Source organism: Mirounga angustirostris, unplaced genomic scaffold, assembly GCF_029215605.1.
Source record: "Mirounga angustirostris isolate CCGP_5_RB_7025 unplaced genomic scaffold, mMirAng1.0.hap1 SCAF_8, whole genome shotgun sequence".
NCBI classification, from domain to species: domain Eukaryota; kingdom Metazoa; phylum Chordata; class Mammalia; order Carnivora; family Phocidae; genus Mirounga; species Mirounga angustirostris.
In genome coordinates, this window is record NW_026991716.1 from 127,663,082 (window position 1) to 127,735,170 (window position 72,089).

Consider the following 72,089-nt stretch of genomic DNA (forward strand, 5'->3'; position numbering starts at 1 on the left):
AATGTGTGTGAAGTTTTTGGAACAGTTCTAGCAGATGTTAAGTACTACATGAGTACTAGTCCTTGACTAATGGAGGTCTAATAATGCTACCATCAAGTTGCAATTTCTTTGATAAATTTTGACTCAGGAAGAATTAAAAACCACCACCATGGACACAGACGAGCATGCTGCTTATTTATGTTTTTCTTCCAGATATTGTATTTTTTATTTTTGAGAGTTGATTTTTAGGGAGATAATTTTTTAAATCAATGTTTTATTTTAGAATATCGTTAGATTTACTAAAAATAGAAATGTTCCATATGTCCCCCACCCATTTCCTTTCTTACTAACATCTTATTATTACAATTAATGAACAAATGTTGATACTTAATCATTAACATTAAAGGCCCACACTTTATTTAGTTTTGGTTTTTGGTTTTTGGGGTTTTTGTTTTTCGTTTTTTGTTTTTTTGACGTAATGTCCTATTTCCATTCCAGGATTCCATCCAGGATACCACATTATATTTAGCCACCATATCTCTTTAGGCTCCTCTTGGTTATGATATTCTCAGACTCGCCTTGTTTTTGCTGACCTTAAGTTTTGAGGGGTACTGGTCAGGTATTTTGTAAAATATCTTTCCATTGTGATTTGTTTAATATCTTTCCCATGAGTCAACTGGGGTTATGGGTTTTTGGAACTAAAACCACAGAGGGGTTCATTTTCATCAAATTCTGTCAAAGGTACATTTTATCAACAGGACTCATCATTGTTGATGTTGACTTTGATCATGTGGCTGAGGCAGTCTGATCAGGTTTCTCCATTGTAAAGTTCCTCTTTACCCCCTTCCCATACTGCAGTCTTTGGATGGAAGTCACTATGCACAGCCCACATTTCAGCAGAGGGAGATATGCTCTTCCTCTTTGTGGGTAGATTTTCTACATAAATTATTTGAAATTCTTTGAATGGGAGATTTGTCTATCCTCCCCTCATTTATTTATTTAATCATTTGTTTATATCAGTATGGACTCATAGATATTATTTTAAGCTTTAAGTTACAATCCAATACTACTTTCTTTTCTTACTCAAATTATTCCAGCTTTGGCCATCAGGAGTGCTTTTATTTGACTCTTATGTCCCTTTGATGTGCCCCTATGATTGTTGTTGTTTTCCAGTACTTTCTTACTTCCTGACAAAATAAGAGGCTCTAGGCTTATCTTGTGTATTTTCTGCCCTAGTCCTAGAATCATCCATTTCTCTAGGGAACCCTGTTCCTTCGATTAGAGAATGGCATTAGAAAACAAGATCTGGGCACTAGGTATGTTTGTTGCTATTGTGGGTGTTGTTTCTAGGCCTTCCGCTAACACTGACAAAGCAAAAAATAGTATACATGTGTATAGGAATCTGTATTTATACATATAAGTATAAAAATTTCTATATAGGTATCCATATGTATATGAAGCTCACACAGGTTCATAAGTGACCTCTGCTACTCTAACCTATTGCCATATGGATCATTCTAGCCTTCTCTTCTTGCTTATTTGTACACTTCCAACCCATTACATTTACATTGGAATCCTGGAATAGAAAATGGACATTAGGTCAAAATCAAGGAAATCTGAATAAAGTATGGACGTTAGTTAAAATAAATGTATATACACACAGATAGATATACATGTGTAGCCAATCTCCACACCAGTGTTTATAGATCTCTTTTTTAATATCTGGATTTTAAGGATGAAAAATAGTGGAACATGTAAAGAAACAAGTATTTAGGTATTACTATTTGGGTTGTTTCCATTTTATTTTTCACCCTTTTTGAAAATGTTGAATACTTACATTTTGCACCCCCCCCCCAAGAAAAACCCCAAAACATCGATTCTATTTATGTAGGTTTTGGAGCTCTCCATTCTGTATCATTGTCTCTTCTTTCTCCAATACCACATTGTCTTGGTTGCTGTAACTTTACAGGAAATCTTGGATAGTGGGAGTTCTCCAACTTTGTTCTTCTTCAGTATTGTGTTGGTTATTCTAGTTCCTTTGCCTCTCCATGTAAATTTTAGTCAGTTCGTTGATATCTACAGAATAGCTTACTGGTCATGATCCTTTCCTCAGTTATTTACTCGGCTCTCAGTAGTTGTTTACCATTTCAAAAATTCAAATTCATTCTTAAAAATTTGCCTCTTCTGTGAAGATATTTGCCCTCAGAATATTTGAACAATTACAACACTATTGGAAAAAATGTATTTGTGCTCCCCAGGTGTTTTGTTTAATGGATAACGCTTATTGGAATGCATAAATTTGAATATTTAAATATTTTAATCCTCTTATTTTTCTTTGATAAACATCTCACTCTACAATGTTATAATATCTACACCCAGGATTGTTGGGAGAGTTAAATAAAGAATTAAATATGCTTAGAGCTTAAAAAGTATTCAATAAATACTACTCATTCTTATAGTTAACTGATTTTCTCATTTGGGGAAAAAGAAAAAACATTGTGCACACTTTAACCTCACATAATAATCTGGTGCAAGATTTATTGTTTAAGTATTGCTTAACATTATACACTTTTAATGCATAATACTGCATTGTATAAAAAGCCCTACTGCCATATAAGTGCATTTAATTTCACCCTAGGATACATTAAACATCTGTGATGTTAAAGTTAATGGATTTTGAGAAAGTATTAAATTTTCATTAAAAGCACAACTTTGTGACTATATAAATGCATACTTTTAAATATCATAAAGTTTGAAAACAATATTGAGAACTTTTATAGATTTTTCTATTGAATGTTTGACAATCAAGTTTGTGTGATATGTTTAAGCAGGATAAGACATAGCATAAAAATCAAATGTCCACAAGCCACAGAATAACCTAGACAGAACACATATGCAAGATTTCTTCCAGTATCCTTAGGTATTATAGCCTGCAAAGAGCCACCTTTTCCATAAGTCATTCTTGGGCTTACTTGGGACTTGGCTCTCATGCTGACACTAACGCTAAGAACAGCCAAGTCAGTGAAGTCAGGAGGATGTTCTGTTAGTTCCTTTCTGGAAGGTTAAGACCCTACACTGAGTGGTACCATTGGATAATTAATATAGTCTATATAATAAATAAGTGTTTTCACCAGAAAACTATTGTAACATGACTCATTATAAAATGAATTAACACATACTACATATCACATTCTTTTATTTTTAAGAGATCTAAAAAGATTTTTGTCAGATATTGTGAAATAACAGTTATTGGTTTAATGTTTAGTTTTAAAAGCCTAATGAGATGTTAGTGTTTTAAAAATAGCATTAATAATAATGATAGACCTCACAATTTATCAAATGCATAAATAATGTTTACAACCTATTAATGGGGGATTATAAGTAAAATATATACATTTTTGTAATAGCTACCTTTCTTTACTTTTTTTTTTAAGATTTTATTTATTTATTTGAGAGAGAGAGAGCATGAGAGGGAGGAGGGTCAGAGGGAGAAGCAGGCTCCCTGCTGAGCCGGGAGCCTAATGCGGGACTCAATCCTGGGACTCCAGGTTCATGACCTGAGCTGAAGGCAATTGTTTAACCAACTGAGCCACCCAGGCACCCAGCTACCTTTATTTTCATAAAAAAAAAAAAGAAACTATTCTTTTATCCAAGTTTTTATCTGATTGAATTGAAATTTATCACTAGGGAAATATAAAAATGCTTATAAGTAAACTTATTTAATTATTTGGTTTTAATATTGTATTTCTTTGGCATCCAGCATGTGTTTTACTATACATATATACATATGTATATATAACTGAGATTAAAGAATGACAATGTTCTTAACATAATTTTTAGAAAAAAAAAACTTGTTCCCCCACATATGGCACTCCTTTAAATTACATTAAAATTGAATCTGGATGCAGTACAAGTGTGAATATTGTTCATGTATCCTACCATGATTAAAAATTCTGACAAAACAGTACACAGCAAAGAAATGTCTTTATTTTTATGGAACCCTAATTGTCTCACTATTAAATCATTTCAGTGACTTTACTCATTTAACAGCTACATTTTGAGTGCCTTCTAGAACCTGGGCCCTACAGTCCAACAGGTACTGGGCCTACAAGGGACAAACACTTCAAGGAGTTCATATTCAGGGGTAGGAAAAAAAATAAAAAGAGATTGAATGTATTATTAGCGGTGACAGAGGTAAGAACTGGAACCAGCTCGGGAACCCCTGAAAAGGAATCACAGCCCCCAGTGGGATAGGTGTTAGTCAGTGCTGGTGTGGATGGAAGGAAAATAAAGAAGCTTCCCAAAAGTGGTGGGACTGATCTTTGGGAGGAGTAGCCTTGGCCCAGCATGGCCAGTGCCAGGAATCCCATATGAAGCAACTGTTTTTAGACTTTGGACAGTGGGTAGCACAGGAGCAACTGAAACTCTCATAAATTACCCACAGTAACGTAAACAGATTCAGCCAATTTGGAAAGCAGTTTGGCAGTTTCTTATAAAATTAAAGATGCATTAATCTAATCTATGACTCACCAAATCCACATCTAGGTATTCATCAAAAAGAAAAAGAAGAACATATGTCCACAACAGACTTGTATAAACACATTGGAATTGAAAGATAAGGCTTTAGTATAGAGGAGGATACCAGAGGCAGGGACATTGGGTAGGAGACCAATGTCATGTCCAGGTGAGAGGTGATGATGGTTGAACATAGTAAGTACAGACGTGAAGAGATGAACTGGGGACATGTTTTGAAAGTGGAATGATCAGGACCTTTTAAATGATTGATTTTGGTAGAAGAAAGTCAAAGATGTGTGAGCACCACAATCTATATGACAATTCGTGTTGTAGCTTACGTAGGTGTGTATATATATCACAGACAGAAAGGAGAATCAAATATTAGATTGTATAGAGAAAAGTATTCAGAACATATTCATGTGTTAACATTTACTGACTTATTTATTGAAGTATAATTTACGTATGGTGAAATGCACAAATCTTGCATTTTATATAGTTTGATGAGTTTTAGCACGTGCTTAAATTTATTATTAAAAATCTTCATCAGCCCCCACTGTCCACATGCCTGTGCCTCAAGGCATATAACATTTAAAAGAAGATAATCCTTGGGGTGCCTGGGTGGCACAGATGGTTAAGCGTCTGCCTTCGGCTCAGGTCATGATTCCAGGGTCCTGGGATTGAGCCCCGCATCGGGCTTCCTGCTCCGCGGGAGGCCTGCTTCTCCCTTTCCCACTCCCCCTGCTTGTGTTCCCTCTCCTGCTGTGTCTCTCTCTGTCAAATAAATAAATAAAATCTTTTAAAAAAAATAAAAATAAAAAATAAAAGAAGATAACCCTAAAGTGTACTAGACTACATGTTTTATGTTTATAATCCCGTGCAATCTTTGTCACAACCCCGTGGAGTGAGTGCATTACTCACCTCCACTCTGTGGATGAGATAGCTGATAGATTTGTGAAGCAGTGTGCCCAAAGACACAGAGCCAGCAAGTAACCAAGTCGGGTAATGAATCTATGTTGTCTGACTCTGGAGCCCAAATACAAGTCCACTATACACACTGCCTCTCTTTACGACCTGCCTCTAGCCTTTGTTACCCAAGCTAGCCTTCTACCTCAGTCCCGGGCACCCACCCTCCTTCCACACCCAGCTTCCTGCGTCCTTTTACACCTCCATCCTTTCGTTCCTGTGGCTCCTGAAGCTCTCACTCCTTCTGACTTGCGGACTTTTTCCTTCAGGTTCCCACTCAAGTGTCACTTCCCTAGGCAAGCATTTCCTGAGTCCTAGGTGGAGCGGCACCCATGGCTCTGTTCAGCCTCAGCCCATCGGTCATGGGTCCACTCTCATATTCGCCATTTTTTTATTTTAAAGACGTTTGTGTATTTTTGTCTCCTCATGGGAGCTCCTCCAGAATGGACTGGCTTCCTCATCTTTGTTTTTTCCCAGAACTTAACTGTACAAAGAAAAAGGTTCATAACAATTGTTTGTTGAGTAAACCAATGTTTTACTGTCAGACAATCTAATATCAAAGTTGCATTTGCGTAATCCTGATCTCCCACAGCCAGTGATCTGTCAGACAGTAATAAAATGGTTTGAAGCTCTGCCGAAAAACTCAAAAATCAAAAAAGAGAGAAAAAAGTGGTGGGGGGAGAGTGTCCTGTTTCCTGGGCTGAGGAGCATTATATTACTCTTTAACAGCATGGTAGAAGGTGGAATTTTCTGAGAGCTTAAAATGATTGGTTGAGATATTAAGCTGCTTTGCCGGCTGTTCAAAAACTGGATTGCTCCCAGCATATAAATAAATACTCTTATGTCCCTACAAAATCCTAGACCTTGAATGGCATATTGGATTAGAGCCAAATGAAAAAGAAAGAATTGTTATAAACAGATGCTGAGATTAAAAACGTGCATTCAGTAACTACCTATGGTGAGTTCAAATAATCTTTCCAAGCATACACATAGAAAATTAAATAGAATGCTTGCAATCTTTTTTTTTTTTTTAAGATTTTATTTATTTATTTGAGACAGAGAGAATGAGAGACAGAGAGCATGAGAGGGAGGAGGGTCAGAGGGAGAAGCAGACTCCCTGCCGAGCAGGGAGCCCAATGCGGGACTCGATGCGGGACTCGATGCGGGACTGGATCCGGGGACTCCAGGATCATGACCTGAGCCGAAGGCAGTTGCTTAACCAACTGAGCCACCCAGGCGCCCTAGAATGCTTGCAATCTTAAAGGAACTAAAACCTAGACCTCAGTGGAGTTTAATCCTACTCTTCAGTCTTTCCCTTTTATCCTTTTAGGTGAAGCTTATTGCAAAGAAGGGTCAATTGCTTGTCATTTTAGCAATTTCTATGCCAATTATATCAATGTAACATCTTTAGTACTTACTCGTGTGATATTTGTTAAAAGAAATGTTCACTAATGTGTGTGCTTCCGGTAATTTTGGGGGGAAACAAATGAAAATTAATTAGCAACCTATTGTAATAGTGAGTCGGAAATATTTGGATTTAAATTTAGTACTGCTACTTTTCAGCCACATTACACTGGGTCACTTATTCAGACTTTCTTAGTGCAATTTCAATATCTGTAAGAGAAAAATTGTTCCACTCCTTTCAAACTCTTCATGTGAAGATTAAATAAGATCAGGAATATAAAGTACATATCATGATACTGGATATTTAACACAAGTCCTCAAATACATTAGTTACTTTTTATTAATGGCAAAAAGCTATGGGTTTTGTGTACCTTTAATTTCGTAAATGCACCTGATTTCTCCTCATTCAAGATATCATTCAACAAAAATTTTTTAAGCATTTATTTTTTGTATCTAGCCATACAAGAGAGAAAATTGAAGTAAAGGTGTTTGTTCTCACCTCAATCTACTTTATAAGGTAGCTATGGTTTCTGTTGAAATTTAATGTTTCATATTTATTTTTTTATTTTATGATTTTTAAAATTTATAATTAACACACAGTGTTATATTAGTTTCAGGTGTACAATACAGTGATTCTACAATTCTATACATTACTCAGTGCTCATGAGGATAAGTGTACGCTCAATTCTCTTTGTCTACTTCATCCATCCCCCCTCCATCTTCCCTCTGGCAGCCACAATTCTGTGAATTTAAGAGTCTGTTTTTTGGGGGCACCTGGGTGATTCAGTCATTAAGCGTCTGCCTTCGGCTCGGGTCATGATCCCAGGGTCCTGTGATCGAGCCCCACATCAGGCTCTCTGCTCAGCGGGAAGCCTGCTTCTCCCTCTCCCACTCCCCCTGCTTGTGTTCCCTCTCTCACTGTGTCTCTCTCTGTCAAATAAATGAATAAAATCTTAAAAAAAAAAAAAAAGTCTGTTTTTTTGTTTGTCTTTTTTTCTTTATTCATCTGTTTTCTTAAATTCCACATGAGTGCAATCATATGGTATATGTTTTTGTCTGACTTATTTCGCTTAGCATCATACTCTCTAGGTCCATCCACGTTGTTGCAAATGGCAAGATTGCATCCCTTTTTATGGCTGCATAATACTCCTCTGCATATGTGTGTGTGCGCAAGCACACATGTGTCTACCACTTCTTCTTTATCCATTCATCTATAGATGGACACTTGGTTTGCTTCCATATCTTGGCTATTGTAAATAATGCTGCAATAAACATAGGGGTGATGTATCTTTTCAAATTAGTGTTTTCATTGGGCAAATACCCAGTAGTAGAATTACTGGATCATATGGTAATTCTATTTCTTAATTTTTTGAGGAACCTCCATACTGTTTTCCACAGAGGCTGCACTAATTTGCATTCCCACCAACAGTGCACAAGGTTTTCTTTTTCTCCACATCCTCGCCAATACTTGCTATTTCTTTGTGATCTCATTGTGATCTTGATTTGCATTTTCCTGATGATTAGCGATGTTGAGCCTCTTTTCATGTGTCTGTTGGCCACCTATATATCTTCTTTGGAAAAATGTCTATTCAGGTTCTCTGCCCATTTTTTAGTTGGATTAACTGGGGGGTTTTTTTGGTGTTGACTTGTACAAGTTCTTCATGTATTTTGGATAGTAACCCCCTATCAGATATATCATTTGCAAATATCTTCTCCCATTCAGTCAGTTGCCTTGTTATTTTGTTGATAGTTTCCTTCACTGCGCCAAAGCTTTTTATTTTGGCATAGTCCCCATAGTTTAATTTTGCTTTTGTTTCCATTGCCTGAGGAGGAATTTTCATTTATATTTGTACTTCTGGTAATATTCATTACTGGCCAGATTCATGAAGTATGAACAGTAGCCACTTGTAAATACCCATGTGCAGGCATAAGATCTTCCATTTCCATTATGAGTATCAACAGTGGATGTCTTTGTCAATGTCAACTATTGCCCTACCTGATCTTAGCTATTCTTACATAAAACTCATGTTGCTAAGTTTTATTTATTATATTAACTTATGGGAATGAAAGTCAAACTTCCTTTATTTGAAATGATAATAATTAATGAACTTGAACAGACCCAGTATAGGGAAAGTTGGATGATAATAATGCATATGTGAGGAGAAAAAAAGAAGAGAAAAAAAAATCTCAAAATCGATGTATTATTTCAAGCTGGTAAGCATCTATCGAACATTGAACTTGTGTGCCCAGCTCTGTATTAGATCCTAAAGACACACACAGATGCACAGATGAAATGTGGGAGCCTCCTTTCACTGTACAAGCAGTGACAGCAGAAACTAAGGAAGGGTATTGACTGGGACCTAAAAATTTCTAGAATTTCTTGCCAGGAATCGTGCAAATAGGTCAAAATTAAAAATACCAGAGGAGTTCTTCCAGTTCTCTGGCCTCAGGTGGAGGAGCACCATCAATGGGAGGAGATAAAAGATAAAAGGTAACAAATCTCTGTAAAGTTCTGGAATTCACCAGGGAAGAATGGACCTGCAGTACTATTGGGTAGCATACTGCACAGCCTCGGATTCTTCCTTACGATCAGCTGGATCAGGGCAACCGCAGCATTCATCTGGGGACTACAGCAAGCGAGACAGTATCTGCGTCATAGAGACATGACAGCAGCCAAGGGGACAAACCAGGAAGAGTCATGATTGTGCCTGGAATGGAGCCCCATCCACAAGGAAGACAGTGACAGAAATGGTACCTACACACTGGTCCTTCCAGACTCTTCAGTCTGCTGGTGGGTGTGTCAGTGGGGTATGCTTACACTAGTAAGACCTCCGTGGGCAAGATGATAACTGAAGCTCTAGTGACAGTTAGGAACACCAAGAGGAAGCCACTCCAATGTAAGGGTAGACACCGGGGCTTGGGTCGACTGCTTCTTATTCATTAATGAGAAAACATATAAAATGAGCCCCCTTCCCTACCCCCACCACCATATTCATGGTGAGTAATTTGCTACCACTTCTAGTCACAAAGAACCCCCATCACTGGTGCCTGTCAGAGTGAAAGTAAAATTGGAGATATGAGTTGCCTGGGTTGTGATCTGTTGGTGTGATCCCATGTGCCTGTTTGACTCATGGCCCCAACTCTGGGGACTACTTTCCCCCCAATCCCACCCCCCCGTCTGCTGGGACTCTGCTGTCCTGTTGTTCTCTGACCTCTAGTCGTGCGTGCTTCATCATTTCTAAACTTCTGCCTGACTTGTACCTTTTAATTAGATCCTTCTAGATGATTGTTGGCTTCTGGCCCACATTTCCTTTTCCCTGTTGCTTTACTTGTTGAGTTTTTTTTTGCAACCCACCCCCAACTTGCCCAGCTTTTGAGATCCTTCCCAGCCAAGCACTGTGTCATCCTCTCAGCTACTCTGAAAATGCTATATGCTGAACTCTGTCCCCTCCCTACAAATTCTTATGTGGAAGCCCTAACCCCTGCCTGGTGCTATGGGATTTGGAGCTGGAGCCTTTGGGAGGTACTCAGATTTCAGTGAGGTTGAGCATGGGGCCCTGCACCCTCAGAGAGGACACAGAGAGAAGGTGCCTTCTGTAAGCAGGAAGAGAGCCTTCACCAGGAATGTAATCCGTGACACCTCATTTTAGGATTTCCCAGTCTCCAGAACCATGAGAAATACATTTCCATTGTTTAAGCCACCCAGTCTATAGTATTTTATTATAAGAACCCTAGCTGCTTAATATAGAGAAGACCTTAAAGATGAAGAAAACAAGACTCCGAGAACATAAGCACTTTGTTTCAGAATTTAGTTTGGTTAGTATTCTGACTAAAAAGAAAAAAAAAATCCTTACTCTTTTCACCACACAGTACTGCACAAAAAATTGGACAATTTGCCCCATCCTCATATTGCCATTACTGGAATGAAGATAAGGGTTAAATTATTCATCTTCCTTGTGGTTAAGACATTGAGGACTACAACCTTAGACATCCTATATTTAAGTGTGTTTTTGTATTTTACTTGCATCTCTATCTAGGACTTATCCTTCCTTTCCATTATACATGCATAAAGATATGTATATCCAAGCTACTTCTAAATCATTGGACTGTAGGACTTAAGCCTACTGACTTTCCATTCCTTAGCACTTAGCTACCACACCAGACAAGAGTGGTATCACTTAGATAATATTTTATTGTGAGAATTTTATGCCCTATTTTGGTCACATTTTGGTGAAATAGAAAATGCAAGCAGGAAAATAGGAATAAAGATTTGATCCTCAATTTTCCCTTAGCAACCTTGAATATGTTCTGAAAGAAGAGGCTTTTTTCTCGAGAGACCAAAATGAGAAGCCAGCCAAGCAGTTAACATCATCCCTTGGGGAACCATGGGGGAGACTAGGCCAGGTTCCATGAAAGGCAGAAGGCCTCTATCTATTGGGGGCCAGCCATGCAGCAACTGCGGTCATTAATACAGTCCTATATCTTGTACGGCCTCTAGGTGACTGAGTCTTAGCTTGTCATGTCACTAAGAGGGTATTCTAGTTCTAAGGAATTATCAGAATTAACTTCTGATCTCTGGGGTTGTGCCCGTTAGGAAAATGGCTTGTTTAAAATTTGGTTTTAAGCCAAACTTCAAATATTTTATTTTCCCAGTTTAAAAAAAACCTTAAGTGCATGGGTAATAAAACAGTTAATGTTATTTAATCAGCTATATATAAAATCCAAGTCCTCTCTTGGTTTGACGTGGTTTTGCTTAAGTCAGCAGTTTGAAAACAGAGCTACAGATTTCTAAGCCTACCCATGGCAGTGATGACAAAATGATCCTCTCCCTTTTAGAAGGCATGTGGCCGAGACCAAAGCCCAGCTGACTCATGCTGAGTAGTCCTTTTAAAAGATGAGAATTCTATTGAATAATTTTGTTATTTATTTATAAATGGCAGAAGCAAAGTTTATGATGGTAGGATTTAATTGTGTCTTGGATTGCATGTAGAGCAAGTTATGGCAAAAAATAGAATCTTGTAGTAAAACAGGCATTTATCACCAGTATCACTGATCAGTCCTAAGGACCTATGCTTACCTTCTTTTTTTTTTCTTGCCTTTTGTCAGAATGGGGATTTTCTTTTTATTTCTCTGTCTTCAGTATTTTCTTCATGGTGATTGCTCTGTAGGTAGATGGTGTTTGCAGAATCTAAAAATTCTCAGCTCCTTTCTTTCACGTGGAAATGTCAATCTCATCCAGAAAGTTAGGTCTGGGACACATTATGGAGATTCAGCTGCTGTAGGCTGAGTGTGGTGACCCCATCCCCATCCCTGCCGAGTGGAGGAGAGCACCTCAACAGAGGAACCACTCTTGTGGAGAATGTGCCACATTCTCTGCCCTGGGGTCATGGGTGACCAGTAAGACTGGGTTTCCAAAGCTGATGTCACCTGGGGGTAAGGGAAACTCAGAGAATATTGAGTTTCATATGATTTTCTTTTTAAAGAATAAATATAATTAATGCAAATATGGAGGTAATAGATTCAGAGAATTTATCAATTATTGGGGTGAAAAAAATTAAATAGGGAACAATGTCCTTCATTTCGTGTATTGCATATGGCTGTGCATGGAGATGAGATTTCACTTCCTTCTTGGATTCAGGTTATTGGAAGTATGTTTTTAACTCTAAGTCTATATCAGGATTTCTCAACCTTGCACCATTGACATTTGAGGCTAGCTCATTCTTTGGTGTGGAGGGCTGTCCTGTGCATTGTAGGATGATTCACAGCATCTCTGGCCTTCACTAAACTAGATGCCAATAGGACCCACCCCCTTTCCCCATCCAGCCATGACAGCTAGAAATGTCTCCAGACATTGCCAAATGTCCTCTAAGGGTGAAATCACCCCCTACTGAGAAACACTGGTTCTATTTTTTGAGTATACAGACTTTTAATTATTCATCTGTGTATTCCAGGTCCCTAGCAGTGGCTACCTCTAGCATTTACTTGGCAAATGTCCATTGAATGATTAAATGGAAAGTTGAAACTAATATATTTATGTATGTAACCATTTTTTGTGCCTGAGTATATTAATGTTTTTTTTTAAAGAGAAGTCTTATGATACCTATTTTTTCTAGGAAGTTTTGACCAGGATAATAATTTTAATGTAATTAATTTCTATTTATTACTTATAATTACATAGTTATATAATAAATTTGTATTGTATCGATAGATTCCTATGAATTTCACAGACACTTGTGTCAACATATTTATCATTCCTTCTGAGGATAACATGCATCTGGTCCTATTAAAGTGATATTCTGTGTCTTCCAGAAAGGTAGGCGAAAGTGTCCTAGTCCTACCTGACCCTCAGGGACCTATGACCTGGAAGCATCTGAGGTGTGGTGCTGGCTTGCCCCCCTCCATGGGGGCAGCATGACAGTGAGATGGAGGTGGCTCTGACTGCTTCCTGGGGAATATTATGATTCTGAGTGACCTGCAGAAGAAATTGAGGCAGTAGATAAAGATGGGAGAAAAGCTTTTAGGGTTAGCACCTTCATCACAGCCATTTAGCAGACACAAACAGGCAACCATCAGCACGCCAGCTATAACATAACCAACATGTGGGGAGGGCATACTATGTGCCAGGCACCGTTCTAGGAACTGTACTTGATTTACGCATTTAGTCCTCACAACAAAGGCACAGGGAAGGTACTCGTATTATCCCCATTCTACAGAAAAGAAAACTGTAGCATAGAGAAGTTAGTTAATATCATACATTAATTCGGTAGATATTATTGGCCGTACATACCACCTGCCAGGCGTTGTGGATACAATACAATGCATTCATATTGGATACTTTTTTTTAATTAATATATAATATATTATTTGCTTCAGGGGTACACTTGTTTCTCAAATTCCTCGTATCAGTGAGATCAATCATATGATACTTGTCTTTCTCTGATTGACTTATTTCGCTTAGCATAATACCCTCTAGATCCATCCATGTCATTGCAAATGGCAAGATTTCAATTTTTTGATGGCTGCATAATATTCCATTGTATATATACACCACATCTTCTTTATCCATTCATCTGTTGATGGACATCTAGGCCCTTTCCATACTTTGGCTATTGTAGACATTGCTGCTATAAACATTGGGGTACATGTGCCCATTCGGATCACTACATTTCTGTCTTTGGGGTAAATACCCAATACTGCAATTGCTGGGTCATAGGGTAGCTCTATTTTCAACTCTTTGAGGAACCTCCATACTGTTTTCCAGAGTGGCTGCACCAGCTTGCATTCCCACCAACAGTGTAGAAGCGTTCCCCTTTCTCTGCATCAGATACTTTTCTTGACCTCAGAACTTGTATCTGTCTGGTAGAGGAGATTTTTATCTTTATTTTTGTTTTTATTATTCTTTTATTTATTTAGAGAGCATATGAGTCGGGGGAGGAGGCAGGAGATATGGGGCTGAGGGAGAGGGAAAGAGAATCTTAAGCAGGCTCCATGCTGCATGGGGCTCAATCTCACAACCCTGAGATCATGACCTGAGCCAAAATCAAGAGTCAGCCACTTAACCGACTGAGCCACCCAGGAGCCTCCTGGTAGAGGAGATAATTGAATATACAAAGTACCAAGTCAAACATGTTAAATGCTATAAAAGAGGAAATAATAAGGTGTTATGTTGCTTGCTGTACAATCTTGGGCAAGTTATGTAACTTCTCTAAACCTGTTTTGTCATCTCTAATACTGGGATAATAATATTACCTTATGTGGTTGTTAGAAGTACAATGTCTGGCATATATAGTAAGAACTTAATAAATGTTATATAGTAGTAAAGTAATAATAGGGGAGATTATTTGTATTTGGGTGTACCAGAGCTTTCTGGAAGATACTATCTTAATTGAAACTTGGAGGATTGGCCACAGGTAACCATCTGCTAACAGAGAAAAATCCATTCTTACTAAAGGACATAATACAAACTAAAGAAGAGTGCAGGAAAACTCAGAAAACAAGAAAAGCCTAAGGTTTGGTTTCCTTGTGGCATGAAAGAATATAGGAAAAGAGGAGGCAAAAGGTAGGTTGAGGCCATAGCATTACGTTAACCTCAGGCTAAGGAATTTGGAACTTTTCATTGGGCAGTGTGGAGCAGAATAGAAGAGGAAGAGTGCATTAGGAATATTTGTCTGCTGTTGACATGCAGGATAGAACTGAGTGGAGGGGAGCGGCGTCTGGGGCACAGTCAGAAAGAAGCCACCGCACTGGAGTATCCAGAAGGGGCTGTGAAGCCTCGTCTCTGCTAATGGCCCAGAGAGTGGCAGGAGAGGGAGACAGGGTCATTCGGATGCTAGAATTGACTGGATCTGCTGGAGTTGGAGGAAGGAGTTGTCACAAGGCAAAAAGACCAACAGAGAACTTTAGATACTGAGAAATGAATAACTGGAAGGATTGTATAGTGATAATGAAGATCCAGAAAGCTCCAATATAATGTGTAGGGGTTGGATTGCTAATGAGATTACCTTTTGACATCTTGAGTTCCAGGTACCATCTGTTTGGGGACATGCAACAAACAGATACCCTTTCCAAAATGAAAACGGTAGCTGGAGATAGAGATCTAGAAGTTGTTTAGGCTGATGTAGTGGTTGGAACTGGAGAAAGGATACAGGATGTCATTCCGCGGAGGGTGTGGAGTCGAGCAACCAATAGCAGTGCCTGAAGAGAACACAGAGGTCAGAAGGGTGATGAGAAGAGACCCAAGGGAGAGGAGGCCGTGAAGCCCAGGGTGGAGAGTGAGTCCGGAAAGTGGGGTTGGAAATTGATGCAGATATTTCAGAAAGGCGGAGGTGGAGGAGAAGGACCAATTGGGCTGGACATGGGATTGGGCAGCTAGGATTAAATTTACCTTGAGAGCAAATTCTTCTGTGACTGAGGCAGAAATTCTGTGGCAAGTAAGGAAGGGGTGTTGGGGGAGAAGGCTACAGTGGTTCTGTGGGATAGGGTGGAGATCCTGGGAAACTTCCAGTCTTGGAGTGTCAGTCTTTGAAAAGAGGGTGCGCAGGAATATATGAGTGTGTGTGCAGAGAAGAATACAGTGCGTGGAAGCATCCATGACCTATTTCAGCAGTCTTCACTCATTGCCATATGGGAATGTGAGTCCAGTGTTGCTAGGAGTGTGGATTTTTCAAAAGAAACAGACAATCTAGCTTTTTTTCTTCTTTTTTGATGGGAAATTTGCACATTTTAAAATGTTGGCTCAAATTTTTAAAAACCCTGTCTAACCCAAACTAAACATGTCCATGGGTGAGATATGGCTCATAAAGCTGTCTTCTCTGGTAGAGATCATGAGCTCATGAAAGTTCTCTGTGAAGAAGAAAAGAGAGGTTGGCTTATCACAAGCACTGGATAAATATTTGCTGGATTAGAAACAAGGTTGTGAGTTGATGATTTTTAAATAGGAGGAAATGTAGGGCTCTGCTTTAATGTAGCTGTGATAATCTATGTCTTAGATATGTATGATAGCTAAAAGAATGCTGGAAAATTAAACTATAAGACATTTCTAGTCAAAAATTTATTATTTCGCTGTCAATATTGACTTCTCATTACCTATGAATGTGATTGTCTTCGCCCCACTGGTAATTGGCGGCGACAGTAGAACATAGATAAGTCTGCCTTATCACTGTATTAGCACCATTGAAGGTTAGTAATTATTAGAACTTTGAGAATCACACCATTCAATCAGTAGGTAGGCACACCTTATCTGTTCTTTGTAATATATTTGGAAATAGTCAAATTTTTCTGAGTTAAAGTGTTAAAGCATGGACTTTATATGAGGCACAAGTAGATGGGAAGGTCAAGGTCATAAACATGAACAGATGCGTATAAAGTGTTTCTGTTCAGGGTAATTTCTTTAACTTTAGGCAAACCGTTCACTTATCAGTCTTTGTCTTCCCCTAAGTACATTATTCTGCTCAAATTCAAGTAGAATTGAAATTATAAATAGTGTACAGTCCAGGCATAGAGACTGGTCAATTACTGAAAGTATTTTGTGACTACAATTTGGGAAATTGTAGTAATCCTTGTCTATGGACTTGCCTGTGTGTTTTTTCCCCCGAAGATGCAAGATCTAGATCAGAATATATGTCTTCTGGGTAAGTATTGTCACCCTTTGACAGGGGAGAAAACTGAGGCTCAGCAAGGTCAGGTCACCTGCCTAAGGGTCAGTCACACCAGAAGTTATGGAGCTGGGATGTAACAGGCTGATTTCAAGGCCTGTATTGTGAGATGCTTTAACCAAATTAACCTCTGAGCAACTTGCTCCATTGAGTTTTGCAAATAAAACTCACTTTCTTCTTTAAAAAACCAGTAGTTCTTCTGCTCTAGCCTTTGGGAATGGGCCTACTTTTCATTTTCCTAAAAGAAACTGCAGAAGTTACTCTTTGAACTCAGTACCAGTCATTTCCAAGGGGAAGTTTTTGGTTGTACAGCCAGGCCTAAGTTTTCATTGTAAAGGCTATGGGACTTTTAATTTATTATCTCTCTCTTTTTTTTTTTTTTCCCTAAAGCATTTTGTTCAATTACCATTTTGTTGCTGGGGTTGTCCATGTGTGAAATCCTAGAAGGAGAAGTGTCTTCGCCCCACCATTTTTCTGTCTGTATTCTTTGCCCTGTTATTTCTCTCCTTACAGTCAAAGTTCTTACACAGGTCCTATTTTTCAGGATATATGCAGCTTGGAAGGGGATTTTTAAGACCATAAATAATTAACCTATTCTTTTATGAAGCTTCAAAAAAATGCCTACAATTGTATCAGGCAGGGGGCCCAATTGAAAGCATGAGTATGCTTTATTTTTTTTTCTCCAGAAGCTCAAATGTATCTCTGCTCTTTGTCATGGATGAAAAGGAGCATCTAGGGTTTTGTCTTTTAGCTAAATGTGTGTGTGTATTTGAATGCAAAGACATAAATATTTAAATATGTAATATGTAAGTATATGCACATATATCCAATTGTAGCCTATGTATCCCTTTAGACAGATGTTAATGAAATGATAAATATTAATACTTTCCAGGTATATAACTTCGTAGGACTTGACTTTTTTTAGGCAAAAATATGTTTCTCTGAAACCACACCACACAGACTAAACATCTGTTTTAAAGTGTGTTAAAATCCAGCAACTCAATGTCAATTGGATCTGGCTTTATGGTATTGCTTGCTTGATTATGGCTCTCACTGGGGGAGGAGAGCTTTCAGATATCATCCAAACCTCCAGAGTACCATTCAAAGCAGCTGGTATTCTATATATTACATAATTATGAAGCACACAGTGTAGTTTAGAATACTTAAGAGGCACTAGGGGCCCACTTCTCAAAATATTTACAGCCTTTTATTCTTCTAAAAACAATAATTTGCATGCCTAAAATGATATGTGTACCTTTGCCATGCAAATTTTCTTTGGCTTCTTTCTTCTGGTGAAACTTGCTCTGCAAATATCCATGTTTAGCAATGAATAGGCCAGAGGGAGATGTCACTGGCAAGAAAGGAGGTCTTTGAACATTTTCCCCAAATTCTGAGAATTCAGGGGGAAATGACGAAGGTCTGAGTGAAGGACTCACTGTGAGAAGAGGTATGAACTCTGAGGAGAGGTTCTGAAAGCAGGTGTCAGCCTTTGCATGAAAGGGGTGATTGGGGCTGCCTATCCAGTAGGCCAGCTCTGGCCATTACCCAGATTTAGAAGAACATTAAGAAAATCGTTGCTTTTGTGTAGATCCCACAGTGAGGTATTAAGGCAAGTCCTCACGCCTGGGGCTGTTTAAGTGACCATTGTTAGGGCTCAGCAAAACTGCACATGCAGTGGGCTCCTCGTGTCCACTTCTGCCTCTCCAACTCTCTTCTACCTTTTAGGACCTCATGCGGTCAGCTACTCACTTAACATACTTGAATCACACCTACTATGTGCCAGGTGCTGTGCTGGACAATGGGAATATAAAAATAAATGTGATAATGTCGTCCTTCCAAGACATGAGTGTTGAAGAGTCGGAGGAAGACATAATTCAGTGTGTCCAGCTGTCCATGCCATGGCCGTGAAAAGCACATATAGAAATAGTAAGGGCCCTGGGGGGGGGGGCGGGGTGTTCACCTCTAACTTAGGTAGCAATCATGATGAGGAAGGGCTTTGCGAAAGGAAATTGTTCTAGAAAGAGGTGGAGGCATGGAAACCATGGGAGGGTTTGGGGACAGAAGGGAATGACATGTGCTAATATATATTTTTTTAATAACACTGTCTTTTAGCAAAGTACTTTGGAGCTCTCCTAAGCTACCTTATTTCTCCTGAGTGGTCTCTGTGTGTTAGGGATCAGGGGCTTGGTCTTTATTGAAAACATCCCAGAGGGTAGTACTACCATCTTGGTGGAATAGAGCCTCTCCCAAAGGTCGGGTGGGGGCTGAATATCTTGGGTCAGTAATGCACCGTTTATCCCCAAAATAAAACTGGTAGTAGCGTATTTAATCTGGCCTTGATTCTATTCTGAAAGAGATGATTAAAAATAGGCAAACTTCCACAGTGGATTAAAAGTACCCAGGCTCCTTTTGGAACTCAAGCTTAGTCTGGTCCTCTTGTTTATGGAACTGTGCTAATAAAAATACATTATAAAGAGACATAAGTAACTGGGTCAAAGTATTGATTAATTATATATATATACATATATGTGGTCTTAAAATATTAAATGTGTACATAATATATACCAAATATAAAATATTAAATATATACAAAGTACTTAGGGAATATTATCACATATAAAAGGCAAGAAATGGGCCAGAATCTTAATGATGGTTATCTTTGAGCACAGTATTACTAAAGACATTTATTTTCTGTGATTTTCTGTATCTTGGTGAAATTCTATACAATGAAACTACATTGATTTCATAAACAGAAAAAAATATTTTTTCCTATAGGGAGTAAATTGTGAAAGTAGTAAATTAAAGTTTCCCTTCAGGAAAGGAGAGTTCCTAGAAGGCAATCTTCTGTGACCAGCCTGGCCTGAAAGTCATGCCCCAAAGATGATATCGTTTCTACTCTATCCTGTTGACTCATTCAGCAAGAGAGCCTACTGCATTCTGATACCAAGATCTAAAAGATAATTTGAGCCCCTCTCGTCTAGTTCAGGAAAGATACATGGAGACAAAAACATGCAAAGATACCTAACAGGCCTAATAAAGAATGATCAAGTGACAAAGAGAAAGTGCTTAATTAAAATGGAAACCTTGCCAAGTTCATCCCTAATTTCCTTGGATCTGGAAGGCTTTGCTCCAGACTTCCTGCCAGACTTCACTTCTTTCATCATCATCATAGTTAAATGTTCTCTTGAGTGCCATATACCTTCCTGCCATGATGGAAATGCCCCAAGAGCTGCATTATGTCCTATTCATATTTATATGCCCCACAATGCCTTGAACACAGTAGAAATCCAACACATATTTATGGAACAAGTGAATGGTCCAGTATTGTGTGAGGCTAACACACATAGCAGTAAGAGAAAATATTTCACTTCAGGCTCAAGCAAACTGTTTATGTAGTATTGAAAGAAAGTGGCTATTTCTGATCTCAGCAAGGATTGATGGATTGATTGATTGATGCCTCTTCTCTTGTCGTGTGGCAAGGGAAGAGGTTTTTTCATAAAGTTAGTGGCCTCTGACATGCACCACCATGGCTTCTTTCTCATTAAATAGTCTGTTGTACCAGCTAAGATCATGTGACCTGTTGTGCAGGGAAAACAAAGTTGCTCTTGGAAATATGGCAAGACAGAAATTTCTCTTTACTAAACCATAGTTATAGGGTTTATAGAAAGATGCTACCCAGAAAACAACTGTTTGTGAAGGGCTTGGAGAGAATCATTATAACCTCTGTGGGAGGCTGGTTTTCTGTGTGGTGCCCAGAACTGCGTGGACGATGAATCTGTGTACCAGCTCACAGAGCCCGACACCCCTGTCATGAGTGTTATCATTCAATTTTCACACAGCAAGAGTGACAGGAGCTAATTGTTTGGCCCCGGTTTGTGTCCTGCCAGTCCCATGAAGTTGACTATTTTGCATAATAACCTGACTGGCTGGGTGAAGCTCCAATAATCCAGTTCCTAAGCCTGTAACTAGGATGTGCCAGAAAGGTTGGTTCCATATGGTGAAAAGAAAAGACATTTCAGGAAGAAGAAATCTTTCCAAAATTTTCTGTAAAAAAGTACAGCTTATTTTTTGGAAGATACTCTACTTCTAGTACATATCACATGAAGGTAATAATATTGTGAAGGTGTGTGCATATGTATGTGGATACACACATGTGCACACGCACATTCATGCATGCACATCTCTTCAGTGAAATAAGCCAAATCATTTTGAGCATTGAATAGATAAGAACTTGAGTTCTAGAGATCTTCCAGTGAAAGGTGATATTATATGGAATTGAACCGATTCTGTGGTCCATTTTGGAGAATGAAATTGATAGGGTTTGGTTTTTTTTTTTTAATTTTTTTTATTTTAAAGATTTTATTTATTTATTTGACAGAGAGAGACACAGTGAGAGAGGGAACACAAGCAGGGGGAGTGGGAGAAGGAGAAGCAGGCTTCCCACGGAGCAGGGAGCCTGATGCAGGGCTCGATCCCAGGACCCTGGGATCAGGACCTGAGCCGAAGGCCCACGCTTAATGACTGAGCCACCCAGGCGCCCCGGTTTTTTGTTTTTTGTTTTTTGTTTTCATTAAAATAATGCTTGATATTTTAGTGTGCTGGACAAAGGAGCATGAAGAAAATATTTTGGGGTTGATGCATACGTTCACTGTCTTGATTGGGGTGATGGTTTAACAGTCTCATACATATAGTCAAAACTTAGCAAATTGTATACTTTAAATATGTGCAGTTATTGTATGTTAATTATACTTCAATAATAAAAACACAACTTTAGTGTACTGGGCTGGAAGGCTCCTGTACACATCTCTCAGGAAGTGTTGCATAAGACAACCGGTGTAAATGCCAATGGGCTTGATCTGGCAATTGCCTACATATATCATTTCCTCCAACCATCCATAATTCCTTCTAGAATCTGGGAAAATGAAAAATAGTGGGTGAATTTTGTGACAAACAAACGTGTGCCCATTCAGTATTCAGGACAGATCACCAGTTGCCTAGACAGAGGGAGCAAGATGTCCCATCACTGACAGAGTTAGGAACGTGGTTATAATCCAGTATCTGGATTGAGGACTGTGACACCAGCAAGTTAGTTATCCCTTGTGACCCTTCCATCCTACATCATCCATTTGATGTCTTAATACATTTGAATGTCAGATTTCCCCTACTTTCATCTGGCTTCTCAATACATTCTTGCTACTCACGACAAGCGATTCAGGCAAAACTGTAGGAATAGGGCAAAAGAGAGTTTACAAATTTCAAGTGAATTTTAACAAAGGATAACCACTTTGTATGTAAAGAAGCCTCCTAATAGGGGCACCTGGGTGGCTCCTTTGGTTAAGCGTCTGCCTTTGGTTCATGTCATGACCTCTGGGTCCTGAGATTCAGCCCCGTGTCAAGCTTCCTGCTCAGCAGGGAGTCTGCTTCTCCCTTTCCCTCTGCTCCTCCCCCACACTCGAGCTCTCTCTCACTCTCTCTCTAAAATAAATAAATAAAATCTTAAAAAAAAAGAAAAAAGAAGCCTCCTAATAGTAAAGAAAGACGATTTATATTTGTGAATCCCAGGCCCACTCTTCCCAGCCTCGGGAGCTGGAACACAAGACCAGCTGGTGCCTGGACCTTGAAGAGGGGCTTCTTGGATCTGTACTTGCTGGGCCCAAGCCTGCAGGCTGAGGCAGGGATTGGAATTTAAGGAGATTGGAATATAAATTACTGGACTTGAGGGCAGTGTCGGGGTGGGGAGGGCCTGAGCCACAGAGGGAGCTAAAGAGAGGTAGGATGTCAGGTGGTATGTCCCTAATCATGATTCCCGTGGTCATGGCAGAGACTGCCTCTTCCCTGCTTACTGCCATATATTCCGAAGCAGATGCACACTGACACAGCATTGAGGAGGAGTAACAGGAAAGCGGAGGGGACCAGGACCATGGGGCTTGCATGGGGTGGACAGAAGAGGCCTGGGGAATCAGCAGCATCTCTGTATCTGTGGGAAGTGGGGTGTGGAACATTAGGGTGGCCTCTGGACCCACTGAGGGTGGGTAAGAATCTCTTCAGTGCTTTCTGTTGGAGAAATTAAGTACACATATAGAGTTTCTAGATCCCTTCCTTTATCTCTATCATTTCTTATTCTCTTGCCTAAAAAGTTCTCATTTCAAATTAGAATTAAGTTCAGGCTTATTTTTTTAGAAATGGATGTTTGACAAACTAGAATCCCAGCACTTACATGTTAGAAAGAACTTTAAAATTAAACAAGGATCATATCTCCTTTTTTTTAATATCTAAAAAACAAAGCACAGTTATTCCTTATAGGTTGGAATATCCTATTACAATTAACATTAAGCCATACGAAATGGGCTTTAAGAAAACAGGTTTTCCTCACCTCTGTTCAGTTTCATTTTTCAGCTTTAATGATTTGAGGTAGCCCCTGCTCATCTTTGTTAGCCATGCACGAATGTAAATGGTAATGAGGCTTTTGTGTATGCCTGTGAAATTCAAAATCCATCCCTAGTCTATTAACTCTGTAAAGAAACTTACACTGTAGGAGGCCATAGTAGTCGGAACAAAAAGGCTTCTATTGTACAAAACCAATTTCCATGTAATCAAGTTGGGCAATAGAGTGTTTTCTCTTGAATGATATTTGTGCAGCGTCGGAGAGGTCTGACCTGTGCACTGTGCGGAGGAGTTCTATCACTTAGCAGGTGCAAAGGTCAGAGGAAAGAAATGTTTCTTGAATGATTCGGCTGAAATTGCAATGCTTCATAATAGCACTGTTTCGTGGCCACCTCCCTCGATTCCTATTTTTGTCAGACTAAAATCTGGTGAAGCTGTGCATCACTGAGCTAATTTATTTAGGAAACAGCTAGAGATCATTGTTAAATAAAAAAGCACCTCATTTTGGTGTTAAGATATTCCTTTTCCTTAATGTACTAAGTTTTTTAAATTTAAATTATCATCTAATGCCATGTCGTGTGGCTAACTACAGCGCCTGGCACGTAGTAGGAACTCAGTTAATAGGTGTTAAGGAATGAATGAACCAAATTTCTCTTAAGCAGCAGATGCAAAACAGTATGACTTAAGCAAACCATACCACTCTGGAAAGCTTTTTTCACTGTGATCTAAAATGTTAATTTCCTATAATTTTCTTGTAACACAGAAATTAACCCACCATCTCATAAAATCTTTTCGTTTCAGTAGATGTCTGCAAGGTTAGGAATAGCATTTTGTAATCTAAGCAGTCATTAGCTGATTTTTATACCCCTGACTGCTTTTCAGCTTAGTCAGGACTCCCAGCTCCTACAAGTGCCGCTCCCAACCCACCCAGATGCTTCGGCAGAAACCTCCTTAGGGTTCAAACAGCGACCGGACTGTCATCAAGGCGACACACAAAAGCTCGCACAGGATTGTCGCAGGGATCACATAAAAGAGGCCTAGTGCCATGCTTGGGAGATGGCATCACACCGACGTGCTGTAGGCCTCTGCCTTATAAATTGATGCTGATACAATTCGACGAGTCTGTAATCAGTTTGAGATCATGCTCCAGTATGTTCTACAGCAGACAGATTGCAATTCTCACTTTAGTTTTCTAGTAAAACATGATAATTGGGGAAGTTACCATGCAGTATACTTCTTCATAAGCTAAAAAAAGGTAATGCATTTTGTTCATTTAGTTGCCCCCAAATTGATAGTTTAGTCTCTCGCTCTTCCAGACTCCTACTTTTTCACACACATTGTATTTTATGTGGATGTGTTTAAAGATGTGACAGACTTCCCTCCTCCACCTCCAGACAATACATTCCTCTAGAGGAAGTCCTCTCCAGATGTTTTACATCTCCATATCCTTGGGGCCTGGAGCAACATCTAGAAATTTTTCAGAATGAAGTAATAGAAATGCACGTTTTGAAGTTAAAAAAAAAATGAGTTTTCGGTATTGACTCAAAACCACATTTTCTGATACTTATACTTGCATGCATAAACCTGAAACTAAGTAAACTCCTATATATGAAGCTCTTACACAGAAAACCCAATGTACACAGCAGAGGCCAACTATTTATGTAATCAATCCAACTGGTACCAACAACATTAAGTGAACATGACAGGTGATACTGTTTTCCTAGCTTATTTAATACTTAGGGGCATTGAATAAAATAATAATAACAGTAACACCATGTATTTAGAGGTAAAAAAAAAAAGAATCCCCTGATGTGCTTTAACACACATCAGCTCACTTGACACTCACAAACCCCTTCTACATTGGGAGTTGCTTCGTTTCCATTTTAAATTATAACCGTTTAGGCTTAAGGAGGGCTGTGACTCACCCAAGGCCTCTCAGCTGAGCAGAGACTCTTGGACAAGGCTGTATGTAGCCCCTGGTCACAGCTGATGGATTTCCACATTGCTCTGAGCCTGGCCATCTTTGACACATTAGCAACTTGAAGTTCTGGGATGTCTCAGAGAGGTCTTCTAGTTTTTAAAGTCTGTGTTTTTATTTTGCGTTGACCTATGCTTTGAAAAGTTATGATACACTGACCTCTCTCTCTCTTTTTTTTTTTAAGATTTTATTTATTTATTTGACAGAGAGAGAGACAGAGAGGGAACACAAGCAGGGGGTGTGGGAGAGGGAGAAGCAGGCTTCCCGCTGAGCAGGGAGCCCGATGCGGGGCTCGACCTCAGGACCACTGAGCCACCCAGGCACGCCACACTGATCTCTCTTAAGAACATATTTCCAATACATGAAATTTTGGAAATAAGTTTGCTAACTGTGGCTGCATTCTAAGACTTTAAATTCTCAGCATCTTTAGGGAACAATGGGAAATTCTATGAAATTTGGCTTAAAAATTTGTTTAGAAGACCAGAGTTTACTATACAAGTGTTAACAGATGTGTCACTCTAAACAACAGGACCTAATATAGGAAAAAAGAACTTGCAAAACAGGTAAACTAGGAATTGGTTCATTGCATTTTAAAGAATGAATGCCTTATTTTGTAAAAAGGTCCCCACGGTTCCTTTATGTGCTTAGGCCTCCTGATGCATTTATATGTTTGATTATAGATCACCAACCACTTGATAAAATGGTTAGGGGGAAAAAAGAGGTGGAAACATTGGTAAAGGTTTGGGAGCCAATACTAATTACAAAGCACTCAAAAAGGATGCTAATGCATTTCTAAATTTAAAATGTGAACTGATGGAAAAATTTCATTTGAATCACCTGATTTTTATTAATAGGATTTTTGTGAAAGACTCCATTGACAACTTACGATGCTTTGTTACCTGAATTCAGAATGTGTTTCATTCATTCATTCAACACGTAGCTATTGGATGTTTAATATGTTCCAGGCACTGTGCAGAGCGATGTTGAGCAAAACCAAATACAGTTTCTAACCTCCTAGGGTGTGCACTGCAGTGTTTATCAACTTGATTTTGAAGTTTTACGGGCTAGACAATGTGAAATGATAATGAAGAATAAGTTCTTCTTTTAAGAACTCAAGCATCTCCATGTGATCATTTCTTTGCCTTTCATAGTGTATCTTCTTTATATATTTTCTGAAATATAATGAATGATTATTACTTTCTGTATTATTTGTAAAAAATAAAGGAAAAAGCTTTTCTTAATTTGGTTCTTGGCATATTTATATGAATGTTTTGAGGCTCCAGAAATGGCAATTATCATAAATATCCCAACTGACACATTTTATTAGCATGAGCTCACATAATACAGATGAATCAAACTGATGTTTCTTTCCTTTAGCTGTTTGGCCACCATAATAATTGGTTCTATTACAGGTGGATAGTATGATCTTAATTTCCTTTGGTAAGCTTGAGCGATTTAATCTCATCAGTGAATTGTGAGTTGAAGGTATATTTCAAATTTTTAAATCCCATCACTTTAGTGAAGATTTCCCAGCCTTATGGATTTAATGAAAGAAAGTTACCTATTAATACTTCACATACATTTGCTTATTCATATCGAAGTAGTGTTACAACTCCCGAACTGTTTATGTAAGCCATCCATAGGAGCTGGTTCTAATTCATTTATTTTTACCATGATTACAACTTTTAGTTGAGCAAATATTGAACTTTATTAATCCCACCTGTGTATCCTGCTGGGTAATAAAATGTATTGGCACATGTATTTCAGATTCTTCAGGCTTTGAACAAAAATGTTGCCATGGGAACCTGATTTCATAGCCCATAGTCCTTTGCACAACTACACCTGCCTTATGGTAGAGGTTTCCATGGCAACATTTTTGTTCAGGGAACATAGAACTTGAACAGAATATGCCATGAGTCTCTTCAATGTGCACATTGATAGTTGTGGTATTACTATGGTTAATGTGTATATTAGAAATACCAGTGACTCCATGGTGGGCCACAGTGTTGTTCTTGCTTCCGCTGAATAGATTCCTATCGCGTTTCATAGTCACAAGGCATCGGATTAGGAAATTAGAGCAATTTCTAGTCTCTTTTCCCTGTCTCTCCACCCTCCACTCATTCAACCTTCCCACTAGAGTATGGCGAAGTAATCCTCCATGGCTAGCATGACCAGAATGATCATTTGTGATAACGCGGAGCCGTAGGGAAAAGATGTGTAACTAATGTCTGGCCAAGCTCCGCAGGCTTTTTTAAAGGGCAGCATCAATCTTGGGGAGCTTCTACTGCTACAGAATATTCTACTAATGGTTCTTCAACTTCCTCACACATACTTTTACTCCAAAGAAGGTCATGAGCTTCAATAACAAAGTATCACGAGGATGGGATAAGGATTAGTTTTCCTATTTTTGATCTAATGTCTTCTCTCTTTATCTCTTATATTTACTTTCAGCATAAAAAAAGTTGACAACTCCTAAATTAAAGCGACCGAAGTTCGTTCTTTACTAGCCATTCATTTGTATTGTATCACGGCGATAACTAAGGCCATGTGGGAAGAGGGCGCTACGGCCCCGTGACGGATAATCTGGGGTTATCCCTGTTGTGTTATTATGGTTCTCTCAGCTGTTCGGTGCACACTCATCCATCAGGACCAGGCTGTCATTGCTGCCAGGTCTGCTGGCATGTTGCTGTTTCTTGGCAGGTTTTAAAACATGCAGCAGTGGATTTCGAAGCAGCCTCAGCTGCTGCTTGTGGTATACAAAGGAGCTGAATGGGGGATATTATTAATGCCAATCATCCTCTACCCACAAGGGTATCAAAGGGACTTTTAGAGACCACAGGGCTGCTTTCAGCAGAAACCCTAATCAGATCATCTTCCTTGATCAGGGGAAGGAATGTAGGAAAATGAAGTGGGTTAAAGGAATTAGAACAAGTAAATGCGTTCTGAATACATTCCGGACAAATTAGCCCGGAGTGCAAATAGACATTGATTTGTCTGATTGAGTGGAAGCATAACTTAGAAGCCCGAGGTCAGCCTTCTGCCAACTTAAGGCCTTGGGAAGTTAAACAAATACAGGGGAGTGTGAAAAACACATTTATTTATAAAGCTGTAGTGGGGGGAGGGGTGGAGAGGGGGCAGGGACAGGGAATGCAGGCAGAGTGAAATGACAGACTGGGGGAGTCAGTCTAGAGGAATGCTATTACAAGGCAGGGGCAGAAAAATTGTAGGTGAGTTTCATCTAGAGGAAAATACAAGAAATGTAGGGGAATGGGTACTAAATCAGGAGTCAGACAATCTTGCTCTTCCAACTTACCTATAATCGTGGATTTGTCACCTCAGTTGTCTTTCTGGATAATAAACAATGAGGCCTAAAGGATGAGGCCTGAGCTAAGGATTTAAAGCTCTGTGTTCTGTGACTGTGTGTGTGTAAATACAGTGGAGAAGGCTCACGGGGAACATTTTTGTCTCCTGAACAACTACTTCAACTAGACCAACTTTCATTTGCTGAGCACGTAATAAAATTTCACTTGAAGAAAATGCTGCCTGGACTCTAAAAAGTTTTAAAACTATTGGGACTGCTGATTTCCTAAATCCTGCCCAGCACTAATATTCCACTCTATGCCCCAATCTCTACTAAGCTAATAAAATGATGGATTTTAACCACTGTTTAATATAGTTATGAGAGCTTTGAGCTCATGGCCATTGCACAATCAATATTTCTTGACTTGAGCTGAATTAAATTTCATCCATTCTGGAAATGGACCGTGCAGATCCTTTTCCTAAAATGCCAAAGAAATTATTTTAATCAACGGAAGGCCCATAACACAAACCAAACCATAGCCCTGTCCTTGCAAAAAACAAACAAAAAACTACCACCAACAAAAAAACAGGGTTTGGCCACACCTGGAAGATTTTGTGCATTGGTCACTGGACCTTAAAGTCAACGGAAGCTGAAGAAAGAAAGCTATCCTAACCATAGCAAGAGTGCACAAAAGAATAGGGGCCTGCCAGGTACACCAGAGGAGCAGAGATGAAACCACTGAGTCTTTAGCCCTTTTTGTTTATTCGTTTTTTTTTAAGATTTTTTTTTTTTTTTTTGACAGAGAGAGACACACAGCAAGAGAGGGAACACAAGCAGGGGGAGTGGGAGAGGAGGGAGAAACAGTTTTCCCACCGAGCAGGGAGCCCGATGTGGGACTCGATCCCAGGACCCTGGGATCATGACCTGAGCCGAAGGCAGACGCTTAACGACTGAGCCACCCAGGTGCCCCTCTTTAGCCCTTTTTAAACATGAAGATGGAAGCAGCTGTGGTCAAGGTCTGACACCTGTGAAGAATATGAATATCACAAACACAAATTTGTTGATCCAATGCTGGACGATTATCACAAGGGAACCAAATTTCTTTACAACTTTAGAGAGGTGAGTGTAGGCCAAAAGGAAGTACTGCTTCGAATAGAAAGTGGTTTACTACTGGGATTCATTACCTTCAGAGTTCAAATAAACTGGGCGTGTAAAACTTAACCCCAATGGGGTGAAGATAGTAGATTGATTCCCTGGGCCCCTGCCTGCAGCAGTTTCCTGTGTGTGGTCTGGAGAGTGTGCCTGGGAAGGGAAGCAGAAATGTGTGGCTCTCAGGTTCTACGCTTTGGACAGATTGTTATGCTACTAAGACCAGCGGTGGTCATCTCCTTCTCAAGGAATGGACTTAATGCATGGCATAGTCTTAGTTTCTTTACCTGACCTCAAAATTATACATAAGAAGGAAAGAAGCAAATTCTCCCATAACATTTTTTTCTGAAATTTTTGCTTATTTTTGGTAAAATCCAGTAAATGATAATTTGCCTCCAAAGTATATGGGTGCACACCTACACATATATACATGAATGTGTATGTTCATGTAACATGTGTGTACATAAAGACCATTAGGGCAACATTTTCTAGTGGTCCACCAAGACTCCTGTGATTTTCAAATGTTTCCAGGTGGATGGGGATAGAGATGGAAACACCTCAGGTAAAGGCAACCTTACGTATGAATGTTCAGAGGCATGAAACTACCTTAGAGTTTCTCTTTTTTTTTTTTAATTTGACAGAGAACACAGCGAGAGGGGGAACACAAGCAGGGGGAGTGGGAGAGGGAGAAGCAGGCTTCCCACTGAGCAGGGAGCCCGATGCGGGGCTCGATCCCAGGACCCTGGGATCATGACCTGAGCTGAAGGCAGACGCTTAACGACTGAGCCACCCAAGTGCCCCTGGAGTTTCTCATTCTAAGGACCATATAGTTCTCTCTGGAGCAGGCTAGAACTCTGAGTGAGATGAGCTGTGCCAGAAAAGAGAGATGAAGCCAAATAAGGTTCGTGATTTACACAGATGCCGGATGACGGGGAGCCTTGCTTGCTCTGATATAGTTGGGTTCATCATTTCACAGTACTAGGACACCACTGAAGAGGTTTGAACATGACATAAATGAAATTTGCATCTGAGAAGGTTGATTCTGGAAGGTGGGTGGCTTGCAAGAGTGAAATAAAAAAGATCTGTTGGTTTAGAGGTGATTTGTTCAGACAGGAGAGTAAAACAAAACAAAACAAAAAGCCACAGCCCCCCAGGCCCTGAATTTACAACACTAGCAAGGGGGATGGAGATAAAGGACACAAAAAAGTGTGTAGAGTCTCTTTGTATTCTACTCAGCCCCAGTCAGCTCTTTCCATTTACACTTCAGTTTCATTAGGCGGAGGAGGATGTTAAGAAAGACGGGCAGCTAGGTGTGTTCTGTTGACTTATTCACCCCCTGCTTTCATTTGTTGCCCTTTTACTACTGGTTACACTTCATTCCAGTCTTCTAGATAAGTGAAAAGAAAGAAAGGAACAACATTCTAGTTCCTTAAAAGCAAAGTAACTAATAGGTTATGAATGAGCTGAGTTTATTATTTTTTCAGTAAGCCAGGCTTTTCTGTAATGAATTTTATCAGGGAGATCTAATTAAACCATCAGAGCAGTCTCTGAGAATAGTAACAGGAAGCATGTTCAGTAGGTTCTTGCTAGGCAGGATATTTTTCTCCTATTCTTACCTGTCCTAACCTTCATAATGCACTTTTCTCAGAGGAGTCTACAATCTACCTACCAGAGACTTATCCTGTTGCAAAGTTATACACATCTTACCAGTACAAAAGCTTGACCCTGTGGCACATGTAAGGAGAATAGGGGTTCCTGAAGAAATGTAGTAAATTCCCTTTTTGTTCTGGTGGGAGGATAAAGTTAAAATATCTAGGTCCGACTAAACTTCATCATCTTTCAATAAACAACCGTAAGTCGCAAACGAAGTTGAGGTTGAACACAAACTCTTTTGATCTTAGTAAAATATTTAATATGGAATAATACATCCAGACCTCCCAATCTGAGGAAAAGGTAGGGCAAATCATCAAGCTTTAAATCCTCTCCCCATGGATGCAACTAATTTTAGAGTTTTAGTGGGTAAATTTGGGCACGCATGAACAGTGAGGAGCAAGAAAAGCGACTTTTCACCCCAAACCTGCTCAGGCTATTAGCATTCGCTTTGCTCTTGTTCTCTTCTTTTCCTTCTGACATAACATCTTACAGCTTAAGATGAAAAGACTTATTGGATTCTCTGTTGTCAATTGGACAAGCCCTCTCTGGGGTCCTTTCTGTCAAGATGCTCAGATTCCATTTGAATTTAAAACAGACCTATAGGCTTAGGAAACGTGGCAGCCGTGTGTTCAGGGAAACCGAGAAGAGAGTTATTTTTAAAATATTTTCTAAGGTCTTCATTCCCAAAGCTGGTTGAGGGGAAACTTGGCGGAGGGTTCAGAGTGTTTGTAAGCAGCTGACTGCATATGAGTGATCTGGACAGGAATGATAATCACTTCTGACAGCAATTATTGAATGCACACACTGAAAATTTTCAGCCAAAAAAATTTTTTTTAATTTAATGGACCAAGACATTTAAGGAATCAGCGATGTTTGGGCTGTTGGAGCAAGACTCCTTTCTTTTGGTAGAACATTTGGTAGAACATACTTCTTCCTTTATATCAAAGAACCATGATTTTAATTTCTTATTTTACTAAAATCTAAATTATCTCATGTCACATTTGTTTTCAAGAAGTTATATTTGCTCCATCTTTTTTTTCTCTTTTTAGTGGAATCTTAATTGTCTAATGAGTGTCCTAATTCCAGAATATTTTAAGTTGAATTGTGTGATATGATAGAAAACTCAAGGAGAAAGAAAAGAGTCATGTCAAGAAGGGAAGAATGTAATAACATAGAATAGAAGCTATAATTGCTGATAAATGCCCGTGGAACTTGGCATTTAATTTTATCATAACATTTCTCTCCCTTTCTTAAAAGCATTAATTTTTTTAAAATTTAATGCTTACCAAATTGTCTTTTAAGATATTATGGATAGGAGTGAGTGTTCATATTTAATTTTACTTGTATTATTATCTAAGCTGATATTTGTCTCCATTGATGGAACCATAAAAAAGATGGGAATTTCCTTGTCTTTTTATGTGTACTTAACTCTGATTGATTTTTACTGACAAGAGTGCATTTAGGAGAATTCCCCCAATATTCCACAACATAAAACTGTCCCCACAATCTGTCTCGTCTCATGATCGCCAATCCCATTCATCTCTCACCTTTCCATTCTGCCATCGGCTAAGAGACTCCCTTAGGCTTCAGTGTCCCTTCCCTCTTGGTCTGGAGCGAAGTCACAGCCCATCCCAGACCAAAATCACTCCACTCCCTGGTCCCTTGAATTACCGTTCTTTTGTGTTTAGTCAGCTGCATAATGAAAACTTTTCACTACCTAATGACTTTATCACATCAATAACTGTTGCTTCTTTACCTGGGCTATAAGCTCCTGTGGCCAGGAATACTGTCTTGTATCCCTTTTATGTTGCAGTGTACCCTTAGCCCTTAGAATTAACCAAATCTTCCAAATCCTAGTCTGTGAAAGACTTTTCCCCAAAAGGAAAAATGGTAGTAATGTAGTGAGTCTCTAATTTCAATTTATTTGATCATTTTTATTCTCAGATAACGTTCTCTAGAATTTTTGTGTGAAAATGTCCTTTTTAGAAATAAAGTATTAATGGGGTGACTCAGTCGTTTACGTGTCTGCCTTCAGCTCAGGTCAAGATCCCAGGGTCCTGGGATCCAGCCCCGCCTTGGGCTCCCTGCTCAGTGAGGAATCTGCTTCTCCCTCTACCTCTGCCCCTCCCCCTGGCTTGTGCGCTCCCTCTCTCTCTCAAATGAATAAATAAAATCTTTTAAAAAAATTTTTTAAAAAGAAAGTATTAATGGTTTTAAATAGCTGGGTTGTCATTTTTAATATTAAAAAAAATACTAACTCAGGGGGCACCTGGGTGGCTCAGTTGGTTAAGCTTTGGACTTTTGATTTCGGCTCAGGTCATGGTTTCAGGGTGGTGAGATCAAGCCCCACCCTAGGCTCCACACTCAGCAGGGAGTCTGCTTCTCTCCCTCTCCTTCTGCGCCGCCCCCCCCCCCTTGTGTGCATGTGCATAGGCAGGAACAGTCTCCCTCTCAAATAAATAGATCTTTAAAAACTTCATTACCTTTAAAAAAAATACCAACTCAGTGCCAGTCCTCCATATCCTTTAGAAGTGAAATCCTTAAATGGGCGATGGGCATTAAGGAGGGCACGTGATGTGATGAGCACTGGATGTTGTATGTAAGTGATGAATCACTAAATTCTACTCCTGAAACTAATATTATACTGTGTGTTAACTAACTAGAATTTAAATAAATTATATTTAATTATATTTAATTATATATAATATATATTAATATATATTAATATAAACATATATATATATTTAAGTACAAGTGGTGGACCACAGCAGGGTATGAACTGGGTGCTGGCTAGGTTGGGCCACTGGAAGAGGGAGTACTGGAGCAAGATTGGGAAGGGAGAGGAAGAAACTGGGGTATTTGCCTCAGGTAGGATCTCCAGCAGGAGGTACATCACCTCTTTGGATCTAGTTAAATAATGCTGGTTAAATAAAAACTTGAAACATAAAAAAAGAAAAAAGAAAAAACAGTGAAATCCTAATGCCTAGGAACCACTGGTTGGCAATCCTTCTCCAACAGACTTGGCCCTTGTCTGCTCTTGGGAGCTCCTTTAACTTTAATTGTATGGCCATCAGCCCCTCAGCCAAGGCTGTGTTGCTCTTTATCCTTTTATGTATTTTCCTGCAGCTGATTTAAAGAAAACCCCATTAATGCTTGTCTCTTCATCTTCACGGCACCTAGTTATGATTATATTTTCAGCAAATCTCAAGAACATACTTGTTAAATCATTGAGTATTCAGAATTATTAAAAATTTGGAGAGCTAAAAAAAAGTCATGGATTTTGGTGGATTAATTTTTATTAAGCGGATTAAGATTACACATTTCAGATGGTAAAAATAGCAAAAATCATGATAAACTCACTAATGTGTACATTAGACTGTGATTCATGGAAAATTACTGAAAACCACACGGGCTTTACAAGTCCTGCATAGTATTCTAAATGCTTAAGGAAAGAAAGAGGAGTAGTTTAGTAGGACTGCATTGCTTGCTAGTGAATTTGGCAATTATAAACTTTATTGTGGTTCCAATGCAGAGTTCTTTTTTTCTTCCACATCGGTTGTATAAAATAGTGCCTTTTTGTATGTGTATGTATACACCACACACACACACACACACATATATATACATACACAAGTAGTTTTAGTGGTCTTTTACTTTTTATTTTTTTAATAGCCTTTTAAAATCAAGAAATACTTTTCTGTTTTCTTCAAGTTGTATCTAGCTATCAGTTTCGTTCTTACAAATACTCTTAGTCTGTGGAACATATTTTCTGCTGAGTGCTGTGAAATTTAATTCAGAAGTAGTGCTTTATTGATGCTTCGTTTTTGTGACCTTTCCAGTCCTGTGTTGGTGACATATTGGTCCTCTGTCTCGAGTGCTTTGAGAATCTAATAGATAGGATGGAATAGGTCAGATAATGAAAGTCCCTGGTACATTAACTTTCAATTTCATGAATGTCTGAATATTGCAGAGAAGATGAATAGCAGGACTTCCTTTGCTTTTACATTTTAACATTTATAAGCTAGTTAAATTTCCCCTGTACTACCAGCAGCAGAGTCCTCGTCTACCATATTAACACATACATTTATATTTTGGAACAGAAGTGTAAGAGTTTAAAATAATTTATAAACCACAGAGCAGACAACTTACAAATGCAAGCTATTAAAAGAGATGAATAAATAGGGGTTTCATTTCAGATGAGTTATAGCATGTGAAGTACATGTTGAATAGGGCTCCTTCTTTATTTCTCTTTGTTTTACTGACATGAGCAGGGAGTTGGGGTGTGTAGTCAGTCATATGACTGATCTATTATTAGGTAGTTACAATCACCCCCAAAAGCGGTGTTATTGTTTTGAGCAGCATTAATATTCTCTGAAGATGTTATAGTAAGAGTAGTCATTTGAAAGAATCTGTTGAAACAGACTGATCTTTGGAATGAGGCTCAAGTCACCAGAGTGATAAGAAATAAAGACAGGTCCTGAGTGATTAGGCAAGGACAGGATGAGAAGGCACGCAGCTGGTGGGTTGTCGGGGTTCAAACACTGATATGTGAACTCTTTTGTATTCCCTTGGGTTATCTTATAGACATTGCATCATCTTCTGTTGCCCTGCTCCGTTCCCACCATGGTATTAATGGTATCCATTTTTATGAAATATAGCGAGAATTAGACAATACAATTGGGCCTTTTGGACTGTGCTTGATATTCCAACGGTGTGGAAAAACTTGTGCTCTCTTGCCATGCTAGAAAAGCAATGTTGGAGATCTGAGATTATGCTGTAAGTGGGAAATGTAGCCATTGGTTTGATCCAGCGGGAAACTCTGACATGGAAACTTTACCTCACTTGACTCCTTAAATATGTGATTCAATATATTAGCAGATGCTTTTATATTTTTATACAGAAATGAAGTCAGTCTACATGAAGATAGGGAGAATAGGGAAGTGTGTGATGACTGTGATGTTTGGCCCACTGTTTCATGATCTGGTTTCTTTGAGAAGACATCAGGCTTCTGGCTCTGCTTCCATGCTCTCCCACGGTGACCCCCATTCTCTCAGAGGGGTCATTTGCTTTCTCAGTTGCTGTTTCATTTAAATAATTACTGACAACCCCCTTTTTTCAGTTCATCTCCCCTTTAGCCCAATCCACACAAGCAGCATCCAAGCCTGATGATCCATCTTGGCCCTCACCCTTCACCCTTTTAGACCCACCAGGGGGCCTCATCTCTTTTGGCAGAGACTCAGGGGTACTCCTTGCATTTCCCTACTGTGCCATTCCTGGGCCTGTTTACTTTGAGTTCCATTCCTTGATTTCCCAATGTTCCCCCCACTCTGCTCCAGAGTACAAGTGGTGGACCGCAGCAGGGTGTGAGCGGGGTGCTGACTAGGTTGGGCCACTGGGAGGGGGAGTGCTGGAGCAAGATTGGGAAGGGAGAGGAAGAAGCTGGGGTATTTGCCTCAGGTAGGATCTCCAGCAGGAGGTTCATCACCTCTTTGGATCCAGTTCCTTCTAACTAGGTCCTCTGAGGTTACAAATTTTGCTGGGTGACCTAGGCCCCTCTTCTCTGTTACCCCACAGGTTTCCTCCATCCCTCTCTCTTAATGGGAGCAGCAGTCTCCCTTGCATTACAGTCTGTGTTTGACTTCTCAGCTCTTCCATTACCTGTGTGAACAAGTCTTGGCACCAAATTTACTCCCTTTAAAAAAAAGAATGGTTTCTGTTTTCCTAGTTGGAGCCAGACTAATATACCCACTCACTGTAACTGCTTCATATACATTCCCCACTACACATTACCCTCAAGGCTAAATACAAAATTTCTCATCCAGCTCATCTCTCCTCAGCCATATCAAAGTAAATATTTCACTTCTTGGTGGGTGTTTTAATTGGTTAGTGTGCAGATTCAAAAAGACTGCCATCCCAAATTCTTCTTGCCTGGTGTACATGGCTAGAAATTATCTGTCCACCTCTGGACTTTGAGGGTTCTTGGTACTTACATTAAGCATGTACCAGAACCACTTTAAATTCATTATTTAAAAGCAAGTCTTCTCCACCCCCAGATTGAAAGTGAGGGGGTGGAAAACCATTTACCATGCTAATGGACACCAAAAGAAAGCTGGGGTGGCAATCCTTATATCAGAAAAATTAGATTGTAAACCAAAGACTATAATAAGAGATGAGGAAGGACACTATATCCTACTTAAAGGGTCTATCCAACAAGAAGATCTAACAGTTGTAAATATCTATGCCCCTAACATGGGAGCAGCCAATTATATAAGGCAATTAATAACAAAAGCAAAGAAACACATTGACAACAATACAATAATAGTGGGGGACTTTAACACCCCCCTCACTGAAATGGACAGATCATCTAAGCAAAAGATCAACAAGGAAATAAAGACTTTAAATGACACACCGGACCAAATGGATTTCACAGACATATTCAGAACATTCCACTCCAAAGCAACAGAATACAGAATTCTTCTCTAGTGCCCATGGAACATTCTCCAGAATCGATCACATCCTAGGTCACAAATCAGGTCTCAACGGGTACCAAAAGATTGGTATCATACCCTGCCTATTTTTAGACCACAATGCTTTGAAACTAGAACTCAATCACAAGAGGAAAGTCAGAAAGAACTCAAATGCATGGAGGCTAAAGAGCATCCTACTAAAGAATGAATGGGTTAACCAGGAAATTAAAGAAGAATTTAAAAAATTCATGGAAACCAATGAAAATGAAAACACAACTGTTCAAAATCTTTGGGATGCAGCAAAGGCGGTCCTGAGAGGAAAGTATATAGCAATACAAGCCTTTCTCAAGAAACAAGAAAGGTCTCAAGTACACAACCTAACCCTACACCTAAAGGAGCTGGAGAAAGAACAGCAAATAAAGCCTAAACCCAGCAGGAGAAGAGAAATCATAAAGATCAGAGCAGAAATCAATGAAATAGAAACCAAAAGAACAGTAGAACAGATCAACGAAACTAGGAGCTGGTTCTCTGAAAGAATTAACAAGATTGATAAACCCCTGGCTAGACTTATCAAAAAGAAAAGAGAAATGACCCAAATCAACAAAATCATGAATGAAAGAGGAGAGATCACAACCAACACCAAAGAAATACAAACAATTATAAGAACATATTATGAGCAACTCTATGCCAACAAATTAGATAACCTGGAAGAAATGGATGCATTCCTAGAGATGTATCAACTACCAAAACTGAACCAGGAAGAAATAGAAAACCAGAACAGACCAATAACCACTAAGGAAATTGAAGCAGTCATCAAAAATCTCCCAACAAACAAAAGCCCAGGGCCAGATGGCTTCCCAGGGGAATTCTACCAAACATTTCAAGAAGAATTAATACCTATTCTTCTGAAACTGTTCCAAGAAATAGAAATGGAAGGAAAACTTCCAAACTCATTTTATGAGGCCACCATTACCTTGATCCCAAAACCAGACAAAGACCCCATAAAAAGGAGAATTACCAATATCCTTGATGAACATGGATGCAAAAATTCTCACCAAAATACTAGCCAATAGGATCCAACAGTACATTAAAAGGACTATTCACAATGACCAAGTGGGATTTATCCCTGGGCTGCAAGATTGGTTCAACATCTGCAAATCAATCAACGTGATACAATACATTAACAAAAGAAAGAACAAGAACCATATGATCCTCTCAATAGATGCAGAAAAAGCATTTGACAAAGTACAGCATCCTGTCTTGATCAAAACTCTTCAGAGTATAGGGATCGAGGGTACATACCTCAATATCATAAAAGCCATCTATGAAAAACCCACAGCGAATATCATTCTCAATGGGGAACAACTGAGAGCTTTCCCCCTAAGGTCAGGAACACGGCAGGGATGTCCACTATCACCCCTGCTATTCAACATAGTATTAGAAGTTATAGCCACAGCAATCAGACAACAAAAAGAAATAAAAGGCATCTGAATCGGCAAAGAAGAATTCAAACTCTCACTCTTTGCAGATGATATGATACTTTATGTGGAAAACCCAAAAGACTCCACCCCAAAACTGCTAGAACTCATACAGGAATTCAGTGAAGTGGCAGCATATAAAATCAATGCACAGAAATCAGTGGCATTCCTATACACCAACAACAAGACAGAAGAAAGAGAAATTAAGGAGTCGATCCCATTTACAATTGCACCCAAAACCATAAGATACCTAGGCATAAATCTAACCAAAGAGGCAAAGGATCTGTACTCAGAAAACTATAAAATACTCAGGAAAGAAATTGAGGAAGACACAAAGAAATGGAAAAACGTTCCATGCTCAAGGATTGGAAGAACAAATATTGTGAAGATGTCAATGCTATCTAGAGCAATCTACACATTCAATGCAATCCCTATCAAAATACCATCCACTTTTTTCAAAGAAATGGAACAAATAATCCTAAAATTTGTATGGAACCAGAAAAGACCCCGCATAGCCAGAGGAATGTTGAAAAAGAAAAGCAAAGCTGGCAGCATCACAGTTCCTGACTTCCAGCTCTATTACAAAGCTGTCATCATCAAGACAGTATGGTACTGGCACAAAAACAGACACATAGATCAATGGAACAGAATAGAGAGCCCAGAAATGGACCCTCAACTCTATGGTCAACTCATCTTTGACAAAGCAGGAAGGGATGTCTAGTGGAAAAAAAAACAGTCTCTTCAACAAATGGTGTTGGGGAAATTGGACAGCCACATGCAGAAGAATGAAACTGGACCATTTCCTTACACCACACACAAAAATAGACTCAAAATGGTTGAAAGACCTAAATGTGAGACAGGAGTCCATCAAAATCCTGGAGGAGAACACAGGCAGCAACCTCTTCGACCTCAGCTGCAGCAACTTCTTCCTAGAAACATCGCCAAAGGCAAGGGAAGCAAGGGCAAAAATGAACTATTGGGACTTCATCAAGATGAAAAGCTTTTGTACAGCAAAAGGAACAGTCAACAAAACCAAAAGACAACCAACAGAATGGGAGAAGATATTTGCAAATGACATATCAGATAAAGGGCTAGTATCCAAAATCTATAAAGAACTTATCAAACTCAACACCCAAAGAATAAATAATCCAATCAAGAAATGGGCAGAAGACATGAACAGACATTTTTCCAAAGAAGACATCCAAATGGCCAACAGACACATGAAAAAGTGCTCAACATCACTCGGCATCAGGGAAATCCAAATCAAAACCTCAATGAGATATGACCTCACGCCAGTCAGAATGGCTAAAAGTAACAAGTCAGGAAACGACAGATGTTGGCGGGGATGTGGAGAAAGGGGAACCCTCCTGCACTGTTGGTGGGAATGCAAGCTGGTGCAGCCACTCTGGAAAACGCTATGGAGGTTCCTCAAAAAGTTGAAAATAGAGCTACCCAATACGATCCAGCAATTGCACTACTGGGTATTTACCCCAAAGATACAAATGTAGGGATCGGAAGGGGTATGTGCACCCCAGTGTTTATAGTAGCAATGTCCACAATAGCCAAACTGTGGAAAGAGCCAAGACGTCCATCGACAGATGACTGGATAAAGAAGATGTGGTATATATATATACAATAGAATATTATGCAGACATCAAAAGGAATGAGATCTTGCCATTTGCAATGACGTGGATGGAACTGGAGGGTGTTATGCTGAGCGAAGTAAGTCAATCATAGACATGTATCATATGACTTCACTGATATGAGGAATTCTTAATCTCAGGACACAAACTGAGGGTTGCTGGAGTTGGGGGGTGGGGTGGGAGGGATGGGGTGGCTGGGTGATAGACACTGGGGAGGGTATGTGCTATGGTGAGTGCTGTGAATTGTGCAAGACTGTTGAATCACAGTCTGTACCTCTGAAACAAATAATGCAATATATGTTAAGGAAAAAAAAAAAAGATAGTAGGTGGGGAAGAATGAAGGGGGGGAATTGGAGGGGGAGATGAACCATGAGAGACGATGGACTCTGAAAAACAAACTGAGGGTTCTAGAGGGGAGGGGGGTGGAAGGATGGGTTAGCCTGGTGATGGGTATTAAAGAGGACACGTACTGAATGGAGCACCGGGTGTTATATGCAAACAATGAATCATGGAACACTACATCAAAAACTAATGATGTAATGTATGGTGATTAACATAACAATTTAAAAAAGTCAAAAAAGAAGTCTTCTCAAACATACTAGATTATGAAATCTTTAAGCTCGGTCACTGTATCTTTTCTATGTATACCTCACAGTCCAAGCACAATATCATGTACACATAATGTGCTCAAAATATTTGTCACGTGAGGGAATGACAATTGCTTTCAAACCAAAAAGGAAGTTTGTACAAAAAGACTCCTTTGCTAATAATTTTATTGATTACCAGTTGCTAAGAAGAATCCAAAAGAGAATTGGAATTTATTCTTCTGGAATATCAGAGAAATTATACTATGTATATAAAAGGCATACACCACAGCGGTATACTGATAGACATCTTTAGTGTTAATATGCTTTTTCCAGAAATAGACTCACCTTCAGTTTCACCAAGAGCATTGATCTAGTATTTTCTTACATTCTGGTAGTTACTTTGTTTCCTTTTATATAAGTGAACACTATTGGCTGGTGATCTACCCAGTGTTCACTCTCCTCTTACTCCTTCTTGTGTGCATCCACATCAAAGCTCATGGCTTCTGGGAAAAGCTGGCACTATCCTCAGCTAAGGGGTGGACACATGTTAGTCTAAACCAGTGAGGACAATCTGATTCTCCTCACCACGGTGATTGGTTCAGATAACCCGAGTTAAGCCAATAAGCTCATGGAATTCCTCTGGCCAGTCTGGACAGTAATTGGTTTAAGAAAGGAAGTAAGATCTAATTTAGGTCAGGGAGACATAGAGGAGAAATCTAAGGACTTCTGAGGAAGTTGCTGGAAGAAATGTTCTGACCCCTTCTGGACTATAGAGCTGATGCTTAGAAATGCTACAACCATATTTGCTTCCATGATGGAAGCCAGCATGAATACAAAGCTGGCCCTATGGAAAACAGAGACGCGAGATGTAACTAAACTGGGTCCTTGGTGACATCATTGAGTGGTTGACTCAGAATTACGTCTACCTCTGTACTTTCCTGTTTTATGAGCCTGACCCTTTGAGTAGGTTTGCTTTTGAATGTATTTGAAAATATCTCCACTTATAGGCCATGCTGAGAACTAAAATGCTCCGATACTGAGTCAGTGAATTCTCTAAACACAGGGGTAAAATTAGACTATCAGAGGATGAGCCAAAGGGACAGAAGTATGCCTCCTCAGTGATCTCAGCTTTCCTTCCTTCTCACTTTCCTTTCTCTTAGTCGTTGTCTTTAAGATGCTCACAGTAGAGTGGTCCACTTTCAATATGGGGTCACTAATTATCAAAATATACGTGGTATGAAGCGAACATGTATAGGCAGTGCTTGCTTCACTCGATAGACTAAAAAGCAATTTAGGATTCTCAAGTACAGAGGATCTTGGAGGAGTAATTTTAGTGCCTAGAAGCCTTAAACCAATAAATTTCTAACAGGAAAGCCTCAAAACTACAGAGAACTGTTGAGGAAAACATAAATTGGCCATTGAAAGATTATGACAAATAAAAGAAAATAAAAATATGAAATGAAGTGTTGGATGTTGGGTAAGAACCTGGGGTCAGAATATAACATGGTGAAGACCTAAGCACATGGATCTTGGAATCAGACTGACTTTTATGTTTACTTCCTGGCCCTGCCTCTGGACCAAGCTTTCTCATCTGTAAAATGGGGGTAATAGCCTTGTCTCATGGCATTATAAGAATTTAAGGGGAAGTATGTATTTAAATGTCCATAGGCTATTGCCTAAGACATGGACGCTAGGAAGAACCTCCTTCTCCTGTTTTTATTCTTTCTAGTAACATCATTAAGCAGTAGTGGTCAGCTCTCAACTTCTTATCCCTTGTTGCTGTTCTCCTAAGTCACTTTAGTCAGCCTGACTCTGTAGGAGTAAGACCTCACCAACCTTGGATTTGTGCTAGTATCTCTGAGTTGACATATCTCAGAGATCGATGGTAGGTAGATGGGATTTATCTAGGATCAGGGTTGATAAATCAGGGTCTGATTTATCTAGGATCAGACCCTCACTGATATGTGTCAGAGCAGACTCAGTACAGGCAAATGGAGCTACAGAAAGGAACTGATTTCACATGCAAGAAGTCAGGGCAGCCCCCGAGCTTTTTAACGTCAAAGGCAAAGCCGTCCTGGGGCCTGGAATAAATTGCATTGTTTGATATTCACCTCTAACATTTTTTTGCAGGTAGAAAAAAGTCTAATTTCCAGAGTGGCTCAAATGTTACAGCCTCTGAGATACCTTTTGCAATTCTCCCAGTTCTCATGGCTTCCACCTATGAACCCTTGCCCACACTGCCCATACATCTCTATGACCACTCATGCACTCAGTTGTATCTCAGTGCTCACATATGTGCCCTCCACCCCTCCAAACTGCACCTCTGATCAAAGGGACCACACCTTGCTCTTTTTCCATCATCTCGAAAGCCCCACTTTCCTAAATCACTAAAGTGACTTAGGAGAACAGCAACAAGGGATCTAGATGAAAGAATATATGTCAAAATATTCCAACTGGACAGGGTCTCATTCCTGCCCCAATCAGAGTTTAAAAGGCATCTGTGTCCCAAAGCAGATCTTTAACATTTTAAGGTTCCAAGTTTGTAACATACTTATGGAGAATTTAATACCTCTAACAATTCAGTGATTTGTCAATTCTGAAAATTGACCCTTATGATTTGGGAGAAAAAGGATAGAAGTGAGTTATATAAAGTGCATCCTATGTGTCAAAGGCACCATGCAAACATTATCTCATTTGATCCCCACCATAACCATGTGGGGGAGATGTGATGAAGCCTCTTTTCAAATGAGGAAACTAGAGCTGGAAAGTATTTAATAACTTGAGGTAAATCTGAGCCTGGAAGCCAGGGTTTTGATCCAAAGCCCATGCTTTTTCTCTGTATATGTTCTGATATTTAATTTTTCTAAATCGATGTTCCTTTACATTATGAGATTTAACATTCATCAGAGGAAATGTCTGTATATGTAAATTCCCCACACTGATAGACCAGGTGATTATTTATAGCCTGTTGACATTTGCAGAGTTTTCCGCTCACATTTACATTAGCCTGACACCCCCTAGAGAAGGCTTGAAAATGTTTTGATGGTGTGTCAGAGATTTCTAATATGTACTCACTGACTCTTTCTATGAACGCTTATTGAGTGCTTACTATGTGCAAGGGTAAAACATAAAATCTTGAGGCACGGTTGCACAGAACATCTATTACAAGGGCAATCATTCCTCAAAAATTATTCTGGGCAGGGGTTCCAAAATGCATGTTCATGGGTTGAAGGGGGATTTATCTATGAGAACCAGGTATATTCCTGGCAACCCAAACAGAGACAATTAGGCTTGGGAAGGACAACACAGGACAGAGGCGGAAAAAAGAGAAAAACTCAGCAGAAAGGATAAAAGAGTTGAAGAAACCTGAAAAATATTAAAAGCAAAGAGCCCTTAACCTGTAGTAGTGGAACAAAGGAGGATACAGGGAAGAAAACAAGAATTCAAGTAGTATCTCTGCTGTTTAAGAACACATGATTTTATGTGGGCATGTGCTATCATTCCTTGAAACTCAGGCTCCTTGTTGATAAAATACAGACAATACCTTTCTCAAACAAGGCAGTAACTGTTTAGTAAAATGCAGAGTGGTGTTTAAATGGCAAAATGAGATCATTATTCATATTTATTTTAAGTTTTCTTTGATGCTCTGGAAATCTTCAAGGTGAACAGAAACAAAGGCCCAAGTACAATGGCGAGACCGCCTGGTTTGCAGTTGAGCAGGGACTGGGGCATCGAGTGATGAAGAAAGAGACCTTTGCTTGTCCATATGTATCAACAGAGGCAAAACAGCAGGTGAATAATTGGAAAGGTGTCTGGATTTTGAACTGGAAAAACCAAAAATGCTTATTCAAAATACATACCACAATTAAAGAGGAATAGCAAGAGTTATACATCTAGGATATGCTTATAGCCAGTCTTCATCAAAATTTAAGAGACAATTAAATGAGATGGAAATTTGTAGGATCTTTGGTTTCTACATTCTGCTTCATTTTCTGTCTTTTGTTGTTATCCAGAGGAGCACTTCTTGGCATGAGCCAGAAACTAATCTGAGATTATTTAAGGTTAGAGTATCTTGATTCAGCGCCCTGCCATTCAAAGTTACCTGACTCACCTTTAATAACTCAGAACATCAAAGAAGATTTTCTATCTGAGCCAGCCAGCCCCAAAATAAATAAATAAAACCATGGAAGTTGTTTTGTTTTGGTTTAAAGATCAAGTTCAGAGATTTCGAGTTTGCATTTAATAGAATGAGAACTCATGTCTCTTTCTCCTAGTCACATTAGTTTGGACCCAGAGGATATTTATTAAACAAAGAACAGCCGAACAAACTAATGTTAAGGGAGGAAATTGGTTTTCCTGCAGTCCAGCCTATTTTTAAATTAGCAGAAGCAAGTGCTAATATGAAACCCTGTGACCAGTAATCACATTTTCCTTTCGCTTTGTTGGAAAATCACAGCAATCCGTATTAGCATTTCACACTAGTTAAGAGAGTGCGGTAAAACAGTCCAAGGAGACTGTTCGGGGTGAGAGCCCGTGAGGGAGAGGTGATTTGGGCAGTGAGGTTTCCTGGGAAAAGCAGCTCAGTAGGCAATTTCATGTGGACGCTAAAGCCTTTTTTGGATAGCAGTTCAAAAATAAAGCACAAAAGACAATGAACATGGCTCCAGACTGAGGCTGGGTTATAGTTTACTCAGGTGCTGACACAAAATCAATATTGCTACCACCTATTGATGATTTATTTCAGTAATTACTCTTGAACCCATAACTAAAATGCTGTCAAAATAGAACAACCTTGTCCTACTAAATGCTTGTGCTTTTTTTCTTTCAGTAGATTAATTTACATGTAATAATCAAAACGGCACCATTCCCCGATACTGGCCAGTCAGCAATCTATGGAATGCTTTAGAAAACAGGAAAAATTAACGACCACTTGCAAACACCTTTGGCTGGGTGACTCAGCATTAGACGCCTCAGGCAGTTATTTTCCCCTTAGTCTGGTTGAGATTATGGGTCTTTAGAACCAAATCTGGAAGTTTAGGGAGGTAACACTCTTTCTCTCTCAGCCCATGGAAAGTTCTTAGCCATTGTCCATTACAACTTTCTCCACTGTGTTCCTGTTTCAAGCTGTTGGAAAATTTTCCTGAAAGGAAATGTATTTCTTCACTGGGCAATAGAGGAGAATTTACAGACCACTGATTGTTTGTGTGCTCCTTTATGATTTAAGCTGAAAAATATCTTCCTGTAGTGTCCACTGGTTGATTAATTCAAAGTAGACGGCAGACTTAAGGGTAAAACCTAAAACTGTAAAACACTTAGGAAACCAAAAGAAAAAAAAAGGAAAATCTTTAGGACCTAGGGCTAGGTGAAGAGTTTAGGCTTACCACCAAAGGCATCATCTCTAAAAGGAAAAATTGGTAAATTGGATCTTATCAAAATTTAAAAAAAAATTACTCTGTGGAAATCCTGTAAAGATAATGAAAGGCAACCGAATACTACAGATAATATGTGTAAATTTCATGTCTGACAAAGGACTTGTGTCTTACAGTATATAAAGAATCCTCAAAACAAATGATTTAATTAAAATGGGCAAAGTATATGACAAGAAATTTCATCAAAGACTATATGCAGATGGCAAATAAGCACCAGAAAATATGTCCAATATTATCAACCATCAGGGAAATGCAAATTAAAACCACAATGAGATATCACTACACACCTATCAGAATGATTAACAAAATAGTGGTAACCATATGCTGGCAGAGCTGTGGAGAAACTGGATTAATCATATGCCGCTGGTGGGAATGCAAATTGTTCAGGCACTGTGGAAAGTAGTTCAGCAGTCTAATAAAACTAACTATGCACTAACCGTACTTAGCAATTTTACTTTGAGGCATTTATCTTAGATGAAAACCTATGTTTATACAAAGACCTATGTTCATACAAAAACTCAAGCACAGATGTTCATAGCAGCTTTCTTTGCAATACTCAAACCTGAGAACAACCCAGATGTTTTTTGAGAGGAGTATGGTTAAACCAACTGTGGCACGTCCATACCATGGAATACTCCTTGACAATAAAAGGAAGCAAACTATTGGTACACACAACAACATAGATGGACCTCAAGGGACTTATGCTAAATGGAAAAAGCCATTTTTAAAAGATCACATAATGTGCGATATTTATACAACATTTTTGAAATAAAAACTATAGAAATGAAGAATAGATTAGTGGCTTCCAAGTACTAGGAGTGATTAGGGGTATGTATAGCTAAAGAGGAGTAGCACGAGGGAGCCTAGAGGGCATTAAACAGTTACGTCTCTTGATTGTGAGAGTAGTTACACAAGGCCACATATTTGATAAAATTGCATTGAATTGCGGGCACACACACACACACACACCATAAATGATTGCATGTATAATTGGTGAAATCTGAATAAGCTCTGTGGATTGTACCAATGTCAATATTCTGATGTTAATACTGTAGATGCTAACATTAGAGAAAGCCGGATAAAGCATGCACAGACTTCCTTGTGCATATCTGCAACATCCTTTCTTCCTGTGAATATAGAATTATTTCAAAATAAGCAGGTTTTGTGTTTGTTTGTTTTTTTAACAGAAGTCAAAAACAAAAGCATTACTCTTAGAATGGGCATTGCCATGGTACCAAAATGGTCCATGGCACAAAAAATAAAGGTCAAGAACTTTTGTTATAAATCCCCATTATAAATGAACTCCTATTATAAGTCCTGGTGTGAATCAAGGGGTTAAATAACTTCTTTTGCTCAAAGTAAAGTGTCCTTTTGCTAGCCACATACAGACAAGCATACACAAGCTCATTCTTTTTTTTTTTTTTTTTAAAGATTTTATTTATTTATTTGAGACAGAGAGAATGAGAAAGAGAGCACATGAGAGGGGGGAGGGTCCGAGGGAGAAGCAGACTCCCTGCTGAGCAGGGAGCCCGATGCGGGACTCGATCCAGGGACTCCAGGATCATGACCTGAGCCGAAGGCAGTCGCTTAACCAACTGAGCCACCCAGGCGCCCTCACAAGCTCATTCTTGAGTACTGGATTGCCCACTGGGGCTTGAACCTGAAATTGAAGCCCAAGGCCAGCCTGCCTTCTCCCTCTCTTCCTTTCTTCTTCCTTCCTTCCCTTCTGCTCTTCCTTTAAGGAAAGATACCCCTGTTTATTAAACAGGTCTATGCATAATTTCTAGGTAAGACTAGCTCCACAACCTTCTAATTCAAGTGCTCTTCTTTCAGAAGAACAAGTTAACTCTAAGTGGGAAATGCTCCTGCGTGAAATGCAGCGTTCACATTATCGCTCAGCAGAAAACAGGTTTTTTCCTATTACAAGATTCTAGCAGGACTGAGAAGCATTTCCTACAAAAAAAAAAAAAAAAAAAAAAAAACTTTTAAAAACAACCTCAGAAAAAATAAATAAAAAATAAAAATAAAAACAACCTCAGTATAACTGTCTTAGTAGAGTTATTGATGTCAAGGTTCACAATTTGGTGGCTAAAACACACTCTTAAATACAAGGAATCAATCTTAAGACACTCCTTTTTGCAAGAAAAATAAGAGCTCAAAAAGACTATTACTGGACAATGATATTAGAGCCTTCAGTTTCTTGACCACGGGAGGGATACAGCACTGTCAGTTTTTACAGAATCTCGATGATGCCGAGGAAAGTAGGCAGATCTTTGCTTGATTACTTTAGTATCCCCTATGCCCTTTTTCTTCATAAAATTATCGTATTTTACAGATGATAAGTTTTGATGTCTAAAAATTCATTTCCAGGGCGCCTGGTGGCTCAGTCAGTTAAGCATCTGCCTTCAGCTCAGGTCATGATCCCAGGGTCCTGGGATCTAGCCCTGCATCGGGCTCCCTGCTCAGCGGGGAGTCTGCTTCTCCCTCTACCCCTCCCCGCCCCGCTCATGATCTCTCTCCCGCTCACACACACTCTTTCTCAAATAAATAAATATATTTTTAAATAAAAAGATAAAAAATAAAATAAAAATTCATTTCCAGAATAGAAAGTATGCTTGATGAAATCCAACCACAGATGGACCTAGAGGGAAATAAGAAAATACAGCAAGGAGTATCTTCGAGTATTGGAAGAACATTTACACTACAAAACCTACAGCCTTTGTTTCTACATCTAGAAAATGAAGGGGATAGACAAGTTCTAAAGTTACTTCCGTTACATAATTTTTCATAATTCTGACGTCTGTGAGAGTTCAGAGCCCTCCATCTTGAAGTCCTGTATCTTGGCTCTCTTGAAGCTTAGGGCTAAGGCGGTGATAACCAACGTTTACTGTGTGCATGTCACATGCCAGGTGCTCTTTTAAGCACTTCACCTGCCTTAATTTATTTTAATCCTTGAAGCAACTCAGTGAGAAAGGCCCTGTGATTCTCAACAGCCTCATTTTATGTATGAGGAAACTGAGAGTTATAAGGTCAGCGAACCTACCCCATATATATGGCTAATAAGTGGTGGGGAGAGAACTTGAGCTGACTAGCTCTAGAACTCCAAGTTCTTAACCATGAAACCCTTCTTGCCCATCAAGTTAATACAGATTTTGCTGAGTAGCATCAGGCATGATGAGACAGTTCAGTTGCTATAGGCACAGTGTTCCAAACACAAATTCCCACACATCATGAGGACACAGTGCAGACATCAACCGAACAATCTGGTCCACAATTAGATCAGCTACAGCACTTCAACATGGGCAAACCATATTTTCTGTGTTTCAGGCAATTGCATTTCTGTACAGTACACATCAATGCCCTAGGTATTTAGGTTTGAATTGTCTTCTCATACAAAGTCAGAAATCTTGCGCAGCTCTGAATCCTTTAGATTGGGGATTGGAAATTTTTTTTTCTGTGGAAGGCCTGACAATAAATATTTAGGCTTGGCAGGCCAGAGAGTCTGTCACAACTATTCCACTCTGATATTGTAGCTCAAAAAGAGGCCATAGTTTTCTGACCCCTCCTTTAGATAACTTAAAATTCTGTGACGATTGCTTTGGATAAATCAAAGGTATCATAGTCCAAAATAAATTTCCTGGTTCTATCTGATGATTTTTTTTTTTTTTTTTTTACAATTCTGGGTTTTAGTGATCTACCACAAGCTGATGACCCTTAATTAGACCAAAAAAAAAACAAAAACAAAAAAACAGGGGTGCCTGGGTGGTGCAGTTGGTTGGGAAACCAACTCTCGGTTTGGACTCAGGTCTGATCTCAGGCTCGTAAGATCGAGCCCAGAGTCCGGCTCTACGCTTAATGTGGAGTCTACTTGAGTTTCTCTCTCCCTCTTCCTCTGCCCCTTCCCCCTGCTTGCACGTGCATGCATGCACTCTTTCTCTCTCAAATCTTTAAGAAAGAACACAAAACTTTTCCATTTATATCAAAAAATTTATAAAATTTTGAGAAAACAATTCACAGGTGCAGTTTACATGGCAGATGTAATCAGAAAGGCAAAGTGCAATCTAATTTTGAGGGCATTGTTTTAAAAATGGTGTCTTTTCCTAGAACTATGAGAACAAGCCGACAGTTACCAGTGTGGTGGGCGATGGGGTGGGCAAAGTGGGTGAAGGGGAGTTGGAGGTAGAGGCTTCCAGTTATGGGATGAATAAGTTATGGGAATGAAAGCACAGCACAGGGAATACAGTCGATGGTATTGTAATAGTGATGTATGGGGACAGATGGTAGCTGCACTTGTGAGCACAGCATAATGTATAGAGAAGTTGAATCACTATGTTGTACACCTGAAACTCTTGTGACATTGTGCATCAACTGTACTCAAATTTAAAAAATTTGAAAATACAAGGTCTTTTATTCCCTCTGAATATTTCAGAATATTCATGAATACTCAAAATTTGTCAAGGAGGCTTATTTCGTTCACTGCTTGTGCTGTGCCTTTTTTTCTTCTGCTTCTAAAAGAAATATATACTTTTTTTCTACGAAGGATGGCTCAGATACAAGGGTTTTGATTTACATGGAAGTAATGCTCAAGGCCATATGTTAGTACTATTCGTATTGTGTTATGTTGGTACTAAAGCACTTAATGGATGTTCAGTGTTACGTTTTGTATCCCGATTTAGAGATGATGTTGGATTATTGCTGATCTATGCAGTTTAGTCTAAATTAGTTCAAGGCAAGCCTCAGTGTGTGAAAGAAACATTCAAAATTCTGTTACTATAGTCTTAAAAGCATGTGCCCAATCATCATCTCGTAGAGTCCTATAAAAGGACTGTCACTGAGGCTTTTGTCCAGGCTGGGGCAGGACTTAGGCTGGAGGTGGGGGTTCAACCTAGACAAAGAGTTAAATATTTGGTATGCGGTAGAGCATTAAAAGACAATGTCTGCATGCAGCTGTATTCTGTTTTCACTTGGGTTCTGGAACACAGTGACAAAGGCATTTGTTTCAAGATAAGAGTGACATGCTTTTGGGAAGCTAAGATGTGTTGTGATGAAAATGAGAGAAAGCAAATAGTGTTACTCAAGAAGGGTCTGATATGTTTGGCTTCTTTACAATGTATGCTTTAATAAGTTTGTTTAAACTTGACTTTGCATTCCTTTATTGTGATATTAAAACTCAACATGGCTAACAGTGTCATGAATGCTATTTAAATGATTTGGGAATCTTGAGAAAGCGTATGTATACAAAGCCAGCAGGCGTTATGGTTTTCTGGCTTTGAAAGGACAATGTGATACAGAATGTACTTATTATGAGTTAATTAAATGATAACATACCAAGGCAATTTATTATGGACATCAAATAAAGCCTAGTTTTAAAAAAATTGTGTGATAAATTTAGAAAATCTAGGACTTGCTAGAGATGAAAATTAACTGGTTTTTAAATTAACCAGCAGAGGCCTATATCTAAAATTAAATTTCTATTATTTTTACTAGAGGAAATAAAAATTCCATGTGAGAGCTTTTTTTAAAAGGACTCTTTAATTATAGGAGGTTAATATTTCAGCGATGGTGTCAAAAATACTGCAGTAACATAGTCTCAGTAAGTGGGCACTTACGCCATAAGAAAAATAAAAAGCACACGTCAGATATCCAATTCTAAGTTGTGTGTTGTATTGGTTTTAATTTTTATAAGGTTGTGCTGTATTCAGAATCTTATACTATTTGATTGAATCATCTCTCTGAAAGATAAGAATTATTTAGAAAGTAAAATTTCATGGTGAAACCTTGCAGATGAATCAAACGGTCAGTCTCAGAGATTTAGACATAATGTTTGCATCCCTAACGCAATTCTTGCCACTTCTTAATTTTTTCATAACCAAGCTCTGGGTAATTACTTCCCATCTGCTCTTGGTTGAACACTGCTAGGTATTGTTTCAGATATTTCCAGTCACAATCAAGGAATTTATATCAGAAGATAAGTTCTAAAATTTTGAGAAAGAAATTCACAAGTGCAATTTATGTGTCAGATGTAATCAGAAAGAGGCAAAGTGCTATCTAATTTTGAGGACATTGTTTTTAAAAATTATGTATTTTAGGGGCGCCTGGGTGGCTCAGTCATTAAGCGTCTGCCTTCAGCTCAGGTCATGATCTCAGGGTCCTGGGATCGAGCCCCATATCGGGCTCCCTGCTCTGCGGGAAGCCTGCTTTCCATCTCCCACTCCCCCCTGCTTGTGTTCCCTCTCTCGCTGTGTCTCTGTCTGTCAAATAAATAAATAAAATCTTTAAAAAAAAAAATGTATTTTATTTCCTTTGGATATTTCAGCATATTAGTAAATATTCCAAATTTATCAAGGAGGAACATTTCGTTCATTGCTGTGCCTTGACATTTCCTCTGCTTCTAAAAGAAGCATATACTTTTTTTTCTTCTAAGGATGGCACAGACACAAAGGTTTTGATTTACTTAGCAGTAACGCTCAAGGCCATATTCTAGTTCTATTCACGTTGTGCTGGTACTAAAGCACTTAATGGACATTCATACTTACATTTTTTTTATTTTTGAGAATATATTCACATTCAAGAGAGTACTGATAGATAATTAAATAAAATTAACTATCTTCTAGCCTGCCTTAAATCTAGGAGTAGATGGTCATCCAATAGACTACATTGGTTTGAGTATCAGAATAAAATGTTAATGAAAAAGCAAATTTAGATTATTGTGTCCCAAAAATTTCATTTTCACTATATTAGGAAATAAAATGTTGCATGCTCATATTAGGTATTTTTCTGAATCACGGTGTGGCTTTACTCAAATACAATTCATTCTTCGGGATAAAAACCAACAATTGCTTACAGTTCGAAATACAATTACTGGTCAAAATATAGTTTTCTAGTATTGTAAATCTCCTAAAATAGATCTACAAGTACTTTTTATATTTACTAGCATTTGTTTTACAAGACTTGAAATTTATAGAAAAATTTAATAGTTCTTATTCTCAACATTACTTGATCTACAAATATTTGTTCAAACGGTATATAGAATGTTCCATCATAAATATATGATGTATACAGCCCATCCATATACCCCATGTGTATACTGTAACAGTTACAGTTAAGGTAACACATAGGGTATATGGATCTTTATATTTCAAGACATCATAAGGGCGCCTGGGTGGCTCAGTTGGTTAAGCGACTGCCTTCGGCTCAGGTCATGATCCTGGAGTCCCGGGATCGAGTCCCGCATCGGGCTCCCTGCTCAGCAGGGAGTCTGCTTCGTCCTCTGACCCTATCCCCTCTCAGGTGTTCTCTCTCTCTCATTCTCTCTCTCTCAAATAAATAAATAAAAAATCTTTAAAAAAAAATAAAGACATCATAATAAACAATAGTATCAATAAATATCAATAATCTTTTAAACTGTGGCCAATTAATAGCATTGTCATCTTTCTATTCAGACAGGTTGAAAAATATTTGAGGACCTGAAATCATTATGTGATATTTCTTGAGCATCAACGTATTATGTTATGAACATAAGCTTGCTTTTTTCAATAAATTCTTGGTACTCATATTTCCAATAATATGATTTTATATATAAAGAAAAGATGATTAAATCTGGGAGTGTTAGCGCCGACTGAATTGGTTATATGCAAATTGATGCATAATGCAAGTATCAGTTTTTAAAATAATAGTTGAGGTCTGCATTTTAATTGAAGCGATACCGGCAAAGAGCTGCTTCATAGTCTATGTTCATTCTCCTCGTGATTTTATCGGTATGATAAATAACAGAAGAGCAGATAAATAACTCACCGTGAGCAATGAAGATAACCAATTTCTTAAATTAAAAATGCTGATAAGGAGATAGTCAAAGAACTATTACTGTCCCCTCCTGAACCAACACACTGCTCTTTTCTGTTGACTTTTGCATCCTCCCTATCCCATCATCCATTCATTTGCACTAAATTACATCCAAACTCTTAAGTAACTTGCTAGAAACACTTAAAAGCATAAGACACAACATTCACATTTATTTCTCACGGGCCCTTAAAACATCCCACCATCTTTCTCATCACCTACTTTTTTAAAAGAAGTAACTCATTTCTGGTTCACGGGTCTAGAATCAGTAAGAAAGATAATAACCTACAGTTAAACCTAAAGTTTAATTCCAGGTCTTAGATTGTGCCAATTCTGATGTCTCCTTCTGTTTCCTTCTTTTTTTTTTTTTTAATTTAAATTTTAAGTAGTTAACATACAGTGCCATATTGGTTCCTGGAGTAGAATTCAATGATTCATCACTTACATAAAACACCCAGTGCGCATCATAACAAGTGCCCTGCTTAATACCCATCACCCATCTAGCCCATCCCCCCACCCACCTCCCTCCATCAACCCTCAGTTTGTTCCTCTATCGCTAAGGGTTTCTTATGGCTTGTTTCCCTCTCTCCTTTTTTTCTTTTCCCCATTCCAATATGTTCATCTGTTTTCTTTCTTAAATTCCACATATGAGTGAGATCGTATGATATTTGTCTTTCTCTGACTTACTTCACTTAGCTTAATACTCTCTGGCTCCATTCATGTCATTTGCAGTTGGCAAGATTTCATTTTTTTGATGGCTGAGTAATATTCATTGTGTGTATATATCTATATCTATCTATCTATCTATCTATCTATCTATCTACTCCACATCTTCTTTATCCATTCATCAGTCAGTGGACATTTGGGTTCTCTCCATAATTTGACTATTGTTGATAATGGTGCTGTAAGCATCAGGTGCATGTATCCCTTCGAATCTATGTTTTTGTATGCTTTGGGTAAATACCTACTAGTGCAATTGCTAGATTGTAGGGTAATTCTATTTTTAAAATTTTGAGGAACCTCCTTACATTTTCCAGAGTGGCTGCACCAGTTTGCATTCCCACCAACAGTGCAAGAGGGTTCTCCTTTCTCCCCATCCTTCCCAACACCTGTTGTTTCTTGTGTTGTTAATTTTAGCCATCCTGAACCATGTGAGATGGTACCTCATTGTGTTCTTGATTTGTATTTCCCTGATGATGAGTGATGTTGAGCATCTTTTCATGTGTCAGTTAGCCATCCAGATGTCTTTTTTGGAAAAGTGTCTATTCATGTCGTCTGCCCATTTCTTAACTGGACTGTTTGTTTTTTGGGTGTTGAGTTTCATAAGTTCTTTGTAGATTTTGGTTACTATCCTTTAGTTTCCTTCTAAAGAATGGACAAATTTGAAACAATGCTCTGTGGCAGGTCAAATGTCTTCAAGCCAACCAGGTGTATCAATGGCCTGGTGCAGCAAATTTCTCTCATAACCTCTTTCCTTGAAGTTCTGGTAATAGGACTGTCACTTGGGTCCCTGCCACAGAAACTCTAAGAAAAAACTGCTTCACAAGGAAGCCCAGGCCAACCACTGTGATGGATGTAGAGTGATAACACATCCCTGGTCAGTCTCTTCTGGCTCCTTTGAAAGTGAAATCCCAGAATAAGAGCCTGTGAGTCACACCAAAAGACTAAATAAATATCAAGCTGAGGCACCTTTGGGATCATTTTCATATACCACCAAATCAGTAAACCTGTTAAGTATATCCCTGATCTTATGTTACATTTTTCTAGTATTGAAAATCTCCTAAAATAGATCTACAAGTACTTTTTATATTTACTAGCACTTGTTTTACACATGTCTGAAATTTATAGAAAATTTAATACCAGCTTTACAGTTCCCAAATATTCTCAACATTACTTGATCTAAAATATTTGTTTATATGGCACGTAGAATGTTCCTGTAAATACAGCAATAGTTAGTACCACATTTTCAAAGGATTGTTAAAGTAATAGAAAGCAAAGATCTAAAATGTATCAATTTTATTTCCATAATACTTTCTTCTTTAGGTAAATTACCTTTTGAAGAGCATGAGAAAAAGTTTTTTTTTGCATATCAATTAACATCTCCTTCCAAAAGCCTCATTCATTAATTTTCTACAAAAGAAAATTTTGCTTTCTAAGCTATCTATCCCAATGACTCTGATCTTTTAGTTAATGCTACATGTGGATAAAGTGCTTTATCATGGTTAATGAATTTTTCCATGTAATAATGCCTTTACACTGAATAAATAACATTATCCTATTACCATTAACAGCCCTTACTGTCAAAAATGAACAGTATGAGTATATACCAAAACTATTCTAGGGACACCTAGGTGGCTCAGTAGGTTAAGTGGCTGTCTTCGGCTCAGGTCATGATCTCAGGGTCCTGGGATCAAGTCCCGCATTGGGCTCCCTGCTCAGCGTGGATCCTGTTTCTCCCTCTCCTTCTGTCTCCCGGCTTGTGCTCTCACTCTCTCTCTGTCAAATAAATAAATAAAATCTTTAAAAATAAATAAATAAAACTATCCTAGATGTTCTTAAGATACATTCCATTATTGCCTTTTGTTTGTCCTCATTTTATTGAATAGTTTTGTTGCTTGAAAATATTCATTAAGGACCTACTATGCACCAGGAATTACTATGCTATAACTGATCTAGACCTGGTATTTTTTTAAAAAAATCTCTCCAGGTGATTCTAATATGTAGCCTTAGTTGAAAATCACCTTTCAGGAAGCCTTGAATCTGGGGAAAGCTAGGAGGGTTTCACAGAAAGGGTGATATTTGACACAGACCTGAAGGATAGAGTAAGAGTTTCCCAGGGGTAGAGGAATGAAGGGAACTGTATAAGAAGAAACAAGGAGACTTGACAGGCAAGCAGCCTTGGTGGGACCAGATCATCTGCTTTGGGGACATGGGAATGAAAGTGACCAGAGAAGACCAGAAAGTGTGGTTGGTACTACACAGAAAAGAGCCTTCACAGTTATATTGAGTTATTGTATTTTATTCAGCTGGAACCACCATATTGTACCATATATGGAGGACCACTGAATCTTAATATTTTTAAGTAGTAAATATGGTACAAGTTGACCTATGTTTAAGAAGGCGAAATATGCAACATTGAAGATGCAAGAGAGTGTGAGAACTTTGAAATTGGCAGGGGTTTACATCATTCAGGTAAGAGATAATGATAGATTGATTGCCCCAAACTGACCTCCATTGTAATTTGGATTGTTATAGCTTCCTATACACATTTTTAACTGTTATCAATGATGACTACAAATATGTTAGTTCTGTGTTCAGAAGATGACAATAATATCCATTGTAAATATTTCTGTGAATACTACCAATTTGAAATTAGAACAGTAGAGTACTTTTCTGAATCCAATCCTATTTTAATTTTAAACAGTATTTCTCAGCTTTGATCTTTAAAGCAAAAACCAATGGCAGGAAAAAAAAGTTTATACCAGTATCACAAAGTATGTCTTGTACCAGCTTCATGAAATATAAAATACGACTTTCAATACAAAAGAAAAAAAAGGTCTTCAGACTGAGAATACCAGGAATAAGGAATGCAATTATAATGATAAAGGGGTCACTTCATCCAGAGGATATAAAATTGTAATATTTATGCACCAAATAACAAAGCTTAAAAATACACAAAGCAAAATCCAATTAATTCACAACTATAGTCACATTTCATTATTCCTCTTTCAATAATTGGTAGAATATCAACAGAAAATCAGTAAGGATGTAGAAGAATTGAACAATACCATTAAACATATAGAACACTCCACCCTGCAAAAGCAGAATACCCATTCTCTTCAAGTGTACATGGAATTTTCTGCAAGGTATACCATATTCTGGGACATAAAACAAGTCTCATTAAATTTAAAAGGATTCAAATGATATAAAATGTGCTCTCTGATGACAAAGGAATTAAATTAGAAATTGGTAATAGATCTTTAGAAAAAAATATTTAGAAATAACACATTTCTAAATCAACTGAGTCAAAGAATTAAAGGGAAATTATAAAACATTTGAACTGAATGAAAACTTTAAAAACGTATCAAAATGCATGGTCTGCTGTTAAAGCAGTATATAAGGAAAATTTTCTTACATCAAATGCCGATATTAGAAAACAGGAATGATCACAAGTTAATGAACTTAGCTTATGTTTAAAAAAGGTAGAAAAATGAGAGTAATGAAACTAAAAGTACATGGAAAACAGGAAATAAATCAGTGTGGAAATCAATGAAATCTAAAACAGTAAAACAGAGAAAACCAGTGAAGGCAGAAACTGTTTCTTTGAAGAAATCAATACAATTGATAAACTTCCAGCCAAATAATAGATCAGGAAGAAAAAAAGAGAAGACACAAATTACTAATATCAGGAATGAGAGAATTGGCATCACTTTGGACTCCAAAGATATTAAAAAGATAATGAAGGAATATTATTAACAACTTTATGCTAGTAAATTCAGTAACATAGATCAAAGTTATTCAGCCTCAACAATGGTGACATTTTGGGCCAGATAATTCTTCCTTCTGAGGGCTGTCTTGTGGATTGTAGAATATTTTGCAGTATCCCTGGCTTCTACCCACTAGATGTCAATACCATGTCCCACTTCCCAGTTTTAACAACCAAAACTGTTTCTAGACGTTGCCAAGTGCCCCGTAGGTGAGAACGAATAATGCTGCCCCATGTTGAGAACTACTGACTTAAATGGGCAGATTTTTTGAAAGGCACAAACTACTAAAACTCAAGAAGAAATAAATAACTTTAATAGGCCTGTATCTATTAAAGAAATTAAGTTTGTGGTTTAAAACATTCCTACAAAGAAAACTCTAGCCTCCGTTAACTTCACCAGTGAATTCTACCATTTAAGGAGGAAATGATACTGATTCTACATAACTCTCTCAGAAAGTTGGTAATTGAGGATTACTTCCCAACTCACTCTATGAAGCCAAAATGACCCTAACATCAAAGCCAATACAAGAAAACTGTAGACCAATATTCTTCAGGAACATAGATGCAAAAATCCTAAACAAAAATTTAGCAAATGGATCCCAGTAATATTGTGAAATGATAACACATAAGTGGTATTTATCTCTGGAATGCAAGATTGGTTTAATGTTCAACAATTAGTGTATATCACCACAGCACACTACAACAGAAAAACTAATCATATCAATAGATGCAGAAAAAGCATTTGATGAACTATAACCCCAATTCCTGATTTTTTTTTTAATTTTTTTTTTCTAAACTGCTGATTTAAACAACTCTGGGCAAACTAGTTTTACAAGAGAACATCCTTAACTTGATAAAAGTTATCTACAAAATCCCTACAATTAACACGATGCCTAATGTTAAAAACTAAACTTACTCTATTTTAACTTTTACTAAAGGTTCTAGCCAGTGCAATAATACCAGCAATACATACATGCATATGGAAAAATAGCATCCTGACTGGGAAGGAAGAAGTAAAACTTTATTTGCAAATGTCATGATCATCTACACAGAAAATTTGATGGAATCTCTGAAAAAACTACTAGAAATATTGAGGTGAGTAAGGTTGCAGGTTTCAAGATCAATATAAAATACTCTTGTGTGACTATGTACTATCAATGACAATTGAAAATTGACTTATAGAGCAAAACCATGTAAAATTGCATAAAAATATGAAATACTTAAGGATAACTCTAAAAAAAATGTTCAAGATCCGTATAATGAAAACTACAAAACATTGGTAAGAGAAATTAGAGACCTAAACAAATGGAAAAATGTATGGTTCTCATGAGTCAGACATTTCAATATTATTAAAATGTTAACTCCCCCCAAATTTATCTATAGACTCAATACAATACAACCACTTTGGGAAAACAGTCTGACCATTTCTTTTAAAGTTAAAAATACCCAACAGTATGATCCAGCCATTCTACTACAAGGTACTTATCCAAGAGAAATTGAAAACATATCTATGCAAGACTTGTTGAACGTTTATAGGAATTTTATTTGTAATAACCAAAACCTAGACACAACCCAAATATCCACCAACAAATGAATGGATAAGCAAACTCTAGTATAGCTATGTGGTAGAATACTATTTAATAATAAAAAGGAATGAAGTCAGTGAGTACTGAACAATGTATAGAAATGTTGAATCACTGTATTGTACACCTGAAACTAATACAGCAGTGTATGTTAACTGTACTGGAATTAAATTAAAAACCTAATAAAAACACTTAAAAAAAGGGAATGAACCACTGATACATACAATACCATAGATGTATGTCAAAGTAATTATAATATGCGGAAGAAGCCTATAAGACAGAGTGAACATACTGCACAATTTCATTTATATAAAATTCTAGAAAATGCAAACTCAACTTTAGTGAAAGGATCTCAGTCAATAGTTGCCTAGGGGTGGGTGTGGTGCAGTGGAGGTGAATGGGAAGGGGCAGAGGAAGAGATTACAAAGGGACATGGTGAAACGCTTGGGGTGAAGGGTATGTTCATTGTCTTGATTATGGTAATGGTTTCATGGATATATATTCTTTATATACATGCAGTTGCAAGTACCATTACAAGGAGAAAAATTCAAGACGTTACAAAGTAGTCTGATAAGTAGAATGTAATTTCAGAATTTAAATATTTTTTTTCTTTCACGAGATACAAGATAGGGCAGAATGTTTAGAGTAGAAGAGTAACTTTACACTCGATAGTAGACTCTCAAAAATGATTCTGTGAGGACTACCACCAAAAATCATCAGTATGATCATCAGCTCCTATACTACAGATGGATAATTGAACTGAATAATAAAAATATAGTTAGTATTATTCACTGAACTTCTTTAAGATTTTATTTATTTATTTATTTATTTATTTATTTATTTATTTATTTATTTATTTTAGAGTGCATGTGCACACGTGGGGGGAGGGGCAGAGGGCGAGGGAGAGAAAGAATCTCAAGCAGACTCTGCCCTGAACATGGAACCTGACACAGGGTTGGATCCCACGACCCTGAGATCATGTCCTGATCTGAAATCAAGAATCTGACGCTCAACCAACTGAGCCACCCAGATGCCCCTACTCACTGGACTTCTAAAGCTTATTAGATACAATCTGTCTCTCACTTGTTATCTTTTAACTACCAGATAGACCAAGAATCTGAATGTGGTGCTCTTTCATTGACATTTTCCACCCCCTCCCCATTATACTGGTCAATGAATTCATTTAAAAAAAGGCTCTGTATCTGCACCTTGTTAAAATTTGGACTTTCTGGAATTTTGTAAGGAGTTTTGCAGTAGCACAAGATTTGTGCATCCTCTGACAAAGTGAATTACTAGTGAATGACTAGCTTCCTTTTCCCACTCAGTCCGGCTCCTGAAGTTCTGCAGGGGAAGAAGAGGTAATCCAAAGGGAGCTAAGCAAGTGTGTGTCCTCTAATCAGTAGATTCCTGCCCTGGTTGTCCACAGGGCCTTGAATCATCCCCCTTGATATTGTAGGCAGAGTAGAACACTACACCAGGTAATACCAACCACCAGAGAGAACAAGACAGAATTGGACTATGAAGACAGACCCGAGAATTCCCAGCCACCAGCCAGTCAGGTTCATCTCAGCCAATTTGTTTTCCTCATAAGAATGCAACTATGTATTTTATGCGTTCAATTTTCTGGGTCCTGTTTCTGCTCTTATTGGTGGGATTGTGTCTTGTATGGGTGCATGTCAATGGGTTTTAAACCTTACCCTAGAAAAAATTCTTTTTGCATTTGACATATCCTTATTAGGAATCCACACTATAGAGAGACTGCTTATGCGCTGCTTACATTTTTATAGTTCTCCAAATATGTACAAAGGGCTAAATAATTAGGATAAAACATGGAAGAAATAATTTCTCATTGGTTGTTTACAACAAAGAACGTTATGAATACCACTGTCCTTCCAGGCCAGGCAAGCCCAAAACCTTGACAACTTTAATGCACCCTTTGAAGTCTAGAGATCTCTTGGGCTCATCTGAATCCCTTCTTTAGGTTCTGTCACTGGTCTGGGTAAAAGTTGGCTCTTCTCCTGTCAGAATGTCACCATATGTGCCTTAGGGTGAAGCCTTCATGCAGAGAGCTCACAGAGGGCTTTTTGTGGCCCCTGGCTAATAAAGCAAAGGTACTTTTGGCAGAATTTGGAGGTAGGTTTGTTCTGGTTGTAACATACCGATTGTGATCAAGTTACGGTGGGGGATATGTGTACAGCCTTCCACCTGCCTCTGATGGTGATAATTTACCATACCGTTTCCTAAATGAACTTGATCAATGCTGCTTGGCCAAATGGCCGTTGATCATTAAGCAACATTTTGTCACTAGACCTGATTAGAACTGGCCAATTCAATCCCTTAGTGCTAGTATAGCTCTTGGGCCTTCTTCAAACATTTATTTCTACTGCTATGCATCTTTCTAGGTTGCTATGTTTGAGTCTTTCAGTAAGAATTATTTAATTTGGGCTTTATTATCCTGTCCTCTTTGAGCAATTTATTGTTAGTTTAGGGGTGCTGGAGGCACCTAATCCTCTTCTGGTTGATTTATGAAGCCCTTAGGTATTGTACAGTGTAAATGCTTCAAAAGTAATTATACAGACTGGCTTTGTCAGTCAAAGATAATTCTCAAAAATGATAAGGTGCTTAGAATGTACAGATGCTTGATTGGCTAGCCTAGGGAAGCAATCACCCCTCAGGCCTTAGAAATATATAAGCTAAGTGAGAACTCTACCCATTCAGTCTTATAAACTGGTCAGAACCTGCGGTTAGTTAAATCCACTAAGGGTTTCTCACACCCTAACAATAAAGCAAGCACAGGTCTTTCCCTCAATAGCTGGTTTATTTACGAGTATTTATTGAGTGCCCACCAAGTGCCAGGCACTGTTCTTTGAGAATACCGCCATGTTCCATGGAGTAAAAGGCCCTCCTGGAATTTACATCCTAGTGGGGGAAAGACAATAAACAACATAAACAAGTAAAGTATTCAGTATGTAGATGTATGAAAAGAAGGGGGACAGGCAGAGAAGGGGGTTGAAACCTAAAGCAGGGAGCTTATATGTTCTAATGGGGACCACAGAGAACCTCACTGTGAGGGTGACTTCTGAGGAAAGACCTTTCTGTGTTGGGGGAAGGGCGGGCATTGTCCAGTAGTATGGAGTCTCACCACCTGCAGAGATGGGCATTCTACCCGCAGTGCTTCTGAGTCCCCACATGGGACCTCCCTCGTGCTCTGCTCAGCTGCCTGAGCTGCGGGCATGGGCGGGGGGCATGGGCGGGGGTCACGGATGGGAGGGTCCTGTCGCACACAGTGCTCCCTCAGTCCAGCTACCCATTACTATTTCTCCGGGGCTCCTGTTTCTGACAGCTGCCTAAATCCTGATTCATACGTGAACGTGACTTGCCACATCTTCTCTGAACGTTCTTGTCACAGCAAAAGTGGAATTTTCTGGTTTGCTTTCTTTTCACCTTGCTCTGAAGTATTTGGACATGCCTGCAATAGGGAACAACCTAAAGAAGAGGGCAAAACAAACAAACAGAAAAAAATGTCTTTTAAACCACCTCAAGTTCTTTACTGAGAGAGAGGATAAATGAAGGTATCTCTTGCCTAGATGTTAGATACCAATGTCTGTGGATTTGGAGAAGGCTTCTTACAAGAAGACACAGGGATGATGAAACTTTGTCGGCTTTCCTTCGCATGTTGACATGTGATTAGGCAACAAGTTTGTGGCTGAAAGATAAAACAAGTTATCCAATTTTGAGATAAACTTTATAAATATTCATTTACCTTTGGGTTTCACTAATAGCTATCCAGTGAGGGAACCAATGTTGATCATCAATAACACAACGTGCTGAAAAGCATTTTCTTCACTGGGGTGCATCTAAATCCCAGAGTATGTTCTTGTGGTTTATTAGTTCTTGTTTTGCTTTGTTTTTTTAGTGCCCTCCTCAAAATGCTGAAAATTTGTCTCTGGTATTCAGTTATTGCAGTGCAAGGTAGTTACATAAGCACAGGTCAGAAAATAACTTGTGTATGTCCGAATTTAAAGACAAAAGTCTTTAAACGGGGCACCTGGTTGGCTCAGTCAGCTAAGCATCTGATTCTTGATCTCAGCTCAGGTCATGATCTCACGGTGGTAAGTTCAATTCCCATGTTGGTGGAGCCTACTTAAAAATAAAGAAATAGGGGCTCCTGGGTGGCTCAGATGGTTAAGCGTCTGCCTTCGGCTCAGGTCATGATTCCAGGGTCCTGGGATCGAGCCCCATGTCGGGCTCCTGGCTCAGCAAGGAGCCTGCTTCTCCCTCTCCCTCTGTCTCCCCCTGCTCATGCTCTCTCTCTCTCTCTATGTCTCAAATGAATAAATAAAATCTTTAAAAAAAAAATAAAAGCTTTCATATAAAAAAAAAAGAAAGAAAGCCTGTGAATACTACTTACATCAGTCACTAAATAAGAAGGTAACTTCCCTATAATGCAAATTAACTGTCATGTTGATTTTTAAATATTTAAAACGTGTATATTAGTTTCCTAGGGCTGCTATAACAAGTTCCACAAACTGGGTGGCTTCGAACAACAGAAATTTATTTTCTCTCAGTTCTGGAGGCTGGAAGTCCTGAAATGGAGGTGTCAGCAGGGCCTTGCTCTTTCTAAAGTCTCTAGAGGAGGGTCCTTCCTTGCCTTCTCCTAATTTCTGGAGATTGCCAGAAATTTGGGGCATTCTTTGGCTTGTAGACACATCACTCTAGTTTCTGCCTCTGCTGTCATGGATTTCTTCCCGTGTGTTCTAGTTGTCGTCTCTTGTTATAAGACACCAGTTATATTGGATTAGTGCCCACCCTAATCTAGTGTCATCTCATCTTAACACGATGACATGTGCAGAGACCCGATTTCCAAATAAGGTCACATATACAGGTATGGGGTTAAGACTTAAGCATATCTTTTTGAGAACACAGTTCAACCCATAACAACTAGTATCTTAATTAATGACCCTATTTAACGCCAGACTATTGCAGATTTTTCAGTAGGTCAAATATATTACGATACCTGTTCATAGATATTCATAAAGATTATTCTTTGCTTTGAAATCCTTGGACTTTAAATGAACTCCATGTATCTGAATAGTAAAGATTGCACTAATTGCCAGCAATAGATTTAGGATCCATAATTCCTCAGGCAGGTCATAGCCTTACACACACTTGGAACCAACTGGAAAAGAGGCTGGCTGTCAAGATATGGCCAACTTGGACCAGTGTCTGCTTCTAATAGAAATACTAAGGATAGGAGGACTGCCAGATTGCTTTCTTCAATAAAACATACCCTGTGTTTTATTAGCTTGTTTTATCAAAACCTTAAATATGACTCTTTGTGATATGAGTAGCTTCCATATGAATATGTAATTTTGAAAACAGAAAATGAATTATTTCAATAAACTGATCCATATTTTTCCTTCTCAATGTGCCGTGACAATTGCAAGATATCAGTAATTTATGGATAACAGTTGAACTGTAGAAAACATCCATATGGTTATCTAAAAGTTAGGATTTCTCTTTCTATTGTAAGGTCAACACTTACACAAGTAAGGCAGGAATTCGGTCGCTGGCCTTTTCAGCTGACGGTATCAATCACATCTCTAGGCTTTCTGTCATTTCAGTTCCCATGGTAGGTAGTTGGTAGTGGACATAGAAAGTCCTCTCTCCATTTCTGTGGCTATGATTATTTCCAAAATCTGCCTGGCTGGTCAGAATCTCAGCCCCCCCACACATCATGGCCTGGGACATCTGCCCACACTCACAGACAAGTTTTCTGTCTAGGAAGGCGAATTTATTTACATCAGCTCTCATTTTGAATCCGATGCTCAGGGCTCGTGAATGCTCTTTATATTGCCAGGCTTTCTTAAAAGCGATCAGTAGGAAATGCGGATTTTTTTAGGACTGAGGAAATTTCTGCAGAAGTCATGTGGGCTTTTGCCTGGATTTCCAGCCTGACCTCCCTCCCTTGGGCCCACATCCACACCCGGACTCTCCTTTCTAGAACCTACTCTTGAAGCCCCAGGGAAAATAGGCCAAAATAAAGCCCAGGCAGTGTCATCTCTGAAGGCACGGCCCTTGTGTGAGCCGGGGGCAGATATTCCTCTCTGGCTCTGTGACAGCAGCTGTTATTCAGTGACACTGAGCTGAGAGCAGCCGAGCTGAGCATTTAGCCTTGCACATAAATAGATGCGTTTCCATGCCTCGCGATAGACATGACAGCGCAGAAAGGGAGAGGTCTGGTTTCGGGCCAGAAAGCACCCTCGCTAAGAATTCTCTGAGGGTGTCCTTCACCCTCCCGAGTGTCTACCTTCCTTTGTACCTACCAAAATCATGCAGAAAAGTTCATCCAAAGCCACCGTACGTGACTGACACGTCAGTTAAGACGTGAAATTTCTTGGGCGCCTGGGTGGCTCAGTTGGTTAAGCGACTGCCTTCGGCTCAGGTCATGATCCTGGAGTCCCGGGATCGAGTCCCGCATCGGGCTCCCTGCTCGGCAGAGGGTCTGCTTCTCCCTCTGACCCTCCTCCCTCTCATGCTCTTTCTCTCTCATTCTCTCTGTCTCAAATAAATAAATAAAATCTTTAAAAAAAAGACGTGAAATTTCTTGTTGTTTACTTTAGCTTCTTTAAAAAAAAAAAATGGTTTTTTTTTAGCTGTCCGAATACTCTGGAGAATCAGGTTGAGTGTTAGTCTTTTGTCCCCCCTGCTCCCTTGAAAATATATTTCTTTTTTTTTTTTTTTAAATGAAAATAAGTTTCTAATGCCTGTCAGATGTGTGGATGAAATTGCAGCTCACCAGGCCACCTCACTTCTAAATCTTTCGGCTTCAGGATTGCCTGGGAATCTTTTTCTTTGACAGCTTTTAGCTTTCTAGAATTTATCAGTTCTCTTGACTGAGACTGTTTCGCTTTCTTACTTTTTATTTCATAAGATTTCCAAACGTGTGTGTTTTCCACCAAAATGAAAGAAACCATCCTGGTGTGAGAGGCTTCCCCTCACCCCCCATCTCTGGGGTGAATTCTGGCACCCTCCAGAAGTTTCACTAACACCTTGAGACCTGGGATGGAGTTTGCAAAGCTAGATTTTGCTCATTATTCAGAATGTATCTCTTGTATCAAATAATATTTTTTAAAATCACCCTAAAATAAATGCAGCATTTTTAGGTTATCAAATAGAGCTCACATATGTAAGTATGTTAATATTGAACAGAATTTTATGGTAACCAAAATTCATAACACTCCTTTATTGACACTTCTAGAAATAGCCTCTTTGAGATCTCCAGCGTTGAAATTGCATTTGGTGAAATTGTCAGATTTTGTGTTTTTACATAAAAGTGGTATATATTCCCTAGAATGGAGCTTTCTTTGGGGGGAGGGGTTAGTTTTTGGTCTGATTTAAAATAAAACTACTAAAATAGCAGTTGTCCAGTGCACGAAATGTGTCTTGGCTGTGAGTCTTAGCTTGTACGAGTATTTTTGAAAGTACAGTCAATGTCAGCTTAGGGACCACAGTGAGGGGCACGAATAAGGGAAGAAGAGGTCACTGCAGGATCCAACATATTTTTAAATTATTTCCCTTTACAAAATGATCTTATTTACAAGGACTTGCAGGAAGAAATCATTCACTTAGGAGAATCAGTGTCAGGGGTAAAGAGTCATAATTTTAGAAGCAATGTTTCTTGAAATACCAGACAATAAATTCAGGGTGAGAATCTTCATCATTTGACTACATTCTCCAAGCCCATGCTGGGATTTGAAGGCCAAAGTTTACATAGGCCCTCTAGAATATCATTTCGGAATGGATTCACATGGCAAAGAAGGACTGGTGGGGGACAGGGCTATCCTAAACGGACCCCACTTTATTATAACTGTGTTTTAATGTCTGACTAATAACTCTCCACCGCCAAGACTCGTAACAGAAGTTGAGAAACACCTGAATGTCCATTTAAAGAGCCCATTATAGTGCCTCGGGTTATGATGCAAAGCTAAAAGATTTTGTTACCTACTGTAAAAGCCACTGAAGCAAAAACTTAAGCAGAAGATTGTTTATTAGACAGTTGTAAAAGGGAGTTAAGGATTGAGCTGGGCAATCTTTCCCCTCCCATTATCCCTCTTTGTCTCCTTTTTTATGGCATTTTTCTCCCCATGCAACATTTATAGGTAACATATATGTCATCGTTCCTAATAGAACTCAAGGTCTTACCTTTTACTACTAACCTGTCACTATACTGTCTCGCCCACCAACTGCACCAGCCGCCACCCCCCCCCCCCCCCCCCCCCGCTATTTGGGTCTCGTCTGTCACTGAAGCATCTTTGTGTTTGCAAGGTGGAAGTGTAGCTGCTTCCTTATTACTTTTCAGTGTTGCAGTTTGATTTCTTTCCCCTTTTAAAGGCTATTACACAGAGACCTGCCACCCAGGAGCATAAACATCATCTTCGCCCACGTTGTCTTGAGTAACTTGAATTTCACCTCCCTGGGGAATGTCCTCCTCGTCTTTCATTCAAAGGGACTTGGCTAAAAATGTCAATTTCACTGTTTGAGAATTCTTAAGAGAAAGCATTTGTCCCTAAGTGTACTTGAAGTGGATGTAATTAGCGTTAACAGCATGTTCATATCTTCCTTTGAGAGGATTCTACAAATAAACAATTTGGTCAGTGAGTACTTGTAGTTGGTGAACTTACCATCTCCAAATGGTGCTCCATACAGAACCCCCCAGAAAGGGGTTAGAAATGAGATGCCTTTTTTCATGCAGTGGTTTCACCCTCGTAGATCCCAGCAATAAAAAGAGCAATACCAGACCTTCATGAAGTCTGTTAAATCAGAGAGCTGTAAAAATATCTTGTTACAACAAAGGCAGGCCCGCAGTCCACCTTCATTTAATTGTTTGTTTTGGTGTGTGAATACGAGACTTTATAGTGCAGTTTTTCAGTTTATATAATTTTTCTAAAATAAAATCAAAGGGTCCCAGAAAGAAAGATGGACATTCTATGAACCTTAGTGCATCCCACATGTGTTTAGTCATAATATTGAAAATGTTCTAATCATAAGGTGCTAGTGTTCTGTATCATTGCCTGTTCCCCATGGTTGATAATATATAGTAAACAAACCAAATATTTTCAGATTAAAAGATTCTGAGGCAAACAGCTTTAAAATAGGTTTCTTTATTGCAGGAATTCTTTCAGAGTCTTTACTATGCTAATATGCATTATAAATCTCCACGAGGGGAATAAAACTTATTTCACCAGGGAACCATTCTTTGCTGGGCAAAAACATCATGCTTTCTTCTTACTTTAGAGTGAACTGAAGATGAGATTCAATGGTGTGTACGTGGAGACTTATTTACATACGAGTACTGAGTGTCACTGTACCTCATAGACTCAGATCTTGATGTGTGTGTGTGTGTGTGTGTAAAAGAGAGACAGAGAAAGACACAGAGAGCAGAGAAGGGAGAAAGATGGAAGGTTGGTTGGCCCAGAATCAGGCCACTTGATTGTTTGAACCTACGATGCGTGTAACATTTCTGTTGCGTGGCCGTAATCCATTTGTGCATTTTTGCTTTCCTATTACAACATTAAGTTTGGCTGTTTCACAGTTCTGGAGCCTGACATTTCATAATTATTGGGTGAAGTAGTGAATGCATGAATGAATGCATCAAAGATTCTCTTTTTGTGTGTCTGTTTTCCTGATATCTTCTGAAATGTTTTCAAACGAGGGTTTGTCTTAAGTCCTCGTGGTTGCCACCTGAGGACAATTATTATGAATATTTGCAAGTCTGAGCCCTCATTGTCTATCTCAGGATGTATTACAAGGCAAAAGAATAAGAAAACTCTCTTCCATTTTGTCTTGCTAAAACCTACTAAGTTTTGAATGCAAAACCAATTTTAAGCAGATGAGTAAATATCTGATTGTCCCTTCTGAGCAGTAAAGACATTTATATCTATTATTACTCTATTAGTCTAAAAAAAAAACATTTTCCAAAGCATGTATGAACTGCAGGTATGACATGACACTACATTTTAAAGCTTCTTCTTTCAACTGGGTTATACTTCTGATTTTTCATTAAAATATTTAATAAAACTTTGATGCCTTTAAAACTCGATAAAACTTCTATGATTTTTCAAGTAAAAAAAGTAGGGTTTTATTTATACAGTTATATGATTTTTAACATTTATTTTTTAAACTGTCATTGTATCTTAATGAGCTGGGGGGTTTTTTCCCTTAATAAACTACTTGCAAGAATGCAGGCATACAAGCGTGTGTGTATATACCTGCAAAAGGACATTCACACAGTCAGACTTGTCTTCTGATCAATTTACAACTTGTCTCCTGCTCAGCAGAAATTTTAGCAAGTAGATTAGAGCTAGTGTCTTGAATTGCCATTTCTGAGGAGTCTGAAACTTAATTACATGGGAAGGACACATTTCCTCTGCTTTATAGGAACAACACATCTAGTTATAGTGAGAAACAATCATTTTCTAGACAGGTACAAAGCTCAGATCACTGGCAAATGCTTACAGTGTAATGAAAAACAGAAGAGCAAGATACAAAACTCTATGAAGAAAGATTCCATTATATAATGGGGGCACAGACAAAAATGAAATTCTCCCGAAATGCTAATAAGATCATCAACCGTTGATGGGTTTATGAACAATTTTTAGTATTATTTTTCTTTATACCTTTCTCATATTCCAAATTCCCACAATGAGCCATTGTTACTGAGAAAACAGATGACATGAAAGAAATACTCAACTCTCTCCTTCCCCCACCCCCCACCCCACTTGATTTCACTACAACCTGGCAAAAAAGTCAGTAAGCCTATTATATGTAACCAGAGGCACTTTTGCACTCTGCATGAGGTGGACTCCGGCTAAAATCATTTTAAAAGGATACCAAATATTCTGTAGATGCAAAAGAAGAAAGAGGGAGCTGTAAAGTAGTCTCCATCAATTTGACCCTATTGTGCTTATTTCCTATAAAAGCATATGACTTCATTTTTGCTAAAATATATAATTCATACAGGGCTGTAAAGAAGGAATTGAATTTTTTTTCTGGTATGAGAAAGTTTGTATGGAAAAGAAAATTAAATGGAAGGAA